This window comes from Pongo abelii, chromosome 10, assembly GCF_028885655.2.
Source record: "Pongo abelii isolate AG06213 chromosome 10, NHGRI_mPonAbe1-v2.0_pri, whole genome shotgun sequence".
NCBI classification, from domain to species: Eukaryota; Metazoa; Chordata; class Mammalia; order Primates; family Hominidae; genus Pongo; species Pongo abelii.
In genome coordinates, this window is record NC_071995.2 from 46595925 (window position 1) to 46663914 (window position 67990).

Consider the following 67990-nt stretch of genomic DNA (forward strand, 5'->3'; position numbering starts at 1 on the left):
CTGAGACCAGGCGTTGGGCACACAGCGGCAGAGTGGTTCCAACTGCCTCACCTGCCAAAATTTCACAACTGCTTTCCCTTCTCACCTTTGCCTAAAGCTCCCTAGAGGGTGTCCAGGCCAGGGCCACACATTACGCGAGGCTACAGCAGGGGCAGAAGATGCATTACATTCCTGTGTGGCTTCTGCATCTCCCCTCAAGTCCACCTATGGACTCAAGACTATCAGCAGAGACCCCTCTACTCTTCTCTTAATGTGGCTGTCTCTCATTTTCCAAGCCAACCCACCCTGCACCCAGTGGTGTCCCTCCTGCCAGGGAGAAGCTGGGAAATTTAACTAGAACTAGATCTAACAGCCTTAATATTCATGTATTTATTCTCAGAACATACAAACTTATCTTCTCAGAGAATAGAAAACAGAGATTTCACTCAGTGACAAAGATGGACACAGCCAGTTCACCCTGTCCCCCCATCTACTTAGAAAATCCCCTGGGGGAGGGGATGCCTAGAACATACAGCACCCCTTGGTGCAGGGCTGTGCACAGATCTAAAGACTCTCGACTTTCTTTACCATCCAAACAGGAAAACAGCTGTCCAGATGACAGTAAGATTCCACTGTCCGTAATCCTCATGGTGCCAGGTCTCCTGGGGCATCTAGGGCAATGATGCTGCTGCAGTTTATACAGTTACACAGTCAAGTCTGTGCCACAGGAGGTCCCATCAGGCAGCCAGGTTTCTGTTCAGTCTGGGGAGCAATGCCAACTGGCTGCCCCCATAGCCTGGCATGAGCTGATGGCCTAGTGCAATCCCAAAGCAAAGAAGGGCAGAACTGGGCCAAAAAGCTGTGGTAATTTGCTCTCCCTGCTTCCAACAGCGTCGTCCTCTCCTTTTGCAGCCCCACACGCAGGCCTCCTGACCTGAGAGTCTGGGCTAGGGAGTTGGATTGTTTTCCTAAGCCCCCATATCCCAAGAGTGAGGACCTGGAAAGAGGGATGTGAGGGTTCTGAAGAACAGGCATCAGGCAGCTTCGGAGATGCCCTCAGCCCACAGGAAGAGTGCTGTGTCAGGCAAAGATGGTCTCTTCCCGGCGCTTCTTGGTGAGGATGGTGCCTGGCTTATGCTGGGCATCTGGGTGGTTGGCTAGTTCAGGGGGACAGGAAGACACTGGGCTTTCCAGGATGGCTTGCTTCAGCTCGTAGAACACAGCAGAGTCCTCTTTTGTGAGGAAGGTGATGGCCACCCCACTCTTGCCTGCTCGTCCCGTGCGGCCAATGCGGTGGATGTAATCTGGGGAATGGGAAGAACGTCACTCAGCATAGCCCAGATGCCCTGGGGAGCCGTGTCTGATGCCTCCACTTCTAGAGGCATCCTTCCCACCCCATCTCCAAAGGCAGGAATACAGCACGTGCTGCCTGAACCTGAGGCGCCCACAGTGCCCTCTCCAGGTGCTCATCTTCCCTGTCCTCCTACTGACTGTGGTCCCTACCACACTAAGACCCACAGCTGCCTAGCTTCATTCTTCACACTCCTGAGGACACAAGTGTCATCCCAGCTGCTGGGACAACAAACCCAGGTAAGATAAAGGACAGGAGTGCTTCTCATGGGAGCAAGCAATCCCAGACTTGGAGCTGAGGGAGGCAGTAACAGCCTTCCATAGACAGCACCCTGACTTCGAGTGGAACACCATAAGGAATCTGACTTCACCCTGGATTGAAGCTGCTTTCCCTGGAACTTACCTTCAATATTTTTGGCCATATCATAGTTGACAACCATAGACACATCTTGGATGTCAATACCACGACCAGCCACATCTGTAGCCACCAAAATATCCTTGGCCCCAGCCTTGAGGTTGGACAATGCAAACTCTCGCTGCTCCTGGCCTTTTCCACCGTGCAGTGTGCAAGCATTGTACTGTTGGAAGAATGGTGAAGTGAAGAGTGAGCAATGCGATCAAGGAGAGACACAGGAGTTCAGAGGAATGGGACAGAGATGAAGGGAGGGTTGGAGACAGCAGCAGAATAGGAGAAAGGAAAGGAAACAAGAGAAAGAATGACCACAGTGAAAGGAAGGAGAGAACAAGTGAGCTGAAGAGAGGGACGAGAGAAAAAGGTGTGGTGTTGCAGGGACACACAGAGTAAGGTCAAAGGCAAAACAGCTGGGAGAGCGGTGGAGCCAGACAGATGAGAAGTCCTCAAAGAGAATTAGGGGCAAGATCAGGGTAGAAAGCAGGGATCAAGAAGTTTAAGGAAGTTGAAGAGCTGAGTGGCAGGGACACACCCTTCCCCTCAAGCACAAGTAACAGGAGTAAAGGACACTGATTATCAGCTCCCTTCTGACCATATCACCACATCTCCTCAACATACCTAAGCACAGTTTTCACCTACTCTTTTCTACATCCTCAGACTCTGCCAGGATATGGGTCTCAAACCTTTCCCTGGCTCCACCTCACCAGGATGAAGACCCAAGGCAGCTTTGGCTGGCATTACTGCAGCAGACAGGGAGTCCCAGCAATTGACTCCATTCTCTTTATTCCCTCAAACCACCCTTCACCCTGGTCCTAACTTGTTGATTGCTGGACAGGTTAAAGAAAGGGTGAGAATCAAAAGGAAGAGCCTAGGGGGCCCTGCTAGATTCAGAAAGCAGTGCCACAGAGGCCAGACTTTGTTCTCCCCTGACAGACACACCCCCATCTTCTCCAGGGATTTGGCCAACACGTCGCAGCCCTTCTTCTGGTTGACAAAAATAATGATGGGTGGGTCAAAGCCTTGCTCCAAGATTGCCAGCAGCTTCTTCCTGGAGGGAAGAGGAGAAAAACAAGATGCATAATACCTCCCACTCCAAGTGAAATGCCCAACCCTCATCTATGAACACTACTTTCAGGGTCTTCAATGCCCATGACATTCTGCCCAAGAAAACAGCAGCTCTTCAACACAGCAGAGCAATTGCCCTGCCCTGCACTTGCACTAAAAAAGTTCTCAGAGCCATTTCATTCCCCATCCTGTTTCCCCTGGCTCAGCTGCCCTCATACCTCTTTTCTGACTCTGACATGAGAAAGACCTTCTGTTCCACACGCTCATGGGGCTTGCCTGCAGAGCCAATGTACACCACAGCAGGTCGCCGAAGATAACTCCTGGCCAGACGCTCCACCGCTGGGGGCATGGTGGCCGTGAACATGACTGTCTACGAAAACAGGAGGCTCAGCCCTGCACCCAGGCAGGAATAATCATATATCCCACTGTCACCGAAGGCAGGTCAGCCCAGACTAAAGAATCTAAAATGTGCCACAGTATAGGCTTTGATAGCCACCACCTTAGAAAATAGTGTCCTCTGAATTCCCATCCTTCCCGAGTACCTGTTCATCAAGGCACTTTCCATCTTATGATGACAGGAAGGACTGAGAGCATTTGCTAGCACCTGTGGTCCTGGTAGCAGCATGAGTCTTTGGAATCGTTTTTCCAGGGCTAAGCTAAATGGCTCCACCCTTAGGACTGTCAGAGGACTGTACCTAGGCACACTTCATTCTAGAAACATGTACTCTGAGTCCACCTAAGGCAAGAAAGGCCCAACAGGAGGTTGGCAAACTTGTACAACTTTTCTTTTCTTTTTTTTTTGAGATAGGGCCTCACTCTGTTGCCTAGGATGGAATGGAGTAGCGGCACCACCTCAGCTCACTGCAACCACTGCCTCCCAGGCTTAAGAGGTCCTCCCACCTCAGCCTCCTGAGTGGCTGGGACCACAGGTGTGCACCACCAATGCCCAGCTAATTTTTGTAATTTTTGTAGAGATGGAGTTTCGCCATGTTGCCCAGGCTGGTCTCAAACTCCTGAGCTCAAGTGATCCACCCACCTTGGCCTGTCCAACTTTTCCCAGCCCAGGGAAGCAGCCTTACTTGGCGGTACTTATGTTTTCCCGACTCAAAGTTGGCCAGCATCTTCTCAGGGTCCTCAGCCTCATCCGTGTCTGGCTTCTGGTTGCTGACAGGCATGTGCTCCAGAATCTTCTGGACATCTGGCTCAAAGCCCATGTCAATCATCCTATCTGCCTCATCCAGAACCACATAGGTACAGCGGCTCAGCACCAGGTAGCGGTTCTCCAGCACATCAATCAAACGCCCAGGGGTAGCAATCACAATCTGAGGAGTACAGTATAATCATTTATAGCCCAGCAGGTGCCCCTTCTTTTCTTTCCTGTGAATTATCCACCCACTTGGGTGACAGACCTCCAATGCTGAGGAACTTGGACCTCAACCTCTGGTTATGTTTAGCAGTAAAGGCTCCTGCAAACTGGCATAAAATCACTTGTTGCCTGGATTTTCTCAGGAATGAATGAGGTCTCTGAGTAAGGTGCAGGGATTAGACAGAGGAGGCAAAATCAGTAGAAACTTTTTTTTTGGCAAATCATTTCAGATCCTGAAGAAGGAATTTCTTAGATGGGAGAGACTAAGGGATACTATGACGGGGGTTGTATAAAGACTAAATTTTTTTTAAAAATTGTAAAAAGACTAAATTTCTACAGCAGACTTCTCATAAAAAGCTCTCCTCCACTTTCCTGAGATGAAGGCAATGCACAAAGTCAAAGATTTGGTCTGGCAGAGTAAAGAGTAACTAAAAGCACAGGCTATGGATATGAATCTCAGCTCTGCTCACTGCCAGCTGTTTGTGACTTCAGACAGTTATTAACCTGAACCTCAGCTTGATCTATAACAAGGAAATACCACTCTCATACATTATTGTGAGTATTAATGAGCTAATATATATGATATATACTATTTGTGATATAAACCCTGGTGCATAAGTTCTCAATAAATAGCACATATATATAAACCAGCTCCTTTCTTCATACTACTGCACATATATTCCAGAAACTAGAAACAAAGCCCCAAGATAGCCTTCCCAGACAGCACGCTGGCTGCTAGATAGAAAAACAAACCTCACAACCCATGCGCAGCCTGAAGCCCTGGTCTTCTCTGGAGATGCCACCAATGACAGCCACAGTGCGGATACCTAGCGGCTTCCCAAATTTGATGGTCTCTTCCTCAATCTGTTGAGCCAACTCACGGGTGGGAGCCAGGATGATGGCATAAGGGCCTTGGTCTGACTCTTCGATCCTGTGGTAAATGGGGCGTCCCACAGTTTCGTGAGCTTTGGTTCTTATCCAACCACAAGCCAGAGCAAGACAAAGTCACTCTTACGGGGAGCGATGGGAATGGGGAGGATGATGAGAAAAGAATGCAATGATCTCACTTAAAAATCAGAGGCTGAGGCTGGGCATGGTGGCTCATGTCTGTAATCCCAGAACTTTGGGAGGACGAGGCAGGCAGATCACCTGAGGTCAGGAGTTTGAGACCAGCCTGGCCAACATGGTGAAACCCTGCCTCTAATAAAAATACAAAAACTAGCCAGGCGTGGTGGCCGGCACCTGTAATACCAGCTACTCGGGAGGCTGAGGCAGGAGAATCGCTTGAACCCAGGAGACGGAGGTTGCAGTGAGCTGAGATCATGCCACTGCACTCCAGCCTGGGTGACAGAGACACTCTGTCTCAAAAAAAAAAAAAAAAAAAAAAAAAAGTCCAGAAGCCAGGCAAGGTGGCACAAGCCTATAATTCCAGCACTTTGGGAGGCTGAGATGGGTGAATCACTTGAGCCCAGGAGTTTGAGACCAGTCTAGGCAACATGGTGAAACCCTGTTTCTACAAAAAATACAAAAATTAGCTGGCCATGTTCGAACACACCTGTAATCCCAGCTACTTGGGAGGCTGAGGTGGGAGGATCTGAGCCTGGGAGGCAACGGTTGCTGTAAGCCAAGATCACACCACTGCACTCCAGCCTAGGCAACAGAGCGAGACTCCATCTCAAAAAATAAATAAATAAATAAATAATAAATAAATAAAAATCAGAGATTCAGCCAGGTGCAGTGGTTCGCGCCTGTAATCCCAGCACTTTGGGAGGCCAAGGCAGGCAGATCACTTGAGATCGGGAGTTTGAGACCAGCCTGGCCAACATGGTGAAACCTCATCTCTACTAAAAATATAAAAATTAAGGACAGGCACACTGGCTCACGCCTGTAATTCCAACACTTTGGGAGGCTGAGGCAGGCAGATCACTTGAGGTCAGGAGTTAGAGACCAGCCTGACCAACATGGAGACCCCGTCTCTACTAAAAATACAAAAAAATTAGCCGGGTGTGGTGACGGGCGCCTATAATCCCAGCTACTTGTGAGGCTGAGGGAGGAGAATCACTTGAACCTGGGAGGAGGTTGCAGTGAGCCGAGATTGCGCCACTGCACTCCAGCCCGGGCAACAAGAGCGAAACTCCCGTCTCAAAAAACAAAACAAAACAAAAAAACAAAAATTAGCTGGATGTGGTGGCACATGCCTGTAATCCCCAGCTACTCAGGAGGATGAGGCAGGAGAATCACCTGAACCTGGGAGGCAAAAGTTGAAATGAGCCGAGATCGTACCACTGCACTCTAGCTTGGGTGACAGAGACTCTGCCTCAAAAAAATAAATAAAATAAAATAAAATAAAATAAAATAAACAGAGACTCCAGGATAGCAAAGTTCTCCAGGTCAGCAAAGTTCTCCAGGTCTTTGCCAGCAACATATACTTCTTTGATATCATGATCCAATTATTCCCTAATATCCAACCAAGAATAAAGAAGAAAGCTTCTGATTATAGACGTAAAACAAAAATCAAACATTCATTTGCCACTTTCACCTTTCCTACCCAGACAAACCCACTCCAGCTGGTGCTAGCTGACCTCACCTGTCAATTTTGGGAAGTGTGGTGATCCAGACCAGCAGTGGGATGAGGAAGGCTGCTGTCTTGCCACTGCCAGTCTCAGCCACACCAATGATATCACGATTCTGTAGCCCAATGGGAATTGCCTGACGCTGGATAGGTGTTGGTTCCTGCAGTGACCCCAAGAAAGAGTAATAGGTACAGGGAGAGTTATACCACCTGGGCAACCACTGATAGTAATAGGCACATCTGCTAGCACAATGGAAGGATGCCAAGTACAGTTCACAGAAATAGGGACCCCAAGAAGAAACCTAATCACTAAAAGCCAACACTTCTACCAGAAAGTGACGGAAAAGGTCACATTGGTGCCCACTAGCAGCGATGGTTCCAAATAGTCAAGGAACAAAGTTCTCTATTCCCAAACTAGTGTAGGAACATGTCAGATCTCTTGGGCCAATCTATCCCTCCTTACCTTGTAGCCACACTTATCAATGACCTCCAAGATGTGTGGGGGCAGAGAAGAGTCTTTCCAGGATCGGATGGGATTGGGGATCTTGCCACCTTTGGTGGTGATGCTGTAGTCCTCACGGAAGATCCGCCAGTCCCTGTCCGTCATCTCATCTAACTTTTTCTGAGACCAATGACGATCATCCCAGCGCTGCTTGGCTTCCTTCTTACGAAGTTTGCGGAGTCTTGCCCTGGAGCAGAGTGTGAGGAGTAAGTAGAATCAGTGCCCTCCAACTCCTTTCTGTAGAGCCTCTGGGCTCTGTCCAGCCACCCTAGCCTTGATCACTCACTCCTCCTGCTCCTTTTCTTCCAGGGTTCGCCTCTTCTCCATTAGGTCTCCATAGAAACGTGACTGCTCTCGTTTCTGCTGCTTGAGGTCAATGCCTGCAATGAAGCCTCGCCCTAATAACTGCACCTGGTGCCGTTCTTTGTACCTGGGATTGAGATAGAGGAAAAGAAAAAAGAAGGAGCTGTTACGGCAGTAGAAGGGAAGGGCAGACTACTAGTATGAAACAGTTCTTTCTGGACAGGGTCTTTCTTCCACCAGAGGGCTGGCTGACTACCAGTCTACCAATTTTCCATCCCAGCTTATCTTACTTTCTCCACCTCTGTAGTCATCAGCTCCCTAGGACTGCCTAGTGGAAAAGACCTAGAACTCAGGCCTGAAGCCACTCACAGGGGGTTGTAGTCAATGGATGTGTCCTCAGATGCATCCCACTCAAAAACAAATTTTCGGTCATTAAGATGTCTCGTTCGGCGCCGCTTTTTGATGCCACCCAGATAACGCTCCTGCCCAAGGACAGAACACAAAGCACATGAGCTTTGAGGCCCAATTCTCACATGCAGAGATCACAACGGCCAAATAACTAAACCTCATTTTTGTGTGGGAGAGAAGTGAAGATGGAGCCAAGGCCTGCACCTTAATGGCATGCAGTTCCTTGCTCTTATCCTTCTCTTCCCGGATCTTCTGCCGCCCTTCCTCATCCTCATTTCCATTGGTCTCCCGTTCCATCCTCTCCCTGCGTTCCCGACGTTCCCGTTCCTGAGGATCTTCTGCAGACCAAAGAAAGCAAAGCTGCAGAAGAGCTCATGGAAGAAAAGAGGAGAGAGAATGGAGGGAATCCAGACGAGGAACACCAAATGAAGAAAAAAGGGGTAGACTCATGATATGGGGTAAATGGAGATCTAACAGAAAAATGTTTTCTCATAAACTCCCACCATCTTTCCCTTTTCCAAACTCCAGAGTGAACAGGTTTCTATCTCTCCTAAGAGACACTGTATCTCATCCCACTCTTTCCTCTTCCATCTAGGGGCTACACGGGGTAGAAAAACGAACCCAACATCTTCCTGCCCAAGTCTTGGAACTGTTTCCTTTTCTTCCTCTCTTCTTCAAGCATCCTCTGCCGCTCTTCCACCTCCTGCTGCCGTCGCTTTAGAGCTTCAGCCTCTCGTTCTGCTTTGGAGAGGAACTTGGGCTACAAAAGAGATTGGAACTGTCAAAAAAGGATCTGGGAGCAGGGTACAATCACATCATTGATGGGGAGATGGCAGGGAACCCAGAAGTATTTGCTCAGGCATTAAGCCTGTTGAGGAAAACATAAATAGGCCTTGGACTCGGTTATGGACTGAACTATGTCCCCTACAGAATTCATATGTTTTTTCAGGCTGGACGTGGTGGCACATGCCTGTAATCCCAGTGTTTTAGGAGACCTAGATGGGAGGACTGCTTGAGGCCATGAGTTCAAGACCAGCCTGGGCAACATAGCAGACCTTGTTTCTACAAAAATAAAAAAACTCAGCCAGACATGATGACATGTGCATATAGTCCCAGCTACTCGGGAGGCTGAGGCAGGAAAATCATATGAGCCCAGGAGTTTGAGGTTACAGTGAGCCGTGACAGCACCACTGTACTTCAGCCTGGGCAAAAGAGCAAGACCTTATCTCTTAAAAAAAAAATGTGGCCGGGTGTGGTGGCTTGTGCCTGTAATCCCAGCACTTTGGGAGGCCGAGATGGGTGGATCACGAGGTCAGGAGTTCGAGATAAGCCTGGCCAGCACAGTGAAACCCTATCTCTACTAAAAAAATACAAAAAATTAGCCAGGCATGGTGGCGTGTGCCTGTAATCCCAGCTACTCAGGAGGCTGAGGCAGGAGAATTGCTTGAACCTGGGAGACAGAGGTTGCAGTGAGCCGAGATCATGCCACTGCACTCCAGCCTGGGCAATGGGGCGAGACTCCATCTCAAACAAACAAACAAACAAACAATGTATGTGTTATATATATTTTTTGAGACAGACTCTCGCTCCGTTGCCCAAGCTGCAGTACAGTGGTGTCATCATGGCTCACTGCAGCTTCAACCTCCTGGGCTCAAGCAATATCCTTGCCTCAGCCTCCTGAGTAGCTGGGACTACAGGCGCATGCTACCACAGATGGCTAATTTTTTAAATTTTATAGAGATGGGTTTTCACCGTGTTGCCCAGCTGGTCTAAAAATCCCTGGCTCAAGTGATCCTCCCATCTTGGCCTTCCAAAGTATTGGGATTACAGGTGTGAGCCACTGTATCCAGTTCAAAATTCCTATGTGGAAGCCCTAACCCCTAGTACCTCAGAATTTGACTATATGTGGAGACAGGGCATGTAAAGAGGTGATTAAGTTAAAATGAGCCCATTAGGCTGGGCACAGTGGCTCACGCCTGTAATCCCAGCACTTTGTGAGGCCAAGGAGGGCAGATCACTTGAGCCCGGGGTTCGACACCAGCCTGGACAATGTGGTGAAATCTGGACTCTACAAAAAACACAAAAATTAGCTGGACGTTGTGGCACGCACCTGTAGTCCCAGATGCTTGGGAGGCTGAGGTGGGAGGATTGCTTCAGCCTGGGAGGTGGAGGTTGAAGTGAGCCGATATCATGCCACTGTACTCCATCCTGGGCAACAGAGTGAGACTCTGTCTCCAAAAAAAAAAAAAAAAAAAAAAAAAAAAAAAAAAAAAAAAAAAAAGGAGGGGGGGGCCTTTTAGGGTGAGCCCTAATCCAACACAAGGGGTACATGTGTACAGAGGGAGGACCAAGTGAAGAGCTGAGGAAGAAGACAGCCTTATAAGCCAAGGAGAGAGGCCTCAGAAGAAACAACCCTGCTGACACTCCGCTCTCAGACTTCCAGCCTCCAGAACCGTGAGAAAATTAATTTCTGTTGTTGAAGTCACCCAGTCTGTGGTATTGTGTTATGGCAGCCTGAGCAGATGAATGAAGACCCCCAAGTACTTACCTTAGCCTCAGCTTCTTCTTCAGCCTTTTTCTTGGCCAGAAGCTCCTCCAGGGATAATGGCTGGGCCTGAAGATAAAACACAGAACTTTAGTCTATAAAGGCTCTCTCCCTTTAAAGATCAACAAAGCAACTCACGAGTTGAAGATGAAAAATATCCTTCCTCTCATTTACCTTAGGCTTCTTATCACCATGTTCATCCTCTTCATCCTTCTTAGAGTCTCTGTCCTTCCGAGATTTAAAGTCTTTTCCTCGACCAGGAGATAAGCTTTGAGGAAAAGGAACAAGAAAGGTCCACATCACTCTTACTTCAGTGCCTGGATGAGGTTCAAGTAGAGCCCCAAAAAGAGAATGGAAGTTTCCCCATGACTCAACAAGACTGGCCCATGGTCATCTATCATGTCTTGAAACTCTTAGCAGGCATGGTCATTCTGCCAGCTCTGAAACCTAATTATGGCCCTGTCTTGGCCCCTTTCTACCCAAATCTCCTTTTGAGACTAATCTCTTTTGGGAAGTGGGACTTTACTACTGATGCCAAAAATATTTCCCCTAGGCCAGGCACGGTGTCTCATGCCTGTAATCCCAGCACTTTGGGAGGCTAAGACAGGTGGGTTACCTGAGGTCAGGAGTTCAAGACCAGCCTGGCCAACATGGCAAAACCCTGTCTCTACTACATACACAAAAATTAGCCAGGCGTGGTTGTTTAGAGGAAATTTTTTTTTTTTTTTTTGAGACGCAGTCTCACTCTGTCGCCCATGCTGGAGTGCAATGGTGTGATCTCAGCTCACTGCAATCTCCGCCTCCTGGGTTCAAGCAATTCTCCTGCCTCAGCCTCCTGAGTAGCTGGGACTACAGGCAAGTACTGCCGCCGCTGGCTAATTTTTATATTTTTAGTAGAGACGGGGTTTCACCATGTTGGCCAGGCTGGTCTCGAACTCTTGACCTCAGGTGATACATCCACCTCGGCCACCCAAAGTGCTAGGATTACAGGTGTGAGCCACAGCGCCTGGCCCTCCTTAACTCTTTAATATACAATGAATTTAGCCTACATGGCCACCACCACAAGCCAAGAAGATACTGCTATCTATATTCCCTCATCATTTTTCATTCCCATCGAGCCCAACAATCCTTTCCCCATACCTGCTCTAAGCTTAATCTACAAGATAATTCAAACAACCCCACTGAGTTTCTGTTAGGAGCATTCTGTCCTCTGCCTTGAATTCTAACCTATACTTTCAGGGCCTGATAAGAACTTTGTACACAGGCCAGGCACAATGGCTCACACCTGTAATCCCAGCACTTTGAGAGGCCGAGGTGGCCGGTTCACCTAAGGTCAGGAGTTCGAGACCAGCCTGGCCAACAGGCGAAATGGCTGTCTCTACTAAAAATACAAAAATTAGCCAGGTGTGGTGGCTCGCGCCTGTAATCCCTGCTACTTGGGGGGCTGAAGCAGCAGAATCACTTGAACCTAGGAGGTGGAAGTTGCAGTAAGATCATGTCACTGCACTCAGCCTGGGTGACAAAGAGAGATTCCATCTCAAAAAAAAAAAAAAAAGAGGCCGGGCGCGGTGGCTGATGCCTGTAATCCCAGCACTTTGGGAGGCCGAGGTGGGTGGATCACTTGAGGTCAGGAGTTTGAGACCAGCCTGGCCAACATGGAGAAACCCTGTCTCTACTAAAAATACAAAAATTAGCAAGGCACGGTGGCGCATGCCTGTATTCCCAGCTACTCAGGAGGCTGAGGCAGGAAAATTGCCTGAACCCAAGAGGCAGAGGTTGCAGTGAGCCGAGATCGTGCCATTGCACTCCAGCCTGGGCAACAGGACAAAAACTCCGTCTCAAAAACACCCCCCAAAAAACCAAAATCTGGTGGCAGATGCCGGTAGTCCAGCTACTCAGGAGGCTGAGGTGGGTGGATCACCTAAGCCTGGGGAAGTCAAGGCTGCAGCAAGTTGTGATCACACCACTGCACTCCAGGCTGGGCAAAAGAGTGAGACCCTGCCTCAAAAAAATAAATAAAATAAAAATAAATAAGAAAGAGAGCTCTGTAATAACTACCAACAGAATCTGTTAAGAGAAATCTACTTTCTTTCTTTTTTTTGAGACAGAGTCTTGCTCTGTCGCCCAGGCTGGAGTGCAGTGGCGTGATCTCGACTCACTGCAGGCTCCGCCTCCCAGGTTCACGCCATTCTCCTACCTCAGCCTCCTGAGTAGCTGGGACTACAGGCGTCCACCACCACGCCCGGCTAATTTTTTGTATATTTAGTAGAGACAGGGTTTCACCATGTTAGCCAGGATGGTCTCGATCTCCTGACCTCGTGATCTGCCTGCCTCAGGCTCCCAAAGTGCTGGGATTACAGGCGTGAGCCACCACGCCTGGCGAGAAATCTACTTTCATAAGAAGCTAAGCCAACTCAGGTGCAGAGAAGAAATGGGAGCATTCCCCTAAAGCCCCCTCTCATTCCTTCATGTACCTGGATCGTTTACGGTCCTTGTCCCGTCTGTGCCCATCCTTGTCTCGATCTCGGTCCTTCTTATTCCGATCCCGCTCCTTATCTCGTTCTCGTTCTTTGTGCCGTCGTTCTCTGGAAGACCGCAAATTTAAGAATTCACTTGGTATTTCCAAAGTATCTTGCTTCACTGCAGCCCTGAGAAAGTTCCTATACTCTCGTCCCAAAGTAATGTTTTACAAATTAGAGAATGTATCTCTCACGGAAATAACGAGGGAATTCTAAGAAGCTTTTATAGATCAGAGATGTACTGTTAAATATTAATGGCAATGACAGGTCACGGACTATGTGAACAGATGAACCCTCCTTTTTTATTTTTTTGAGATGGAGTCTCACTCTCTCGCCCAGGTTGGAGTGCAGTGGTGGGATCTCGGCTCACTGCAGCCTCTGCCTCCCGGGTTCAAGGAATTGTCATGCCTCAGCCTCTCGAGTAGCTGGGATTACAGACATGCACCACCATGCCCGGCTAATTTTTGTATTTTTAGTAGAGACGGGGTTTTGCCTTGTTGGCCAGGCTGGTCTCAAACTCCTCACCTCAACTAATCCACCCACCTCGGCCTCCCAAAGTGCTGGGATTACAGGTATGAGCCATGCGCCCAGCCACAGATGAACCTTCCTTGATAACCTGGACCTTTACCTTACAAGTTCCTTCTCAACTTTTTTTTTTTTTTTGTATTTTTAGTAGAGATCAGGTTTCACTGTGTTAGCCAGGATGGTCTCGATCTCCTGACCTCGTGATCCACCTGCCTCAGCCTCCCAAAGTGCTGGGATTACAGGCGTGAACCACTACACCCGGCTCCCTCTCAACTTTTAAGAGTTGGGTCACTGAGGAAAACTGAAAACACCTGCAGGTCCAACTGGGCTAGGAGTAGATTAATGTACAAAAAGTAGATGCCTAGCCGGGCGTGGTGGCTCACGCCCGTCATCCCAGCACTTTGGGAGGCTGAGGTGGGTGGATCACCTGAGGTCAGGAGATCGAGATCAGCCTGACCAATGTGGAGAAACCCCGACTCTACTAAAAATACAAAATTAGCCAGGTGTGGTGGCACATGCCTGTAATCCCAGCTATTCGGGAGGCTGAGGCAGGGGAATTGCTTGAACCCGGGAGGTGGAGGTTGCAGTGAGCCGAGATTGTGCCATTGCACTCCAGCCTGGGCAACAAGAGTGAAACTCCATCTTTAAAAAAAAAAAAAAAGGCCGGGCGCGGTGGCTCACGCCTGTAATCTCAGCACTTTGGGAGGCTGAAGCAGGCGGATCACGAGGTCAGGAGATCGAGACCATCCTGGCTAACACAGTGAAACCTCGTCTCTACTAAAAATACAAAATTAGCTGGGCATGGTGGCGGGCACCTGTAGTCCCAGCTACTCACTTGGGAGGCAGAGGCAGGAGAATGGCATGAACCTGCAAGGCGGAGCTTGCAGTGAGCTGAGATCACGCTACTGCACTCCAGTCTGGGTAACAGAGCGAGACTCTGTCTCAAAAAAAAAAAAAAAAAAAAAAAAAAGTAGATGCCTAATACTGGAGGCATCAGAAGAACCAAGAAGGAAGAAATCTGAAACGTACTCTCCCTTCCCATGTAATAACATACAAAGTTACTTTACCTTTCTGCAGATTTGGAACGGGAACGAGAGCGAGAACGGCTGCCTCCTCGACGTCTATCCCTTGAACGATGCCGCTTTCTATCTTTAGATGGGGAAGACTTCCGGTCCCGGTCTCTATCCCGCTCTCTGTCAGGAGTCCGTGATCGCTTCCTTTCCTCCTTGGAAGGTGATGCATCACGGTCCTTTTTGTCAGCCAGCTCTCCTGCCATCTGTAATGAGTAGGAAGAGTACTTACAATGTACTAGGCACTGCTCTAAACTGCTTATATATAATTCACTTACCCTCAAAACAACCCTATAAGGTGGATGTATTAGTATGTCTACCGTACAGATGAGAACGCTGAAGCTCAGGTATATAAAGTAGGAAGAGTACTTACAATGTACTAGGCACTGCTCTAAACTGCTTATATATAATTCACTTACCCTCAAAACAACCCTATGAGGTGGATGTATTAGTATGTCTACCGTACAGATGAGAACGCTGAAGCTCAGGTATATAAAGGAACTTGTCTGAGGGCAGACAGGTAGTGGGAGAGTTGCAGGCAGTCTGCCTCCACAGGCATCGTTACTCACTATATTGTCTCCCTGTAATTCCTTTCAGAGTCTCACTCTGTCACCCAGGCTGGAGTGCAGTGGTGCAATCATAGGTCACTGCAGCTTCAACTTCCTGGACTCAAGCCATCCTCCTGCCTCACCTGGCTAATTTATTCTTTGCAGAGACAGGGTCTCACTATGTTGCCCAGGCTGGTCTTAAATTCCTGACCTCAAGCAATCCTCCTGCCTCAGCCTCTAAAAGGCTGAGATCACAGGCGTGAGCCACAGTGCCTGGCCGATTCCTTTTTATATATTCATTTCTAAATACGTACAGTGAATATACCATATTTTTGTAATTAGACTACAAAAGAGTATTAAAAGAAGTGTTAGTGTATGAACAGTGTACCAACTATTTCTAGAAACATCCTATATTGCTTACTTTGAAGTTTATTAGGTCTGCCAACCCACTAGGATCAGTTAGCACTCATACATCTGAGAGAGAGAAATTTTCTTGAGCTCATAAAGAAAGCTCAATGGAGAAAAAAGTTTAACTTTGAGATCTGGATTACATTATAATTAGCAGCACCACAAGGAAAACCTGAATTTAAGTGGAGAAACACATTTTTACTCAGATTAAAAGAAATGTACCTCTAATTATGCAATGGGAAAAACTTGGTGAAGGGTACACAGAACCTCTAGACACATTTTTTAACTTCCTGTGAAACTATAATTATTTCAAAGATATATATTTTAAATACCCAAAACTAGAGGTTGCAGAAGTCCTGACTGACATTCCCTATTCAGATTTTCACAACCTTGGTCATCTGTATAACCCAGTTTTGTGAAAGGTTTCAGCAGAATTTTTTCTGTCTCCCTCCTACCTGGGAGACACCGAACACCACTCCCACACTGTCAACTATTCTTTGGACTATGAAATCTAGTTCAGCCAGGAGCTAAAACTGCAGCAAGCCTGAATCTGCAACCACCTCATCATCATCCCAAAGACTTGGGATACATTTCTTGCAACTTATTTTATCCCCAAATGGTTCAGCTCCAATGGTTCCTTAAGCTTTAGCTTACAAGTCCCCTTTCTCATGCCATTCCCTGCCATATATCCTTAAGAAAGATTGTATAAAGACAAGAAAAGAAAAATGAACAAGAAGCACTTTCAAAAGGTGAAGACAACCCATTTTATCTCACAATCACCTGAGAAATGACTGACTGTTCTGTATCAGTACATCATGGATATCACACAGAAATACCTATGTTTTGGGCTGGGCATGGTGGCTCACGCCTGTAATCCTAGCACTTTTGGAGGCCAAAGCGGGCAGATCACGAGGTCAGGAGATTGAGACCATCCTGGCCAACACGGTGACACCCCATCTCTACTAAAAATACAAAAATTAGCCGGGCATGGTGGCACGTGCCTGTAGTCCCAGCTACTCAGGAGGCTGACGCAGGAGAATCGCTTGAACCCAGGAGGCAGAGGTTGCAGTGAGCCAAGATCACACCACTGCACTCCAGCCTGGCAGCAGAGCGTGACTCCGTCTCAAAAAGAAAAAAAAAAGAAAGAAATACCTATGTCTTCACTGGGTGTGGTGGCTCATGCCTGTAATCTCAGCACTTTGGGAGGCTGAGGTGGGTGGACCGCTTGTCCAGGAGTTCGAGACCAACCTGGGCAATATGGCAAAAACCCATCTCTACTAAAAATATAAAAAATTAACCAGGCATGGTGGTACACGCTACTCAGGAGGCTGAGGTGGAAGGACTGCTTGAGCCCGAGAAGCAAAGGCTGCAGTAAGCCGAGATTGTGCCACTGCACCCCAGTCTGGGTGACAGGGCAAAACCCTGTCACAAAAAAAAAAAAAGAACACTTACAGCCCTAAGAAAACAATCCCAAAGGAAGGCTATTTTCTCTGTACAGCATCCTGGATATCATTCATTCTTTCAACAAATATTCACCAAGCACCTACGAGGTGCCAGAAATTGTTGTAGGTAACAGAGACAAAGCAGTAAAGAAAACAAAGTCTCATGCCGGGCGCGGTGGCTCACACCTGTAATCTGAGCACTTTGGGAGGCTGAGGCGGGCGGATCAAGAGGTCAGGAGATCGAGACCATCCTGGCTAACAGGGTGAAACCCCATCTCACTAAAAATACAAAAAAATTAGCCGGGCATGGTGGCGGGCGCCTGTAGTCCCAGCTACTCGGGACGCTGAGGCAGGAGGATGGCGTGAACCCGGGAGGCAGAGCTTGCAGTGAGCTGAGATCGTGCCACTGCACTCCAGCCTGGGTGACAGAGTGAGACTCCATCTCAAAAACAAAACAAAACAAAAAAAAAGAAAACAAAGTCTCCTACTTCATAAAGCTTAAATTCTAGTGTAGCGGAAAGGATTTTAAATCGTGATGAATGCTAATGAAGAAAATAAAACAGTGATATGACGGGTAGGGGTATAAACAAGAGATAGATGGCTCAGGGAAGAAGTTTTAGTTGACATTTAAGCTGAGACTTGAATGATGGGAAAGAGGGCCATGAAAAGATCAGGCTAAAAAACTCTTGTTAGATACAAGAAATGTGAACTAGCTTAGCATGTTTGTCAGGTTTGTTTTGTTGTTGTTGTTGTTGTTGTTGAGATGGGGTCTCACCCTCTCACGCAGGATGGAGGGCAGTGGCACAATCACGTCACACTGCAGCCTTGACTTCCCAGGCTCAAGCGATCCTCCTGCCTCAGCCTCCCAAGTAGCTGGGACTATAGACGCATGCCACCACACCTGACTAATTTTTTTTTTTTTTTTGAGATGGAGTCTTGTTCTGTCGCCCAGGCTGGAGTGCAACAGCATGATCTCGGCTCACTGCAACCTCCACCTCCCAGGTTCAAGTGATTCTCCTGCCTCAGCCTCCTGAGTAGTTGGGATTACAGGCGCGTGCCACCATGCCTGACTAATTTTTGTATTTTTAGTACAGGCGGGGTTTCACCATGTTGGCCAGGCTGGTCTCAAACTCCTGACCTCAAGTGATCTGCCCTGAGTGCCCAAAGTGCTGGGATAACAAGCATGAGCCACCGTGCCCAGCCCCAACTAATTCTTAAAATTTTTATTAGAGACAAGGTCTCAATTTGTTGCCCAGGCTAGTCTTGAACTCCTGGGCTCAAGGGATCCTTCTGCCTCAGCCTCCCAAAGTGCTGGTATTACAGGTGTGAACCCAACTGCATGTTTGTTAGTTAAAAACATATTTGTGTGGCCAGGCCTGGTGGCTCATGCCTGTAGTACCAGCACCTTGGGAGGCCAAGGCAGGAGGATCACTTGAGCCCAGGAGTTCGAGACCTGCCAGGGTAATACAGCAAGACTTCCCGTCTATTTTGAACAATAAAATTTTACATTTATAAACAGTTCAACAACAGCCGGAGGCCAGGCACAGTGGCTCATACCTGTAATCCCAGCACTTTGGGAGGCTGAGGTAGGCAGATCATGAGGTCAGGAGTTCGAGACCAGCCTGGCCAACAGGGTGGAAACCCCATCTCTACTAAAAATACAAAAATTAGCCAGGCATGGTGTCGGGCGTCTGTAATCCCAGATACTCGGAAGGCTGAGGCAGAACTGCTTGAACCCAGGAGGTGCGGGTTGTTGTGAGCCGAGATAGCGCCGCTGCACTCCAGCCTGGGTGACAGAACAAGACACCCTCTGCCTCGAGAGAAAGAAAAAAAAAAAAAAAAAAAAATCAGCCAGGTGTGGTGGTTCACACTTGTAATCCTAGCACTTTGGGAGGCTGAGGGTGGGTGGAATGCCTGAGCTCAAAAGTGCTCAAGAGCTCATAGGCAGAGGCCTGGGAGGAAAATATCATCCAGGAACACGGCTTGTGCCCCCAGGAGCCAGTACTACCTATGGGGCCCATGCCCCTTTGCTCCTGCCTGGGGAGGATCACCTGAGCCCAGGCTGAGGTGGAAAGACTTCTTGACCCTGGGAAGCACTGATGCAGGAGGAATACTAATTCAAGATGAGTTCAGTGAGCTGGGCAGGAGTCAGATAATGAAAATGTATTACAGGTCAGAGTAGAGTTAACTTGGATTTTAACTGCCATGGGGATCTTAGAAGAGCTTTAAACAGGAAGCAATCTAATACTTTGGTGACTTGCAAGAAAATATATAGTAGAGAGACAAAGTGAAAACACAACCACTGAGAGTGCTATTATGGTACTCTAGGCAAGAGATGGCAGTGGCTTGTTCTAGGAACGTGGCGATGGAGATGGAAAGAAGTAGGCAGTGTCAGAGTATATTTTGGAGGCAAAGCTGACAGGACTTACTGAAGGGAGAAACTGAAAGAGCAGACACAAAGATAGCTCCTAAATTTATAGTTTCAGCAACCTAATAGTTTGTGGTGCCATAGCAAACAAACTGGAGAAGACCAGGGAAGGAACAGATTTAAGAGGAAATCAAACGCTTCATTTTGGCCAGGTTGAGTGTGAGAATACCTGTGGAGATTCCCAGAAAGCAAAGAGAAATGCAAATCTGAACTTAGGGGAGGGGGTCTCTAGACAAAAACTTGAGTCACCAATACACAGATAGCTTTTAAAGCCACGGGACACTAAATGATATTACCTAAGTAGGCAGCATAGTGAAAGAAAAAAATAGAGAAGCTCCAGAAGTGAGCTCTGGAACACTTTTACAGGAGTTAGCCACGGGATGAACCAGAGAAAAAGACTGGAAAGAAATAGCAACCAGTGAGAAAAGAGAAAGAAAAGCATGGCAACGAAGAAGCCAAAAACGTGTTTCAAGGAAGGAGGGGTCAACTGTGTCAAGTACCACCGAAGTGGAGAGGGAATAAGGGACACGGAAGTAACCACTGAATTTGGAAAAATGGAGATTATTGGTGACCTTGACAAGAGCTGTTTCAGTGGCACTGCGGGAATGGAAGCCTGAGTGGAATGAGTTTGGAAGAGAATGAAAAATGAGAAGAAGACAGTAAATACAGGCAACTTTTATTACAGGTTCTATTATCACAAGGGCCAAATAACCAGGCTGACTCTGACCATGCTTCCCAGCAGCCTTCCTCTCAAACCTCCAGATCTTCAGGTCCTCAGTTCTTGCAGGGCAGGGGCACATTCTTTTTTTTCATTCAATGACGTATTTAACAAGCATCTACTGAACGCAAGGCACAGTGCTAGGTGCTATGTGAGTTACAAAAATAAATTCTGTTCACAGGAAGTGTTTAGAACAACAGGGTTATGAGGTCAGACGCGGTGGCTCACGCATGTAATACTAACACTTTAAGAGGCCGAGGCAGGTGGATTGCCTGAGCTCAGGAGTTCGAGACCAGCCTGGGGAACACAGTGAAACCCCATCTCTACTAAAATACAAAAAATTAGCCGGGCGTGGCGGCGTGCGCCTGTAATCCCAGCTACTCGGGAGGCTGAGACAGGAGAATCGCTTGAACCCGGGAGGCGGAGGTTGCAGTGAGCCGAGATCGTGCCATTGCACTCCAGCCTGGGCGACAGAGCGAGACTCCGTCTCAAAAAGAAAAAAAGAACAATAGGGGGTATGAGACACATACCAAGAAGAGTATCAAGGCTCAGATGTAGTAATACAGGTGTTCGAAGGCGTTTCCTTTCACTTGTAAAAGGTGATATGGAAGGCTTGGTAGAGGAAGTGACGCTTGAGCCTTTAAGTATAAGTAGAATTTGAAGATACGTAACTTAGGACGCGGAAAAGAAGTCATTCCCGGCAAAAGAAATAATACGGGCAGCGCAGAGGCGGGAAAACATGGACTGACTGCGAGAGAAAAGCTAGAGTTCCAGTTTGGCTGCACCAAAGGCTACTTTAAGCATGAAAGAATAAGGTCAGACTGGGGGTATCAGAGGCGCTGTGCCCATAGGCAGAGTCCTGGGAGGAAAATATCGTGCAGGGACGTGGCCTGTGCCCGGAGGAGCCAACACTACCCCTGGGGCCCGCGCCCCTTCACTCCTGCCCGCCCGAGCTTCCTGGGTTCATGCCCCTTCTCTGAGGCGTTCTTTCCCGCCTCGTCCAGGAGGCAGGGGCCACCGCCGTGCCCTGACTCTAGCCCTCTCTGTAAGCTCGTGGGAACCGCCTCCACCGTCCGGGACTCACCACCCTGAGTCTGAACGCCCAGCGAGGCCTCAACGTCGCGGAGCGGTCGCCATCTTTCCCGTTTCCTGGTCGCGGAGATGAACCCCCCCCTCCCCGGCCGCGAGGCAAGCTGGTAAGGCGAGTTCCTGGAGCTGGGCGGCACAGACCGACACTGAGGCCTGGGAACTACCAATCCCAGAATGCACGGCTTGAGCGCCGGCCCCAGGCTGCGGGGGTCTGCCGGGCAATGTGGTTTGCCAGACGTTAGCGTCCGGGAAGGAAGAGTTTTTCGCGAATAGGCTTCCGGCATTAGGTTCTCCCGCCGAGCACCCTTCTTGGAATCGGCTGGTCTTCCTAGAAACTACAGTCGGTGACTATCGTTGCCCGTGGTTTACAGTGGAGGAATTTAAGGGCTTCCTGAGATATCTATAGCAAGTAATTATAGCTAACAACTGCAGTAACAACAATAAATACCATTTGTGGAAAAGCGGTTTTTATAACAATTCTGTGAGAATGGGGCTAGCCCCATTTTACAGTTGGACAAACTAAAGATTAGGTTACAGGAGTAGGTTCACAAGGAGGGTGATGCAATTCTCCATTGTCTGTGGAACTATCCCAGGCTTAGGAGGACATTTTAGCAACCTTGGCCCCTGCAGCCGAGTGAATACCGTAACAACCCCCAGTTATTGTTACAGCTCCAAATGAGCCCACACAATGGACTCTAAAGTCCTCCCGGAAGGATGGTATCTCCTGGGCTCTAGCACCTGTTTTCTCAGCATTCCAGATAGAACCCTGGTTTCCTCAATTTCTTGCCCTTTGGAATGTGACCAACTGTTGAGCTATCTTGGTATTTTTGCTTCTTTCTTCCCCCAGATTCCCCTACTTCAGTCTTCCACTGAGTTTTGTTGTTGTTTTAACCTCAAATCGTAAGTTCACTTTGTGTTTCTCTTTGGTCTTATGGGTTCATAACTCATTCCCTCAGAACAAAACAAAACATTGCAATTGCGGAAACTGTTTATATAACCAGAAGTATCTCGGACCTCCCTTCCCATTTTGCCAGCAGCAGTTTTGATGCTTCAATTCCACATGGCTGTAGGTCTGCCTTTTCTCTCTGAATATGCCTTAAGCTCTCAAGCAGAGCCTCAGGATAGACCCAAGTAATCCTAAAGCCCTGAGCATCACGTACAATGGTCCAAAGTAACCCTCGGAGACACACACTTCTCTTAGAACCTGCAGCCTTTCACCTCTCAGCTTCTCCAGAGAACCGAAGGGAAAGAAGAGAGCTCTGAGATCTGTTAGGTGTAATTCACCACAAAAGCACGAGAGGGCGCTCGATTCACAGATTCACAGATTAAACTAAGAATCAGACCAACCATGGTAGGCCAGAATCTTCAAAAACTACAGCCACTTTTTATTGAGAATCTTCTAAGTGCTAAACTCTGGGCTGGACACTTAACCTACCTTATTTGTTTTACTTAGTTCTCATAGCAGTATGAGATGAGTGTTATCTCCATTTTACTGGTAAGGAGATTGTGGCCCAGAAAGAGTAATTATGCCTTCAAAGGCCACATAGTTAAAAGAATGGGCCAGGTGAGGTGGCTCATGCTTGTATCTCAGCACTTTGGGAGGCCAAGACAGGAGGACCGCTTGAGCCCAGGAGGTTGAGGTTGCAGTGAGCCATGCTCGTGCCACTGCACTACAGCCTGGGTGACAGAGCAAAACCCTGACTGGAAAAAAAAAAAAAAAAGAAGAAAGAAAAAAGAAAAGAAAAGAATGGAGCCAAAATTCAGGTTCATTTAACTTCAGAGTCCATTACCTTTCCCCATTTTCAGGCTGCCATCTCAACTCTCTTTAAATTGAGCTCCTGGAGGGTGATAAAGCTTGTCCCAGTTCATAGTGGCAGAGTTCCTCTAGTACTTGTGCACACGTCTCGTGACACATGTAAAACATTGGCCTTCAAGGATACTTGTTATTTGTCTTGCCCCACTAGTTCTCTCACAAACATGCATCTTTGTTTTCTTATTTGTTTGTATTTTTATTTTATTTTATTTTATCTATTTTTGAGATGGAGTCTCACTCTTTCGCCAGGCTGGAGTGCAGTGGTGCAATCTTGGCTCACTGCAATCTCCAACTCCCTAGTTCAAGCGATTCTCCTGCTTCAACCTCCTAAGTAGCTGGGGTTACAGGCACGTGCCACCACACCCAGCTAATTTTTGTATTTTCAGTAAGAACGGGGTTTCATCATGTTGGCCAGGATGGTCTCGATCTCCTGACCTCGTGATCCACCTGCCTCGGCCTCCCAAAGTGCTGGGATTACAGGTGTGAGACACCGTGCCTGGCTTATTTACTTATTTATTTTTGAGACAGGGTTTCACTTTGTTGCCCAGGTTGAAGTGGAGTGGTACAAACACTGCAGCCCTGACCTGGGCTCAAGTGATCCTCCTGCCTCAGCCTCCCAAGTAGCTGGGACCACAGGTGCGCCCCATCACGCCTGGCTAATCGTTTTATTTTCTGTAGAGACAGGGTCTTGCAATGTTGTCCAGCCTGGTCTCAAACTCCTGGCCTCAAGCAATCTGCCCGGCTCGTCCTCCCAAAGTGCTGGAACTACAGGCACCAGTCACCACACCCAAACCATCATCTTTGGAGATAGAGACAGAGGGATGGTGTTCTAGTAAGAACCATAACTGGAGATACCTATTTAGGTACAACATGCCTACCAGTAAGGTGTCCATGGGATTTTGGTGAACAGTGAGATCTGGTTTGAATCTTGGCTCAATTGCTTACTAGTACTGTGATCTTGTGCAAATTATATGGCATCTCTGGCTTTTCTCTTTCCTCATTACAAAACAGAGATAATAATACCACTTCCCTCACAGGACAGGACAGCAGAGCAGGTTAGAGTGCATGATGTGAAGCCAGATTGCCTGGATTTGTATCCATGTTCAACCACTTCCTAGCTGTGTGACCTTGTGCACATTACCTAATCTCTCTGAACCTCAGTCTTCTTTTCTGTAAAATGAAGTAGAGAGCGGCCGGGCGCCGTGGCTGACACCTGTAATCCCAGCACTTTGGGATGCCGAGGCGGGTGGATCACCTGAGGTCGGGAGTTCAAAACCAGCCTGACCAACATGGAGAAACCTCGTCTCTACTAAAAAACAAACAAACAAACAAACAAAAACAGAATTAGCCGGGCATGGTGGCACATGCCTGTAGTCCCTTGGGAGGCTGAGGCAGGAGAATCACTTGAACCCAGGAGGCGGAGGTTTCGGTGAGCCAAGATCGCGCCATTGCCCTCCAGCCAGAGTGAAACTCCGTCTAAAAAAAAAAAAGAACCTCATAGGCTTATAGGGTTATCACAGGAATAAATAACGTAGAAAGAACTCATAAGTGGGGCCGGGCACCGTGGTTTATGCCTGTAATCCCAGCACTTTGGGAGGCCAAGGCAGGAGGATCACTTGAGCCCAGAAGTTCAAGACCAGCCTGGGCAACATGGTGAAACCCCATCTCCACAAAAAATAGACTACTACTGTGGTACTCCTGTAGTCCTAGCTACCCAGAAGGCTGAGGTAGGAGGGTCAGGAGGGTGATCAGGACAGTGAACCAGGAGGGTGAGGTTGCGGTGAACAGTGGTCATGCCACTGTACTCCAGCGTGGGCAACAGAGTGAGACCCTGTCTCAAAAAAAAAAAAAAAAAAAAAAAATCTCGTAAGTGCCCCGACCCGAAGTAAACATTTAACAAATGTCAGCTCTTATCATTTATGAGGCTAAACGTGATCATGTAAAGCCCTCAACACAGTGCACAGTGCTGAACACTCATTAAGTACATACTAACTTTATTTATTTATTTATTTAGAGATGGAGTCTACCTCTTTTGCCCAGGCTGGAGTGCAGTGGCGCGATGTTGGCTCACTGCAACCTCTGCCTCTCGGGTTTAAGCGATTCTCCTGCCTCAGCCTCCCGAGTAGTTGGGATTACAGGCACGTGCCACCATGCCTGGCTAATTTTTGTATTTTAGTAGAGATGGGGTTTCACCGTGTTAGCCAGGATGGTCTCGATCTCCTGACCTTGTGATCCACCCGCCTCAGCCTCCCAAAGTTCTGGGATTACAGGCGTCAGCCACCGTGCCTGGCCTAGTACATGCTAACTTTATTTCTAGCACTAGCACTACACTATGGCACTTGGAAAACAAGAGCTATAAGTCACTGAGAAAGGAAGTTAAGAGTTAAGGTCCCTGAGCTGCCATCAGTAGGCATCAGAATTGGAAGGTCATGAAGGCAAATGTCACCTCTCCTTGAACTCAGAGGAGACCAGAATCCCAGGAGTCTCCCCCAGCTTTGGCTTAGTCTGTCCACCTTCTATGTGGGGTGGGATCTCAGCAGCTTGGATCCTCTACTGATGATTTCATCCAACCTTTTTCTCTCCTCTAGACTCTCCAGGGCAGAGGTTCTCAACCCGAATTTTTCCACAGGGGTCATTTAGCAACGTCTGGAGACATTTTTGGGTGTGATAGCTGGAGAGTGGGGTGCTGTCTTCTAGCATCCACCAGATCAGGGACACCGCTAAACATCTTGGGCTGCATAGGACAGTCCCTCACAACAAAGCATTATCCAGTCCAAAATGTCAATAGTTCCAAGGTTGAGAACCCCTGCACCCCTGCTCTAGGGCTAAGGAGCCCTTCCTTGGTTTAGTAGGTCTTGCGTGGGGCTAGGGCAGGGGGATGGGGGAAGCGAGAAGCTCCTTCTTGGAGGAGCTGGGGAATGGTGGAGGCAGCCCCTCTGCAACCCACAGAAAGGGCCCCAGGACAGCTTTTCTCTCATTATCATCAACCAAAGGGCTCAAGCACAGTGGCTCATGCCTGTAATCCCAGCTCTTAGGGAGGCAGAGATGTGAGGATAGCTTGAGCCCAGGAGTTTGAGACCTGCCTGAGCAATATAGCGAGACCCCATTCTCCACAAAAAGGAAAAAAAAAAAAAGACACACAAAAAAAATGCCAATTGTAACAACTAAAGAAAACAGAAAAAAATACGGAGCCAAATTCTTTATATGTATTATATTTTTCATTAATAAATAGGTTTTCTTCATTAAACACAGAACATATAACAGATTGAAACACTCCCTCCCTCCCCCCAATTCCAAAGACAAGAGTCTATAAAACAAATGCCAGCTGTACTGCCCTAAGGGCAGAAAAAGTCTGGTGACCCCCACCCAGCCCTGCCCCTGCAGCACCACCACCCCCACACTCTGCAAGAGAAGGGGGTCTGGGGCTTCTCCCTTGGACCCTGGGGACTTAGGTGAGAAGCATGTGAATGTATGATGTCACCTCTCCATGAGGCATGGGCTATGCAAAGATGAGGTTTCCTTCTCATTGGCTCTGACCAGCTCCTGCACTTCCAATTGCAGTTATGAAGCACCTGGGCTAAGCCCCCAAGGGAGCTGCCGCTCGGCGGCTTCCCCACTCTCCATTGCTGCCTCCTTAGAGGGGAAGGGAAGGGCTTAGGGACCCCTCCCATCCCCTGACCTGCATGGAAACGCTGTGTGGAAGAGGCATGATGCTGAAGGTGAGGCTGCTGTAGGCCCCCAAGCCCATGAGGCCAGCATGCCCCCCATCCCCCACAGCTTTCCTTCCTCTGGAGCGGGGGCGGGGCACTGGGGTAGTCGCCCCTCCACAATCTAGTGCCTGGCTTGGGGTATGATGGTTCTCTCTCAGTGTCAGGTCCTCATGCCGGGCCTGGCTCCTTCCTCGCCCCATTCCTGTCTCCTTCCAAGCCCTCACCGTGGCCATCTGAAAAACTCATGTCCAGTGTCCTAAATTGTCTCATCCTCCCTCTCCCCGTGCCTCTGCACCCCAAGGGAGGAAGTAGGGGGTTGTCTCCCCCCTCCAATTTCCACTTCACATAATGGAACAGCTTTTGGCCTTTTCCTTCTTGAAGGTAGAAGAGATGAGTTCAGAGCGACTGGGGAGGTGGAGCAGTCGTTTGGAGAGGCTTCGGACAGGGCTCTTCTGGGGCAGTGGGCTAGGCTTGTTCAGACACAGCATGGATGCCATCCGAAAGATGCTGTGGATGCTCTTTTCTGAGGTGAAAGCCGAGCCTTCCAGGTAGATTTCTGCACCCAGCTGCTTCGCTATTGCACAACCCTGCAGGAGGGGGTGAGGGCATTAATGCAGTGGGCCAAAATGGTTCTGGGACGCTGCCTCTGTGTGTCACTCCCCAGGGCCACTCCAGAGGGGACCCAGCTGCCAGTCTCCAAACACCACCCTCTGCAGATTATTCGATTATTTTTTCTTTTTTTTTTTGGCATACACCCTGTCTGATGATGCCTCTTTTTCTTAAGACGATGCCTGACTGCACATTATAAATCATCTGGAATACTCTTAAAACTGTATTGATGCCAAACTAAATTAGAATTTCTGGGGATAGCTGGGGCAGTGGCTAGTGCCTCTAATCCCAGCTACTCAGGAGGCTGTGATGGGAGGATCACTTGAGGAGGCCAGGAGTTCAAGACCAGCCTAGGCGGCCGGGCGCGGTGGCTCACACCCATAATCCCAGCACTTTGGAATTACAAAAATAAATCTCAAAAATAAAGATAATAATAATAAACAGTTTTTAAAAATGTTTAAAAATTCGCTGGAAGTGGGCACACAACTATAGTCTCAAATACTAGAGAGGCTCCCTTGAGCCCAGGAGTTCTGCACTGTAGTGAGCTAGGATCACACGACTGCACTTCATTCTGGGTGACAGAGTAAGACCCTGTCTCCGGGAAAAAAAAAAAAAAAAAAGGAAAAGGAAAAAAAAATTCTGGGTATAGAGCCAAGGCATTAGTATTCTTTTTCTTCTTCTCCTTTTTGAAACAGAGTCTCGCTCTGTTGCCCAGGCTGGAGTGCAGTGGCGCGATCTCGGCGCACTGCAAGCTCCGCCTCCCGGGTTCACGCCATTCTCCTGCCTCAGCCTCCTGAGTAGCTGGGACTACAGGTGCCCACCACCACGCCTGACTAATTTTTTGTATTTTTAGTAGAGGTGGGGTTTCACCGTGTTAGCCAGGATGGTCTTGATCTCCTGACCTTGTGATCCGCCTGCCTCAGCCACCCAAAGTGCTGGGATTACAGGCGTAAGCCACCGCGCCTGGCCGGTATTAGTATTCTTAAGAGCTCCCCAGGTCAGGTGCAGTGGAGGCCAAGGCAGGTGGATCACCTGAGGTCAGGGGTTCAAGACCAGCCTGGCCAACATGGTGAAACCCCATCTCTACTAAAAATAACAAAAATTAGCTGGGCGTGTTGGCGGGCACCTATAATCCCGGCTACTCGGGAGGCTGAGGCCGGAGAATCGCTTGAACCCAGGAGGCAGAGGTTGCAGTGAGCTGACATCGCACCACTGCACTCCAGCCTGGGTGACAAGAGCAAAACTTGGTCCCCGAACCCTATGCTCTCATGCACATAAGAAATTATCCAGGGGTCTTATAAAAAATGCAGATTCCAGGCCAGGTGTGGTGACTCACACCTGTAATCCCAGCACTTTGGGAGGCCAAGGTAGGAGAATCACTTGATGTCAGGAGTTCAAGAACAACCTGGGAAACATAATGAGACCTTGTCTCTACAAAAAATGTTAAAGATTAGCTAGGCGTGGGGCCCATACCTATCGTCCCAGCTACTAGGGAGACAGGAGGGAGGATCACTTGAGTCCGGGAGGTCAAGGCTGCATAAACAACTATTGTGCCACTGCACTCCAGCCTAGGCAGATCACACTTTTTTTTTCTTGAAATAGAGTCTCACTCTGTTGCCCAGGGATTACAGGTGTGCACCACCATACCTGGCTAATTTTTTGTATTTTTTGTAGAGTCGGGGTTTCACCACGTTGGCCAGGCTGGTCTTGAACTCCTGACCTCAAGTGATCCACCTGCCTCGGTCTCCCAAAGTGCTGGGATTACACGCATGAGCCACCACACCTGGCCTTTTTTTTTTTTTTTTTTTTCTTGAGACAGAGTCTCTCACTCTGTCACCCAGGTGGGAGTGCAGTGGCACGATCTCAGCTAACTGCAACCTCTGTCTCCCAGGTTCAAGCGATTCTCCTGCCTCAGCCTCCTGAGTAGCTGGGATTACAGGTGCATGCCACCACAACCAGCTAATTTTGGTATTTTTAGTAGAGACAGCGTTTTGCCATGTTGGCCAGGCTAGTCCTGAATTCCTGAGCTCAAGTGATCCACCGGCCTTGGCCTCCCAAGTGCTGGGATTACAAGCGTGAGCCACCGCACCCAGTGCCCCTCCTCCTTTTCTTTTTTTTTGAGACAGGGTCTCACTCTGTCACTCAGGCTGGAGTGCAGTGGCATGATCACAGCTCCTTGCAGCCTCAACCTCCTGGGCTCAAGCGGTCCTACCACCTCAGCATCCTGAGTAGCTATGACTACAGGCACTCACCACCATACCCAGCTATTTTTTTTTTGGTAGAGACAGTCTTGCTTTGTTGCCCAGGCTTATCTCAAACTCCTGGGCTTAAGCTATCCTCCTGCCTCAGCCTCCCAAAGTTCTGGAATTACAGGCATGAGCCACCTTGCACCTGGCCTCTTTTTTTGTGTGTGTGAAATTCTAACGAACACCTCTAATGATTCTAATGCAGGTGGTCAGAATACAATCTTAGAAATGTGGGCACACACAGGAATAACTCACCTGCTAACTGATAGCATACATCTGGGTAAGCAGGTGCCCACCACCTCTCTCCAGGTGACTCATTTGCTAATTATAACAGCAATTCTCTCTTGCCATAGTGGAAGAATTTGAGCCAGGGCCATATTTCAAGCTGTCTGCCTCTAGCCTTCCTCACTCCACCCCACGACACGCACTTGCGCAAGCACACACCTGCTCATAGGAGATGGGCGCCTGCTTCTGGTGGGACAGCTCCATCAGAGTACTCAGGTCTGTTCGCAGGTCTGTCTTGCAGCCAATGAGCAAAACGCGGGTGCTGGGACAATAATCTAGGATTTCTGTCCTCCACTGAGGGGTCGAGCAGGAAGAAGGGTAGGAGAAGGAGGAAGGAAGGAGAGTTAGTGGCAGACAGATACCAGGAGAAGCTTGGCTGGCAACGTCACACACATCACCTCACTTATCACCAGCCCAGTCCTCCCTCTGAGTCACAGCATCACCGTTGCACTAATTACATCATTTTCCTGCCCATGAGGCCTTTGGGGCCCCCAGAGTGCTGACCCAGGAGCCTGTTCCCCCAGTCTATGGCCCAGTCACCAGAGAGGGCACAAGGGCAATTCTCCTCCCACTGTCTGCCAACCATACAGGCATGGATCTGCCCCCTCACCCCAAAGGGCCTCACAAGTCCAGAATGCCAGGGGGAAGCCAACCAGTCTCTTCTCAAGGGAAGAACATGATCCCAGCATCTTCTATACTATGCTAGATATGCAAGGTTTCCTAGGACTCCTCAGCATTGGCGGATCTGCCCAGACCCAAGTATTTCATACCAGCAGCTCAGCTCAGACCTGCCTGGCTTGCCCATTCTCAGTGGGACTGGGATCAGGGTCCACAGAAGCTGCCTCCAAATGTCCCATGCCTGACCCTCAGACCGTATCACCTAAAGGTTCTCTGACTCTCCATCCTCTGCTCCCTGAGTCTTCAATACCACCCTCCCCTGCGGGGCCTCTGGCAAGGCAGCATGGGATAACAAAAAGGGCGGGAGGCAGCGGGGTAAGGAGACCCAAGTTCCAGTCCCAGAGCTGTAGCTAACGGTGTGGCCTTGGGCAAATCTCTTCCTTCCCTGGCTTCCGTTTCTTGATGTTATACAAGAGGGCATTCATGACAAGGTCCCGATTCCTTCTTGGTCCTCATGCTGAGTTAGAGATTAGAGAGTTGATCTAGTCTTACCTTCTTGAGTGCACTGTCCACTGTCTCTGGACGGCTGATGTCAAAACATAGTAATACTGCATCCGAGTCACTGTAGCAGAGTGGACGGACATTATCGTAGTAGGGAGATCCTGGTGTAGGCCAGAAATAGCTGATGGTGAGCCATGGTGTTTTCCCTCCCCAATAGGCCTAAGCCCTAAAGCCCTGGGAATACCATCCTTGATCCCTGAGGATCCACCCATCTCCCAGGGAGAATGTGCTGCGGCTGGAAGCTTGGGACCTGACCGCCTGCCAGAAGGTCATGAAAGAATATCATCCCCCTTAGTCCAGAAAAAGGGAAAGAAGACAAAATAAAGTGGGTGGAGTATAATTTGGCCCTGTTTGGGTCTCCTACAGCAGGCTTAATTGGAGATCTACTAGTTTTCTGAGTCCCAGAAGATGCTTCCAGCCCTGTAGAGAGACAGCGCTTATTTCAGGGTTCCTCTCTTCTAGAGCCTGCCTGCTGCCCAACTTCACTCCCTTCTGCTCCAGGGTCTCCCCAGTGAAGAGACAAACCTCCTTGTTACATAACCTGGCTGCTGCTTTTCCATGGGGTCAGAACTTTAGGAGGCTAGCAGGGGAGGGAGAGAATCAAGGGTTCAGTGCCCCACTTCTTCACCCACCCAGATCGGCTTACACTGAAAAGGGCAAAAGGAAGCTGTACCTCCTGACCGCCCCCCCCCCCCATCTCAGGAAGGCAGTCTCAAAGACAGCAGCACCGATGGCTGGGGATTCAGAGGCTAGAGCAAGAGTCCTTCATTGGGAGGGAAATAGGCAATGCAGACCCAGGTGGTCCCATATGGGAGAATGCTAGGGGCTGAGCCTACCCCTCCACCCTGGGGAAGGAGCAGTAGCGGATTTGGAACCCAGACAATCCGTGCTCAGAATAGCAAGCAGCCCCTCTCCCTGCACCGCAATCGCCATGGAAACGGGGGAATCCAGGCTGGTGGGGGGATGTTGGTCATTAAAAAAAAGGAATACAGGGGAGTTGGGATAGCTGCCTGCTCCTTTAGCAAGCCTCCCACATCCCTTTCTGAGGTGGGGTCTTACCACTGCAGCACTAAGGAGCGGAAGCACTGCAGCACTGGGGAAGGGGGAGGGGAGGAGGCCTCCATTTTGGCTCCAAGCAATCCCCCTCCCCTAAGACTAGCAAGTAAATAATGGGAACAGGGTCAACCCTGACCCCAACATTGGGGAACCCTATCCCACACACCACGGCCACTTCCTCCTTCCTTATGGGAACCTAATCTGAAAGAGGGAGTTTGAGAATAACTGACAGCCTTTATCCTTTCGGAAACTGGGGGGTGGGGGTGTGACACAGGGAATAGAGACAACACTTGCTGATTTTCCATGATCTGGTTTGGGATTTGAGGGCTGCATTCTGACTGTCGAAGGAGGGAGGACGTGGGGGGAGGGCGTTTGGGCGGTGGTAGTGGAAAGAGATGAGCGGCAGTAAGATTCTGGGAAGATTGGAAGGTGGGAGGGTACAGTAGATGAAAAACCAAAAATTATACCTCATGCAGTCAAGCTGCATTCTAGTCCGATCTAGCCAGCATAGCACAGCCCAGGAGAACCAGAACCCTGCCTCCCAAGCCCTGAAACTGCAACAGGGAAAAGCATACCAGATTGGGGAATTTTTGTTTGGGGAGGAAAGGCTCATTTTCTTTCTAACCATTCCCTAGCCCCAATCTTTTCAGACCTCAGAATTAGAGCATGGGAACAACGGCTGTTGGAGGAGCAGGACAGCATATTTATTATATGTAGCAGGAAACACCTAGTGATTTATGGTCTCTTTTTAAACTCAGCCTGAATATGCATTTTTGGGGAGGGGTGGATTTTATTTTCTTTCTCTTATTCCCGGCTTTTACTCCTTAATTATGACTCTGAGCCAGTCTATTGAAAAAGGTCGGGGGTAAAGAGATAATGGGAAGGGGTCAGAATCAAGGCAAAGGATAGCCTAGCACTAAAGGCTTGGGGCTGAGAGGCTGGAAAAACATTGTTTCTACATTCTAGAGAGACAGGGCATATTCTACCTCACCCCAGTAGAGGGAAAGCAGTCAGAGCCAACCTCCCCTCTGCCCTGCCGGCCACTATTCACAACTGACTATGCCCTATATTAAGCCATCTCCCCCACCCTCCAAAACATCGATGATATCGCTTCATCCCCGAGCTGCAGCGGTGTGACGAGTGGGGCTGGGCTGCGGCAGGAGGACAGCAGTGGCCCAAGATGGAATGCAGGAGACAAAACTGAGTCTGAGCAATCTTTCCCCAAAGCAGACTTGTCTCCTCGCCCCAACCACGCTGCCTCCAGCAGCACTGCCACTTGCCTCTTATTTGGCTTTGCTCTGGGGAAGTAAAAGGTGTGTGTTTGTGCGTGTGTGTGTGTGCACGCGCACGTGTTGGGTGGTAGGGAATGGAAATGGAGAAGTCCTGTTTTACTGCCCACCCCCAGGACTATTTATAGGTCCCTTCGCCTCACCATCCCAGCCCTCTAAAGGGTGGAACTAGACCCAGGGAAGAGAGTGGCTCCTGGGGTTCACCCACTCTGCACCCTTGGACCATGCAACTGAGTCGACCAACTGTCAGCCCTCCCCACAACTAATGAGTCTTCGGATCCTCTTTTTTCACTTCTCCCCACCAAAGGGGAAAACAATTTCTAAAAGACAGCAGCTACACAGCAGACCAGTGGGGGTGGGAAAGGGGCATTTGGAGCCGAATTCTTACCTGAGGTATCCCAGAGACTAAGCTCCACCCTCTGTTCCTCTGTCTCCAAACAGGCTGTGTAATTTTCGAACACGGTGGGCACATAGGTCTGTGAAAAGAGAGGAAACATTCACCCCGGGAACCCCTACCCTCAGATCCCCTGGTTAGTGCTGGCTACACACACACTCACCAGAGAGGCAGTAAAGTCACAGGAGACAAGAAACCAGAGGAGATGCCTGGAGCAGGAGGGAAGGGACTGTGGAGGACCAGGCACTTTGCTCTGCAGCAGTGAGAAATGTGAATGACACCCCCCCCCCCACACCACCGCACCAGGGGTAAGCCCCCCATATCCTAAGCGATCAGGGACACACACACACACACACACACACACACACACACACACACACACACACACACACACACACACACACACACACAGATTCCTCCCATCCCCAGATTTGTGTTTCCCAATTTGAGAGAGCCACAGGCCAAAGCCAATCCTAGCTCATCTCCTCTCAAACCACTCCCGGCCAGGTGAACAGAGGGGCTGCAGAAGCCTGCTTGGAGGCACAGGCATAGAGCCTTTGAGGAGCAGGTGAGCGGATAGGCAGGGATTACGTCAAGAAGAAACTCCAGACTCTCAAATGCCTCCAGTGCCCTCTCCTGAGAGCAGACTCCAGGGACGCAGGAAGGTGGAGGGGATCTGATGGGTCCTCTGGGTGAAGAGGTGAGGAGGAGCCAGCGGGGCGGCAGAAGTGGAACAGGTCTCAGGGGAAGCTAAGGCAGGGCAGTCCTCCAGCCAAAAAGCAGCTGAGGATGGTAAAGCCTCAGAAAGCGGCTGAGGATGGGCTGGGGCTGGGGGAGCCACGTCTCCTGGGCAGGTGGAAATCTACCCCAAGGCGGGCAGGCAGGGAGAAAAGCCGGCCAGCGGGCGGGCGGGCAGCTCACCTCCGGATAGCAATCCTTCGCTAACACTTGCAACATCGCGGTCTTCCCACACTGCACGTCCCCGACCAGAACGAGCTTACATCTGGCCACGACTGGCTGGGGGGCCCGTCTCTCCTTCATGGTTGCAGTGTCCGCGGGACTTGAACTTCGATTCAGAAGGGAGGGTTGCGCCAGGTGCGTCTCAGCACCCCAATCCAGCCAGATTCCCTGCCTCCCTCCGACTGAGGATGAGGCCGGCACAGCCGCCTTTTATTTCTCTGGCTGAGCCAATCACAAGAGGAGGCGGACTCTGTTACGCCCAATCCCTGAGGTGGGATTCCCTCCAACAGCCAATGGATCTGAGGATCTGAGTCAGCGCCCCCTTCCTCCCTTCTCTTTCTCTTAAAGCTGCACCGTTGTTTCCCCCTGAAAGGGGATTCCCACGTTGTTTTGCATTTGTATTAGGAAGGGGAAACGGTACTGGAAACAAAATGAAATGATCTGGAGTGTCTACCAATAAGTGTCAGAAAAACAAACTAGCCATGGAAGCAGGAAGTGAGGTCAGGCTGGAGTTGCAGGGACTGTCCCGGGTGGGTTAGAAGAGCAGGACCTGCTTAGACTATAGACAGGTGTGTGTGTGTGTGTTGCGGGAGGGTGGGGGAGGTGGCCCAGAACTTCTCTGACATTTTTTTTCTTTTTTTCCTTACATCTTTTGTTTTAAGTAGAGACAGTGGTCTCACCATGTTATCCAGGCTGGTCTTGAACTTCTGGGCTCAAGCAATCCACCTGTCTCAGCCTCCCAAAGTGCTGGGACTACAGACATGAGCCACAGCGCCTGGCCTGATGTCTGACTTTTTTGTTTTTTCTAATTCGCATCCAAACCAGTTCTTACTTCCCTTTATTTCCCCTCCCAATATCAGCTCCTGCTGTACCTCTTTTATTTATTTATTTATTTATTTATTTATTTATTTATTTTGAGACGGAGTTTCGCTCTTGTTGCCCAGGCTGGAGTGCAATGGCACGATCTCAGCTCACTGCAACCTCCACCTCCCGGGTCCAAGTGATTCTCCTGCCTCAGCCTCCCGAGTAGCTGGGATTACAGGCATGCACCACTATGCCCAGCTAATTTTGTATTTTTAGTAGAGACGGGGTTTCTCCATGTTGGTCAGGCTGGTCTCGAACTCCCAACCTCAGGCGATCCGCCCACCTTGGCCTCCCAAAGTGCTGGGATTATAGGCGTGAGCCACCATGCACAGCCTGTGCCCCTTTTAAAGTCTTCTCTTCTTCAAGAATCACCTTCACCACCAAAGAGAGAGAGAGAGAGAGAAAGAGAAAGCTTTCTAGAGTCATCCAGAAAAAAAACACACAGCACCTGACCCAGTGATGGGCAGAGAGAAATGAGGGACTCTGGCAAGTGGGGGTGAGAGAGAGGAAGAAGACAAAGCAAACACAGTCACTGTTTGGCCAGACAGCCTCTCACCCATGCCTAGCAGAAGCTGCTTAGGGGTGTTTGTTCTGCGGCCTAGGCTCAGCTTCCTGGATGAATCAGGCACAGGTCCACTTCCATGTTAACGCCCACTGAAACTGACGCACTAATGTGTGTCACCTGGTTAAAGTCCAGACTGGGCCTAGGATTTTGGGATTAGAAGCTGGAGGACAATCTAAGGTTGAGATGAACTACATAACTTTTTTTTTTTTTTTTTTTTGAGATGGAGTCTTGCTCTGTTACCCAGGCTGGAGTGCAGTGGCTCGATCTCAGTTCACTGCAACCTCTGCCTCCCAGGTTCAAGCAATTCTCCTGTCTCAGCCTCCCGAGTAGCTGAGACTACAGGCGCACATCACCATGCCTGGCTAATTTTTGTACTTTCAGTAGAGACAGGGTTTCACCATATTGGTCAGGCTGGTCTCGAACTCCTGACCTTAGGTGATCCACCCACCTCGGCCTCCCAAAGTGCTGGGATTACAGGCGTGAGCCACCGCGCCCAGCCGAGCTTCATAACTTCTTAACAGCCCTGACCGGTGGGGCCCCTGTATTTTGGGGAGCCTCTACTAGACAGAACGATGGGCTGTCCACAGCTTAAATAAACCACTGATTGTCCAGGAATCAAGACCATACAAATAAGGACTCCTGGAGATTTGTGATTGAAGGAAGACCAACTTTGGGCAAAATTGGGAGTAGTCCCTTTACCTTGTCAAGCCCAGCGTCTCTGAAGTGTGACCTGGCCCTTGTTTCATCTGAGCTTTACTTTTTTTTTTTTTTGGATATAGAGTCTTTCTCTTTCACCCAGGCTGGAGTGCAGTGGCGCAATCTTGGCTCACTGCAACCTCTGCCCCCCGGGTTCAAGCGATTCTCCTACCTCAGCCTCCCGAGTAGCTGAGATTACAGGTGCCTGCCACCAGACCCAGCTGATTTTTGTATTTTTAGTAGAGTTGGGGTTTCGGCATGTTGGCTAGGCTGGTCGTAAACTCCTAACCTTAGGTGATCCACCTGCCTCGGCCTCCCAAAGTGCTGGGGTTACAGGCGTGAGCCACTGTGAGCCACTGTGCCCCAGCCTGAGCTTTACTCTTAATTCACAGTTGTTGCTGCCCCACCCAGGGATAGTTTCCCTGTGATAAAGGATGCTTGAAAGCCTTTCACAGACCCAAAGGGACAGATCTCTAAGAGTGAGATTTCTAGTGCCCACCACAGGCAGTAGGAGAGTGGATGTTGTTTTGGGAATACAGCCTAACCAGTGTTCCTCCAGTCAAACCTCGTGGCTCTGGGGCCAAGGCCTACACCTGCTCTCCACCCATGTCCTAAGCTCCATTCACTTCCAGGGATGGGGAATTGCCTGAGGGAAACTTCAGGGTGGAAAGGCGTTATCCAGGTGTTGCCATTAGCTGGCTGCCGTCTCTCCCAGGCTTTCTGAAGGTATCTGCCCTTTACCTCCTCTCATCCTCCATCCTCAGATAATGTTCTGTGGATAGAATTTGTCCTCTTCTTGCCCTTTTCCAGCAGCCTGACAGCTTCTGTGAGCTGTCTCTAAGTGGGGTTTGGGAGAGTTCCAGGAACAGCTGTAAGATCATAGACTGCCTCAATCTGGAGTCCTTTCCCTCAGCCTGACCTTCTCCTTCGGTATCCTCCTGTCCCCTACCTTCAATCTCATCTGGACTTAGTTCTGGAAGCATCAGTAGAGTTCCCATGCATCTTCTTTTTTTTTTTTTTTTTTTTTTTTTTTCCGAGACAGAGTCTTGCTCTGTTGCTCAGGCTGGTGTGCAGTGGCACAATCTCTGCTGACTGCAACCTCCGTCTCCCAGGTTCAAGCGATTCTCCTGCTTCGGCCTCCTGAGTAGCTGGGATTACAGGCATGTGCCACCACGCCCAGCTAATTTTTGTATTCTTAGTAGAGACGGGGTTTCCCCATGTTGGCCAGGCTGGTCTCAAATTCTTGACCTTGTGATCCGCCTGCCTTGGCCTCCCAAAGTGCTGGGATTACAGGCATGAGCCACCGCGTCCAATCCCCCATACATCCTCGTAACCCTTAACTGAGTTCCCTCCAATCACAGCCCCACAGGTGTTAGCCTTCTCTCCATGTTCTCTACCAGCCTCCCCCTACACACACCATTCATCCACCACTCCAAATAAACTTTCAGAATAAGTAAAAATAATAAGTAAAAATTGTTCCTGCTAAGCAAACAGCTTCTTCTGGCTTCTAAGAACATTGCTATTCCTGAGCTCCTCCAAGACAGAAATTCTGAGAGCTGGTGCCAACACTGATACTTCCCTGGGTGGCTGCATTTCAGGGTCAAGTAGCAGAAGGCCGGCCCGAGCCATTATACAGAGCAGCCTCCACCATGGCTGAGGCCCAAGATGTGTCTCCAAAGGTATTTTGTGGGTCATATGTTTATGAGTTTTGGTGGAAAGGGTGTTACGTGTATGAAAGCGTGTGTGTTAGATCAGTGGGCAGGGAGGTAACAGGAAAAGGATGGAACTAAGGTTCAGCAGGTCTAGGCCTTGGACCTCGCTCTGCCTTTAACAAGCTGTGTGCCTTTGGGTAAGTTACTTCCCTCTCTGGGTGCCTATTTCCTTAAATGCAATGTGAGGGATTTAACTAGAGAAGGAGTTTTTAGATGTTATTTAGTTTATTTATTTATTTATTTATTTATTTGAGATAGAGTTTTGCTCTTGTTGCCCAGGCTGGAGTGCAATGGCACGATCTTGGCTCACCGCAACCTCCCCCTCCCAGGTTCAAGCAATTCTCCTATTTCAGCCTCCCGAGTAGCTGGGATTACAGGCATGCACCATCACACCCAGCTAATTTTTGTATTTTTAGTAGAGACGGGGTTTCTCCATGTTGGTCAGGCTGGTCTGGAACTCGCGACCTCAGGTGATCCACCCACCTTGGCCTTCCAAAGTGCTGGGATAACAGGCGTGAGCCAGCGCGGTTGGCCTAGATGTTATTATTATTATTATTTTTTAGCAGTTAGACTCGCTCCTCCAAATTTGTTTAAACCTCTTTTAAATAACTTTATTTCAAACTCCATAGCCAAGACCAGGTGTTGTGGCTCACGCCTATAATCCCAGGATTTGGGGAGGCTGAGGTGGGAGGATCACTTGAGCCCAGGAGTTCAAAACCAGCTTAGGCAATAGAGTGAGACCCCATCTCTACAAGAAAAATTTAAAAATCAAATAAAAGTCTGTAGCCAGATTAATACATTAAAGTGGCTCCTCCGGGCCAGGCACAGTGGCTCACACCTGTAATCCCAGCACTTTGGGAGGCCGAGGTGGGTGGATCATTTGAGGTCAGGAGTTCAAGACCAGCCTGGCCAACATGGTGAAACCCCATCTCTAACAAAAATACAAAAATTAGCCAGGCTGGTGGCGGGTGCCTGTAATCCCAGCTACTCGGGTGGGTGAGGCAGGAGAATAGCTTGAACCTCGGGTGGCAGAGGTTGCAGTGATCCGAAATTGCGCAACTGCACTCCAGCCTGGGCGACCGAGGGAGATGCTGTCTCAAAAAAACAAACAAACAAGCAAACAAACAAAAAAAGGAAAGGTGGCTCTTCCCTATCAAGATCAGAAAAATTTAAAACAAGGTTATAGTTGAAAACATTATGCCAAGGTGGAAGAAGCCAACCACAAAAGACCATATAGACTGTCCATTTATATGAAATGTCCAGAATAGGCAAATCCAAAAAGACAGAAAGTAGACTAATAGTTGCCTAGGTCTGTGGGGTTGAGGAGGAAATGGGGAGTGACTGAAAAACCATCGAATTGTGTAGTTCAAACTGGTGAATTCAGGGTAGGCACAGTGGTTCATGCCTGTAATCCAACACTTTGGGAGGCCAAGGCAGGCAGATCGCTGGAGCTCAGGAGTTCAAGACCAGCCTGGGCAACATGGTGAAACTCTGTATCTACAAAAAATACAAAAATTAGCTGGGCGTGGTGGCCTGTGCCGGTGGTCCCAGCTACTCCGAAGGCTAAGGAGGGAGGATTGCTTGAGCCTGGGGAGGTTGAGGCTGCAGGGAGCTGTGATCATGTCACCTCACTCCAGCCTGGGCAACCGAGTGAGACCCTGTCTCAAAATAAAATTTAAAAAATAAAATAAAATAAAATGAAGCTACTGGTCTGGATAATACCCTCTAGCACAAATATGTGTGTGTATACCACATGCTCAAAGTTCAGGGCTGCCCTATCTTTTTTGGTTCTGATTACTCTGATAAGTTCCCTATCTGGGACAGTGGCATAATATACAAAGATGTCCAGGGTTGTAACAAATTAATATTCATGCTGACTTGTACTAGAGAGTACACAAGCCCCATACTTTCTCTGCCCTAGGGATTCTTTGCAAAGAGCCCCCAGGCACGCTGCCACCTGCATCTCCCAGAACAAGGCCCATTATCCCCTTCCCTTCATATGACGCAGGTGCTCCACTCCTCAGTCGTAAGCACTAACTTGTGATCTCAGGGGTCTCTGGTCCCTGGCACCTGGGAACACCTGACCTTTTGACTGCTGATCTTTTAACTGAGCACTCTAAGACACAGTACTGCCTTGGGGGAGTTTACAGCTAAGCAGGGAGACAAGAAAGAAGCCGGCCAGGAGCAGTGGCTCACGCCTATAATCCCAGCACTTTGGGAGGCAGAGGCAGGTGGATCACTTGAGGTTAGGACTTCGAGACCAGTCTGGCCAACATGGTGAAACCCCTGTCTCCACTAAAATACAAAAATTAGCCAGGCGTGGTGGCACATGCCTGTAGTCTCAGCTATTGGAAGGCTGAAGCAGGAGAATCACTTGAACCCAAGAGGCGGAGGTTGCAGTGAGCCGAGATCATGCCACTGCACTCCAGCCTGGGCGACAGAGTGAGACTCCCTCTCAAAAAAAGAAAGAAAGAAAGAAAAATCTGCTAATTTTTTTTTTTTTTTTTTTTGAGACGGAGTTTCGCTCTTGTTGCCCAGGCTGGAGTGCAATGGCACGATCTTGGCTCACCGCAACCTTCGCCTCCCGGGTTCAAGTGATTCTCCTGCCTCAGCCTCCCAAGTAGCTGGGATTACAGGCATGTGCCACCACACTCAGCTAATTTTATATTTTTAGTAGAGACGAGGTTTCTCCACGTTGGTCAGGCTGGTCTCAAACTCCCGACCTCAGGTGATCCACCTGCCTTGGCCTCCCAAGGTACTGGGATTACAGGCATGAGCCACCGTGACCAGCTAAAATATCTGTAAAAGCACTTCAAAGCCTGGGCGCAGTGGCTCACATCTGTAATCCCAGCACTTTGGGAGGCCGAGGTAGGCGGATCACCTGAGGTCGGGAGTTGGAGACCAGCCTGACCAACATGGTGAAACCCCATCTCTACTAAAAATAAAAAATTAGCCAGTCATGGTGACAATTGCCTGTAATCCCAGCTACTCGGGAGGCTGAGGCAGGAGAATCACTTGAACCTGGGAGGCAGAGGTTGCAGTGAGCCAAAATCGTGCCATTGCACTCTAGCCTGGGTGACAGAGCGAGACTCCATCTCAAAAAACACAAAAAACAAAGCAAAAACTGGGTCTCAATTCATCGCCCAGCCTAGAGTGATGCAGTGGCGAGATCATAGCTTACTATAGCCTTAAACCCTGGGGCTCAAGTGATCCTCCCGCCTCAGCCTCCCAAAGTACCGTGATTAGAGGTGGGAGCCATTGTGCCTGGCAGACTAATTTCAATAAGAACACATGCCATGGTGGAACTGTGGCACATCCAATAAATTAGTGTTAGAAAGGACTTAGAATCTGAGCTTACATTTGGTGATCTGGGGGAGAGGTCAAGGAAGTGAGGCTTTTCTCAGGATTGGATGCTGGTCAGAAAGTGAGATATCCAGGAGGCAGAGGCTGCAATAAGCTGAGATCGTGCCACTGCACTGTAGCCTGGGTAACAGAGCGAGACTCCATCTCAAAAAAAAAAAAAAAAAAAAGAAAAGAAAAAGAAAGTGGAGTATCAATAAATCTTCTGTACAAGGTGGGAGGAATGAAGCAAGGCTAAGTGTGATTGGTAAAGAAGCAGCATTGGCCCATGTTAGCTTGGATGCATAGATGGTTGGTTATTCTTGTGGTTTGGACAATGTTCTTGTTTCTGTCTTTGTTCAGATATGATTACTGAGAGATCTTGTTTCTGTCTGGATCTCTCGAGGTCGGTCACAGCATTGCCTTGCCTGATGTTGGTATTCTGTGAAATGCTTACGAGAAAACCAAAGCATTGCTGAGACTGCCAGGCAAGTTCCTGGCTGCCGGGAGGTGCTTTCTCCTTCTCAGCTCCTCTTCTGCTCCTCTTCCTGGGAGCTGAGCATTATTACATAAGTGGTGAGAGAGCTAAAGGAAAAACAAAAAGAAGGAGAATTTTCCAGTAAAACTTTCTGGAAAAAGTAGCACTGAGCTATGAGGCAAAGCAAGAATAGGATGCTGAGAGGTGGGCCAGAGTACAGGGAATATTCTAGGAGAATGGGATGGCTTGGAAGCAGGAGAAGGAGGCCTGGGGAAGAGGACCAGTGCATGTGTGTGTATGCATGTGTGAATAGGAGGAGAAAAAAACAAAACAAAACAAGCCACCTGAGCTGGACTAAGAATGAGGAGGGAGGCTGGCCGCGGTGGCTCATGCCTGTATTCTCAGCACTTTGCAAGTCTGAGGTGGGCAGATCACCTGAGGTCAGGAGTTTAAGACCAGCCTGGCCAACATGGAAAAACCCTGTCTCTACTAAAAATACAAAAATTAGCCGGGCGTGGTGTGTGTGCCTGTAATCCCAGCTGCTCGGGAGGCTGAGGCAGGAGAATCCCTTGAACCCAGGAGGCAGAGTTTGCAGTGAGCTGAGATTGCACCACTGCACTCCAGACTGGGCGACAGAGTGAGACTCTGTCTCAAAAAAAAAAAAAAAAAGAAGAAGAAGAAGAAAAGAAGAAGAAGAATGAGGAGGGAAGACTGGAGCCTTCTCAAACTAAAAAAAAAATTAGGAGGAAGGTATGGAGGTGGCCGAGGATGGGGCCAGAGTGAAAATAGAGGAAGGGGCCAGGTACAGTGGCTCACGCCTGTAATCCCAACACTTTTGGAGGCCAAGGCAGGAGGATTGCTTGAGCCCAGGAGTTGGAAACCAGCCTGATCAACCTGGTAAGACCTGTCTCTACAAAATTAAAAAATGAAAAACTAGCCGGGCACAGTGGTGCATGCACCTGTAGTCCCAGTTACTCAGGAGGCTGAGGTGGGAGGATCACTTGGGCCCAGGAGGTCAAGGCTGCAGTGAGCTGTGATGGAGCCACTGCACTCCAACCTGGGTGACAGAGCAAGACCCTGTCTCAAAAAATAAAATTAAATTCAACAGCAACAACAACAACAACAAAAACAGAAGAAGGCGGTGAAGATAGTGGTGGTGAAGAAGCCTGTGTTCCGTCTGGTTCTGGCTGAGTTGGGGGTAGGGAATGGAAGCACAGAGAGGAGCAGAGGGCAGCTGAAGGGAGCTCAGAGTAGCCACACTTGGAGTCAGGAGACTGGAGACCACACATGCAGGCCTTCCTGCCTTCTCTTGCCAGTACCCCAGGGCTTGGCCAAGACTAAGGTGAACACTTGCTGGGTGAGTGGGAGAGAGTAATTCCAAGGCAGGAAAGGACCTCAGGAGCACAGAAGTGAGTTGGGAAATGATGTGGACCCTGAGCCAGGCCTACTTCCTCTTCAGTTCTCACCTCCTCATCCTCCCAGGTAGCAGCAATTCCCTCAGCCTGTTTTACCCTCTTTTTTTTTTTTTTCCTTCAGACAGTCTCGCTCTGTCGCCCAGGCTGGAGTGCAATGGCACAATCTTGGCTCACTGCAACCTCCACCTCCCGGGTTCAAGCAATTCTCCTTTCTCAGCCTCCCCAGTAGCTGGGATTACAGGCAGGTGCCACCACACCCAGCTAATTTTTGTATTTTTAGTAGAGATGGGTTTTCACCATGTTGGCCAGACTGGTTTTGAACTCCTGACCTCAATTGATCTGCCTGCCTTGGCCTCCCAAAGTGCTGGGATTACAAGCGTGAGCCACGGTGCTTGGCCTGTTTTACCCTCTTTTGATCCTCCTTCTTCTCACCCCCTGTGACAGCCTCCCTGGGGAAGCTCTTGCATCTACTCTCCTGGGCCCCTCTGGGAGGTCTTTCTTGATCTGGCAAAGGTGGACATAAGTCTAACCCTCCCCTGCCCACCCCTGGATTTCTCGCCTGCAAAAGCGAGGTAAACCAGCTATGGTAGGAAAATGGCTGTAAGGAGATTTAGTTTCTCTATTTCTAAATGGCTAGGTTAAAAACAAACACAAGAGGCTGGGCGCGGTGGCTCATGCCTGTAATCCCAGCTAAACCCCTACTAAAAATAAAAAATTAGCTGGGCATGGTGGCACGTGCCTGTTATCCCAGCTACTCCGGAGGCTGAGGCAGGAGAATCACTTGTACCTGGGGCGTCAGCGCAAGACTCTGTCTCAAACAAACAAACAAACAAACAAAACACAAGAAACCACATAGATAACGTTCATCCTCTGCTTAAAGTCTTCCTGTGGCATCAAGTCCACTTTTTTTTTGAGACAGTCTCACTCTGTCACCTAGGCTGGAGTGCAGTGGCTTGATTATGGCTCACTGCAGCCTCCACCTTCCGAGCTCAAACAATCCTCCCACCTCAGCTTCCCAAGCAGCTGGGACCACAGGCGTGCACCAGCACACCTGGCTAATTTTTGTATTTTTTGTACAGATGGGGTTTTAGTATGTTTCCTAGGCTAGTCTCGAACTCCTGGGCTCAAGGGATCTCCCACCGGGGCCTCCCAAAGTGCTGCGATTACAGGCCTAAACCACTTTGCCTAGCTTTTTTTTTTTTTTTTTTTTTTTTTTCAATGGAGTCAGGGTCTCACTCTGCCAACCAGGCTTGAGTGCAGTGGTACGATCATGGCTCACTGAAGCCTCAACCTCCTGGGTTCAATCAATCTGCCTATCTCAGCCTTCTGAGTAGCTGGGACTAAAGGCATGAGCCACCATGACTGGCTAATTTTTTTAATGTATTTTTTGTAGAGACAGGGGTCTCCCTATGTTGCCCAGACTGGTCTTGAACTCCTGGGCTCAAGCAATCTACCCACCTCAGCCACCAAAAGTGCTGGGATTACAGGCATGAGCCACCGAGCCCAGCCATCAAATCCATTTTGAATAAAATCCAACTTCTTATCATGGTTCCTAGAGCCATACATGACTTATGCTTGCCCCATGGCTGACCTCATCTCCTGCAGTTCTTCTCTCTCCAGCCATATTGAACTTTTAAAAATTCCTCCAATAATGGCTTTAAAACTTTTCTGTTCACAAGTCACAGTCAGAAATACATATTATATCACAATCCAAAACATACACTCATGCTATATTTAGAGATATAGATATATCAATATATATCACACCATATATATCTCTGCATGCATATATATATATATGTCTCCTAAAGTTTCCTCAAACATTTACCTTTACAATGCATTCTGATATTTTCTTTTCTACTTCTTTTTCTTTTTCCTTTTTTTTTAAGACGGAGTCTCGTTCTGTCACCAGGCTGGAGTGCAGTGGCTCACTGCAACCTCCACCTCCCAGGTTCAAGTGATTCTCCTGCCTCAGCCTCCCAAGTAGCTGGGACTACAGGAGTGCGCCACCATGCCCAGCTAAATTTTTTATTTTTAGTAGAGATGGAGTTTCACCATATTGGCTAGGATGGTCTCAATCTCCTGACCTCGTGATCTGCCCGCCTCGGCCTCCCAAAGTGCTGGGATTACAGGTGTGAGCCACTGTGCCTGGCTACTTCATTTTTTGAATGTTTGTCAGGACTCACTACATTGATTCCACTATCCACTGTGCTCACGCACCAAGCTTATACTCAGGGCCTTTTCACTGGCTGTTCCCTCTACCAACAATGCCCTTCCCCTGACTGCCCCCATTGGCACCTTTTCATCCTTTACATCTCAGGTTAAGTGTCTCCTGTCCAGAGAAGTCACCTAGCCTGAAGTAGCCACCTGATCCTTCTCTTTCATGTTCTCAGTATGGCCTTTATCACTCTGATATTTTTCTAGTTTATGTTTTTTGTTGACCTATTTTTTTGTTGATTGTCTTTCTCCCTCATTATGATAAGGTGGACTCTGTAGGTGCAGTGACCTTCTCACTTTGGTATCATACCTAGAACAGTGCCTGGGAATAGCAGGTACTTGGTATTATTAGTAGACTGTGGGAATGGGCCTAGTCAAGACTCTTGCTCTCTTTGGGCCTTGGCATTCTCCTCTATACAGTGTGAGGTTGGAGCCACTCCCCAAGAGCCCCTCCAGCTCTATCAACCCAGTTTTCCAAGAAGCACCAGAGGATGTGCTCCAGAAACCCAGCGTTGGGCCAGTGGGTGGGACAGAGATGGCCAAGCAGTTAACTGAAGCCAGATACTGAGAGGAGGCCTTGCTTCCAGGCTGCTGAAAGCCAAGGATATAAACCCAGGCACAAAACAAAGAATGGAAAGGCAGAACTGGGGCCAGCCAGACATCATGAAGACAACCGTGTTGATGTACTTCCCGTGTGCTAAATGCTCTGCCTGCATTGTCTCATTCAGTGCTTGGTCCTCTGAGGGTGGAAGAGGTGGTACCAAACATCATGATGCATTCTGGCTCTGGAGTCAGCCAGATCACATTCAAAATCTGACTACAACACTTGCAGAGGCAGCACAGGTGGAGAATGCAGGCTGGGGCCACAATACCTGGGTTTAAATCCTGGCCCTGCCAGTTACTACTTATATGACTTTGTATGACTTTGAGTAAATCACTCAACCTCACACTGTGCTTTTTTTTTTGAGTTGGCGTCTCACCCTGTCGCCCAGGCTGGAGTGCAATGGTGCGATCTCAGCTCACTGCAACCCCTGTCTCCTGGGTTCAAGCTATTCTCCTGCCTTGGCCTCCTGAGTAGCTGGGATTACAGGCTCACGCCACCATGCTCGGCTAATTTTTTGTATCTTTAGTAGAGACGGGGTTTCACCACGTTGGCCAGGCTGGTCTCGAATTCCTGACCTCATGATCCACCCGCCTTGACCTCCCAAAGTGCTGGGATTACAGGTGTGAGCCACCATGCCTGGCCCTCACTGTGCTTTCTTATGTCTTTTTTCTTTTTTTCTTTTTTATTTTATTTTATTTTATTTTATTTTATTTTATTTTTGAGATGGAGTCTCGCTCACTCTGTCACCCAGGCTGGAGTGCAGCGGCGCGATCTCAGCTCACTTCAACCTCCACCTTCCAGGTTCAAGCAATTCTTGTGTTTCAGCATCCCAAGTAGCTGGGACTACAGGTGTGTGCTACTACGCCCGGCTAATTTTTGTATTTTTAGTAGAGATGGGGTTTCGCCATGTTGGCCAGACTGGCCTTGAACTCCTGACCTCAAGTGATCTGCCCACCTCAGCCACCCAGAGTGCTGGGATTACAGGCGTGAACCACAGCACCCAGCGTTAGCTTTCTTATGTCTTAATGGGGGTACATTCATTGCATTAACTCATGCTCTTTCCAGCACATCTCTGGAAAGCTTTCCTGGGGATTAGGAATGCTAAACAAACTTGGAATCTCCCATTGGCTTCCATCCTACCTGACCCTGTGGGCTGCTGGCCTCTGAGTACAGTTTGCCGGTTGGAAGGCTCAAAGCTGAGGTCTGAGTCCAGGGTTCAGCACTTAACTAACTTGTGACCTTAGATAAGCCACAACCTCTGGGAGCCTCAGTTTTCTCACAAGCACTTAGGATTTTCTGTGCCAGGGTTTTATCCACAGCTGGAAAGTTCTGACAGCTAGCCTCAGTCTCCCCTACCTCAACACTTTCTCTTCCCTGAAGGAGAGAAAACAGAATTGCCACAGAGAGCCCTAAATTCTGTTACCATTAAGAATCTTGGCCAGGAGTGGTGGCTTGGCCAAGATTCTTGATTCCAACACTTTGGGAGGCCGAGGCGGGTGGATGGCTCGAGCCCAGGAGTTTGTGACCAGCCTGGGCAACATAGGGAGACCTTGTCTCTACAAAAAATAAAATAATTAGCCGGGCATGGTGGTGAGCACCTGTGGTCCCAGTTACTCAGGAGGCTGAGGCAGGGGGATCACTTGAGCCCAGGAGGTTGAGGGTGCAGTGAGCCATGATGGCACCATTGTACTCCAGCCTGGGTGACACGGTGGGACCCTGTCTTGAAAAAAAAAAAAAATCTGCTGGGCTTGGTGGCTCATGCTTGTAATCTCAGCACTTTGGGAGGCCGAGGTGGGTGGATCACCTGAGGGTAGGAATTCAAAACCAGCCTGGCCAACATGGTGAAACCCCGTCTCTACTCTCTACTAAAAATACAAAAATTAGCCAGACGTGGTGGCAGGTGCCTGTAATCCCAGCTACTTGGGAGGCTGAGACAGGAGAATCACTTGAACTGGGGAGGTGGAGGTTGCAGAGAGCTAAGATCGCGCCATCGCACCCCAGCCTGGGAAACAAGAGTGAAACTCCATCTCCAAAAAAAAAAAAATCTTTTTTCCTCTTCCAGCTTTCTCCAGGTTGAATAATTAAAATCCTTTTTTTTTTCTTTATTTTTTTTTTGAGACAGAGTTTCACTCTTGTTGCCCAGGCTGAAGTGCAGCGGTACAATCTCGGCTCAGGTTTAAGTGATTCTCCTCCCTCAGCCTCCCAAGTAGCTGGAATTACAGGTGTTTGCCACCATGCCCGGCTAATTTTTGTATTTTTAGTAGAGATGGGGTTTCACCATGTTGTCCAGGCTGGTCTTGAACTCCTGACTTCAGGTGATCCTCCCGCCTTGGCCTCCCAAAGTGCTGGGATTACAGGTGTGAGCCACTGCACCCAACCAAAAAATCCCTCTCTTGCCCTCAAAAATCTAATTCTCAGTCCTTTCCCACATCTCTCCTTTGCCATCTCCCTGTATCACCTGTGTCTTCTGACACTGACAACACCAAGTCCAGCTTCAAACCCCTTTGGCTGGGGTTTGAACTGAATTGAGCAAGAGGGCTGAGAAATAACCCTGTGTCCCTTAGACCTCTCAGATCCAGGGAATCAATGGCTCCATTCCTGAGGTCTTTGCCACCTGAAAGGCACTGTGCTAAGTGCTGTTGGGGCTTAGAAACCAATATCCCAAAATACAGTGTTTTGTCATGCTGAACTGAAGAAGCCTCAAGGTCTCTCTGACCCTCTCCCCACCCATCGTCTCCCAAAGTGAACTTCCTTTATCTGCCTAAGATCCAGACCCACCAAAAGGAACAACTGTTTTTTCTTCCCCTCTCTGTAAGAACAGGAACCTAAGTAACCACACCTGAACAGACCCTTTTGCAAGATAATGCACAGGTAGTTTCTGTTCCCTGGATGTATTCCTTCTCCCTAGAAATCTCCTCAACAGAATTCCTCTTCTCCTGCCGCCCATCGTCTGTTTTGCCAGGATGGGATACAAGCTCCTGAATCCCAGCAGGGAGTGGGCAATCACTGTGATTCTTCTCAAGTACATGTGTTAAATACATTTGTATGCTTTTCCTCCAATTAATCTGCCTTTTGTGATTTGATTTTTCAGCGAACCCTTAGAGGAAGAAGGGAAAAGTTTCTCGTGGCCCCTACAGTGCCCTCCTTGCATGATCTCATATAAACCTTTCTGCAACTCTACTAAGTATAATACTATTGTATCAATGATGAAACCTAAACATAATTGGTGGGGTACAGAGTTCTAGGTTCATCTGACTCTGTTAGGGAAACAGCATAGGAGAACCAGGGTGACACCATCTTAAAATCAACTCCATATTAAAACTAGCCAGGCATGGACCAGGCGCGGTGGCTCACACCTGTAATCCCAACACCTTAGGAAGTCAAGGGGGGCAGATCACTTGAGGTCAGAGGTTAGAGACCAACCTGGCCAACACGGTGAAACCTCGTCTCTACAAAAATACAAATATGAGCCGGACATGGTGGCAGGCGCCTGGAATCCCAGCTACTTGGGAAGCTGAGGCAGGAGAATCAGTTGAACCTAGGAGGTGGAGGCTGCAGTGTGCTGAAATCATGCCACTTACTGCACTCCAGCCTGGGTGACAGAACGAGACCCTGTCTCAATAAATAAATAAATAAAAATAAAACTAGCAAGGCACATTCCTTGCCAGTCACAACCCATGGTCATAAGATGTTTATGGCTAAGGAAGCAGCTTAATAATGCCTGCAAGGACAAACTCCTATCACAACAGAATGTCTAGATACCCTGAGACTGGATAACAATTATGCTTGTAAGATAGTCATGGTTATGCTTTTATGTACTTATGCCCTAAAAAAGTAATAATAATAAGGATAGTTTTCTTTAAATCAACAGAATAACACAATTTGCCATGCTATCGGCCCACCCATATGTAGACATAGCTTAGTTTTTACATAGATAAGACCCATATATAAGAAGAGTTGACTGGGCATGGTGCCTCATGCCTGTAATCCCAGCACTTTGGGAGGCTGAGGCAGGCAGATCACTTGAGGTCAGGGATTTGAGACCAGCCTGGCCAACATGGTGAAACCCTGTCTCTACTAAAAATACAAAAAGAATTAGCTGGGCGTGGTGGTGCACACTTGTAATCCCAGCTACATGGGAGGCTGAGGCAGGAGAATCACTTGAACCCGGGAGGCAGAGATTGCAGTGAGCAGAGATCATGCCACTGCACTCAGCCTGGGTGACAACAGTGAAACTCAGTCTCAAAAAAAAAAAAAGAAGAGTCGGCACATTCCTCCTCTTACTGCTTTCTAAGGATGCCCTACTCTGTAACTGAGTAGCTTTCAATCAACTATCTCTTCTCACTGCACCCTGTGGCTTGCCTTGAATTCCTTCCTGCACAAGAGCCAAGGATCGTCTCTTGGGGTTTGGATGAGGACCCCTTTTTCTGGCAACAACTTCACAGCTCGTTTGAATCAGGGTGCTACTGCAGTGGGACAAGCCAGAACCGCAGGGATAGACTTGCCTTTTCTGAAACAAGGGGAAAATGTCACAGTGGGAAAGGAGGAGGAATTTCTAGAAGGGAGACAAGATAAAAAGGATAAGGAACCCAGAGACTCAGAATTGTGTCACAATCTGCACATATCAGTCCAGCCTGGGTGGGGATATACTCAGTACTGAGGGGACAGGAGAGACAGAGAGATGGAAGGAGGGTGGGGTAAGTCTGGGAATTCTCAACAGAAGATAAGGATGTGTGCTGGGGGGTGGGAGTCTGGGAACAGGAGACAGGATTGAAGAAAGGTCAGGGGAAGAAGAGGCCCCACCCCCATGCCTGCGGAGAACCGAAAGATCAGGAAGGTGCTAGCGTGTGAAATGTGTTTATTTTTTCCAAAGGCTAAAAATACAGTGAAAAGGAAACACACACACAAACTAACCTAACCAGAAATGGGGAAAAGTGGTCACAGCGATGGCTCAGAAATCTGAGACAAGAGTTTCAGGAACTGGGATAACTCAGTGACCTGAGCTTGGAAATTCCACCCCATGACGAGTCTCTGGAGAGCGACTGCTTCCCATCAGCGTCTGGAGCACTTTCCAGCAGCCTGAGGTGGAGCAGAGAGGGAATAAGAAAAGGAGCCAGGAGGAAGTGAATGCCCCCTATTGAGAGGGCAGACCTGTTACCTCCAGGGAATGTGGGTATAGGATGGATAAGGCGGGGACCCTCTATTTAGCCCACTCTCAGAGTAATCATAACTGTCTTAACAATAACCCCTTACTAAGATGCCAACAGTCTTGTGAAGTAGTATCATCCCCACTTTATAGATGAGGACACAGAGACACAGAGAGGTTAAGCAATTTGAGGTCTCACAGCCTGCAAATGGCAGTGCTAGGAACCTTTCTGAGATCACAGAGCCCTTTCCTGGGGATCTAATGAAAGCTATGTACCCAGTACCTAGGAAAAAGCCTTATAATGAACTTATACATGTTACATTCAATTTCAGGGAGTTCAAAGAGCCCTGCAGCCCATTCCACAGCCAAGAAATTGGACACTAGGCCAGTGTTGAATGGTGTCCCACCCTTATCCCTGACCCCACAGTCCAGTAAACAAAGCGACAGTGCATATGGGGGAGGGGTGGCTTACAGCAATTGCACACCATCTCTTCCTTGAAATCTCTACTGGCCTGCGACCTGGGTTTTGCCCTAGCTGATCTGAGAGGCCTCCCCAGCCTGCTCTGGCATGAGGTGGCGATCGGGGTGGCAGCTGGGAGGGCGTAGGCTGGGAAAGCCATAACAGACTTTGTGGGGAAGCCAGAATTGTGCTATACTGGAGGACAACACTTCTTCCTCACCCCCTCAGGGTATCCTTTTTCGGGCTGAGATTTGGAACTGCCCAGCCTGGAAGATGAAGGCCTCCTCCCTTAATTAAATGCCCAGGAGTTGCTATGGAAACCAGAGCTTCCAAATCCTGGCCAGACAATGGGGAGAGGAGCTGTCTCCAGCCTAGACGAGTGAAGCTTCAGGGGCCTTGCTGGGGACAGGAATGGGGCCAGAGGGTGAGAAAAAAGGGGGTGCCAAATGAGAAGCTCAGCCTCCTCTCTCCCTGGAGCTGTGGGAATGGGTCTGTCAGAGCCAAGGGGTCTGAGACAGGGGCAACCCTCCTGGAAAGGGAAGGCGATGGGGGCGGGTAGCTGGAGCCAGGCACTGCCCAGAACTGAACACCTCCTTTGTTCCCAGAGGAGAAAGCCAGCCAAGTTGGTAAACAAAGGGAAGAGGCCAGAGGGCAGACAGCTAAGTGATAAGGCCTGGGACCGCAGAGAGCTGAGTAATGGAGCCCCAGAGACAAGGGGAATCTCCATGGTCCCACTAACAAGCAGGACAAGCAGCAGGCCTGCATACATTGCCACACTGACACACACAGTCACAGTGATCACACAGGACACACAGGTGTTCCTACAGAAACACTGATCTTTGAGGACACTTGGATCCCCTGCTCCTTTGTCTCCAGCCTCTCCTCTGGAGCCCATAAGTCTCCCTCCTTTGGAATGTTTATGGAAGGCAGAGGGCAGTCCTCTCTTTTATAAGCGTGGGCTCCCACAGGTGGGAGAGCTGCATGCAGGGTTCAGGGACGTCAGGTCATGGATCCTGTTACTTCACTTTGAGAGGAGAGACTCCCGTTTGGAAAACATCACAACACAGATCATCCACTTATGTGCCGGGTACTGTGCTGAAGGCAATACAGTCTCTAGCTTAATGCCCCCTACAACTCTGTGAGGTAAAAAATGACTGTCCTCTTTTACTAGAGAGAGGAATCTGAGGGGAACTTAGGTAAATCAGGCACTCACTCACAGCCAGTAAGTGGAAGAGCTGGGATTAAACCCAGGTTTGTCTGAATCTTCCCATTTTTCCTACATTTGCTTCAAAAACTTCTTGGAAACTTTTCTAAACGAGCCCACTCTGTTCTCTCCCTTCCCTCTCCCACTCGGTGTTACCTAAATACTTCTCTAGAAGCAGTTCCCAATTTGCAAGCTGGTTATTTAAAGGGTTTATATATAACTTGGTTGTTTGGAACCCAAACACATTTTTCCCAGAGATAAAATGTTAAATGGGCCAGGCGCGGTGGCTCACGCCTGTAATCCCAGCACTTTGGGAGGCCGAGGTGGGTGGATCAGGAGGTCAGGAGTTCGAGACCAGCCTGGCCAACATGGTGAAACCCCGTCTGTACTAAAAATACAAAAAACTAGTTTGGAGTGGTGGCACGCACCTGTAATATCAGCTGCTTGGGAGGCTGAGGCAAGAGAATCGCTTTAACCTAGGAGGCAGAGGTTGCGGTGAGCAGAGATCGCACCATTGCATTACAGCCTGGGCGACAGGGTGAGACTCCATCTAAAAAAAAAACAAACAAAAAAAAAGTTAAATGGGTCCAGAAAGGCCACTTGACCCAGAATTAGCCGACAATGCTACATCTAGTTCAGGATTAGCCTGGGGACCCAGCCAACAGTAATAATGGTGTTTTCTGGGAAATATATCTGGTTACAAAGTGAGAAAGAAACAGCATTCTTTTCTCACTTTCTCCTCCCTCATCCTGCCACATCTGTATTGCATTTACTGGAGAGCCTGGGGGAATGAGAATAGATGGCAAATCTGGTGCTGACCAAAGGGAGTTTCTTGAGAAGGGTAGAGAAGAAGGGTAGAGGCCGGGCGTGGTGGCTCACACCTGTAATCCCAGTACTTTGGGAGGCCAAGGCAGGTGGATCACCTGAGGTCAGGAGTTTGAGACCAGCCTGACCAACACAGTTAAACCCCGTCTCTACTAAAAATACAAAAATTATCCAGGCTTGGTGGCGGGCACCTGTAGTCGCAGCTACTCGGGAGGCTGAGATGGGAGAATTGCTTGAACCCGACAGGCAGAGGTTGCAGTGAGCCGAGATCGTGCCACTGCACTCCAGCCTGGGTGACACAGCGAGATTCCATCTCAAAAAATAAAAAAATAAAAATAAAATAAAAAAGAAAGAGAAGAAAGGTTGAGAAGGGAGTTTCTTGAGAAGGGCAGAGAAGGGAGTTTCTTGAGAAGGGGAGGAAAGGGTTGAGAATCCAAGCCTTCCTAAGCTGAAAGAACGGTTGAGATGGCACAGTGAAAGCTGAGGGCAGAGGGAGAGGCCAGCAGGACAGCTGTCTGTGCCTGTTTCAAGGACATAGGTCCAGAGGGCCAGTCTAGGAATGAGGGGTGACAGGTGGTCAGAGTTTTCTTCAATAAGAAGAACTTTCTAACTATTAAATCTCTCCAAAAGCAAATGGGCCTCTTGGTGAAGTAGTGAGTTCTCTGCTGCTGGGAATATTCAAGGAGAAGGTAAATAGCCTATTGAACATATGGTGAAAGGAAAGAAGCATTGGACAAGTAGACTTCTAAGATTTCTCTAAATTTATAAACCCATTTAGCAAAATGTTATATAGTATCTACATGTGCCCAGCACTATGCCAGAAACAAAGTTTATAGCAGGGGTTCTTGCCCTCATAGAGCTTATAGTCTAATGGGAGAGTCAAGCATTGAATAAATACAACTGATATATTTTTATTTTTATGTATTTATTTTTTAGTGACAGGGGTCTTGGCTTTGTTCCCCAGTCTAGTTTCAAACTCCTGGCCTCAAGCAATCCTCCTGTCTTGGCCTCCCAAAGTGCTGGGATTATAGGCATGAGCCACCACACCTAGCCCACAACTGAATATATAATTTCAAATTGTGATACAGATTACAATGAAAAATAATAGGGTACTACTATGAGAGACTAAGAGAAGGGATCTAATCCAGAGGGATTGTTTGAGGAACTGACCGTGAGGCCGAGATCTGGAGGATGAGTGGGGTCAGCCTGGAAAAGGGCAGGTGTATGTGTATGCTTATAGGGAAGGGTTCCGGGTAGAAGCAACGTCAATGAAGAAGGCCCTAGGGCAGGAAAGAACAGTGTGACTGGAAAATTGTGAGTGAGGGGAGAGCAGCGAGAGATGACATTGACAAGGGAGGCAGGGCTAGATCTCATAGGCGACAGTAGGAGCTTCCATGCTGCCTAATACCCTGACCTTTTTTCTCTCTCTCTTTTTAATATTTAGAAATGTTGGGGGAGGGTCTCACTGTGTTGCCCAGGCTGGAATGCAGTGGCTATTCATGAATGCAATCATAGCACATTGCAGCCTTAAACTCCTGGCTTCAAGCGATCCTCCTGCCTCAGCCCCCGAGTAGCTGGAACTACAGGCATGCGTCACCATGCTCAACTTGACCTTATCTCTTTTTTTTTTTTTTTTTTTTTTTTTGAGATGGAGTTTCACTCTTGTTGCCCAGGCTGGAGTGCAATGGCGCAATCTTGGCTCACTGCAACCTCCGCCTCCCGGGTTCAAGAGATTCTTCTGCCTCAGCCTCCTTCCTGAGTAGCTGGGATTACAGGCATGCACCACCATGCCCAGCTAATTTTTTGTATTTAGTAGAGACGGGGTTTCACCATGTTGGCCAGGCTGGCCTTCAACTCCTGACCTCAGGTAATCCACCTGCTTCGGCCTCCCAAAGTGCTGGGATTACAGGCATGAGTCACCGCCCCCAGCCTGACCTTATCTCTTAACTAGCTGTCCCTCTCCAGTCCTAGGCCTCTAGGCCTTGGTCTCCGCCAGCTCCCTGCAGGTGCAAGGCCTCACCATTTCCGCATGGCTCCTCCTGCTTCCCCAGGACCTCTTCATGGTAGCAGGTGCTCCTTGTACTTTATGAGTGTCCCCAGGAGCTGGAGTGGTAGAATTCTCATGTCTTGTGTGGGACATTCAGGTTCAATTCATTGCCTTTGCAAAGGCCTTCCCTCTCGAGAGGTAGCGTTGTTTGGTGGTGAAAGCACAAACTCTGGAGCCAGACTGCCTGGGTTCAGACATTGGCTTTGTCACTTACTTGCTGTTCAACCTTGCCAAGTTACTGAACTGCTTCATGCCTCATATGTAAAATGAGGATGACCATGCTTATCTTCTAGGAGTGTTATAAGGTAATATTTGCTAAGTGTTTAGGGCAGAGCCTGGCATATAAGTACTAGAATAGTCCCCCCTTATCTTCAGGGGATACATTCAAAGACCCCCAGTGGATGCCTGAAACTGCAGATAGTACCAAATTATATATGGACCATGTATTTTTTTTCTATACATACATACCTATGATAAAGTTTAATTTTTTTTTTTTTGAGATGGAGTCTCACTCTGTTGCCCAGGCTGGAGTGCAGTGGCGTGATCTCAGCTCACTGCAACCTCTACCTCCCGGGTTCAAGTGATTCTTCTGCCTCAGCCTCCCGAGTAGCTGGGATTACAGGCGTGTGCCACCATGCCTGGCTAATTTTTTGCATTTTTAGTGGAGATGGGGTTTCACCACGTTGGCCAGGATGCTCTCGATCTGACCTCGTGATCTGCCCATCTCGGCCTCCCAAACTGCTGGGATTATAGGCGTGAGCCACCACGTCCGGCATAGAGTTTAATTTTTAAATTAGGCACAGTAAGAGATTACCAACAATAACTAATAATAAACTAGAACAATTATAATGATATGCCAGTATCACTACTCTTGTGCTTTGGAGCCATTATAAAGTAAAATAAGGGTTTTTCTTTTGTTTTGTTTTTGAGACAGAGTCTTGCTCTTTCTCCTAGGCTGGAGTGCAGTGGCGCGACCTCGGCTCACTGCAACCTCCGCCTCCCGGATTCAAGTGATTCTTGTGCCTCAGTCCCCCAAGTAGCTGGGATTACAGGTGTGTGCCACCATGCCTGGCCAAAATAAAGGTTACTTGAACACAAGCACTGTGATACCAAGGCAGTGGATCTGATAACTGAGATGGCTACTAAGTGATAATGGGTAGGTAGCATCTAAAGTGTGGCTACACTGGACAAAGATGATTCACATTCCAGGCAGCATAGAGTGGGATGGTGTGAGATTTCATCACGCTACTCAGAATGGTGGCAATTTAAAACTTATGAATTATTTCTGGAATTTTCCATTTAATGTTTTCTTTTTTCTTTTTTGAGACAGAGTTTCACTCTTGTTGCCCATGCTGGAGTGCAATGGTGTGATCTCGGCTCACCAAAACCTCCACCTCCCAGGTTCAAGCGATTCTCCTGCCTCAGCCTCCCGAGTAGCTGGGATTACAGGCATGCACCACCATGCCCGGCTAATTTTGTATTTTTAGTAGAGACAGGGTTTCTCTGTGTTGGTCAGGCTGGTCTTAAACTCCCAACCTCAGTTGATCCACCCACCTCAGCCTCCCAAAGTGCTGGGATTACAGGCATGCGCCATGGCACCCAGCCTCATTCAATGTTTTCAAACCATGATTGACCACAGAAGGTGAGACTACATACATAGACATATACAGTAGCCCCTTTTTATCCGTGTAACTGAAACCATGGAAAACAAGACCACAGATAAGAAGGGGCTACTGTATATGAGTGTTTTTGTTTTTTTCTTTTTTTTGGAGGCAGGGTCTCACTATTTGCCCAGGCTGGTCTCAAACTCCTGGGCTCAAGTGATTGTCCTGCGTTGGCCTCCCAAAGTGCTGGGATTACAGGCATGAGCCACTGTGCCCAACTCAGAGTGTTTCTGAAACGAAATCACCAGCAATAAATCACTACAACATCTCCTGTTTTCCTAGCTCATCCCACGCTCTCCCAGTCCCATCTCTAGGTCTACAGCAGGGAGCAAGAGGCCCAGCTTGCTGTTATCGCTACTCACCACTTTTTTGTCCAAGGCTTCCTCCGGTCACAACTCTGGTACTTAAAAAAACAGCCAGGTGTGGTGGCATGCACCCATAGTCCCAGCTACTCAAGAGGCTGAGTGGAGAGGATCGTTTGAGCCCAGGAGTTTGAGTTTAGCCTGGGCAACATAAAAAAGGGAATAGGTAGACCTGAGCTCATCCCCACCCAGCCCTCCTCACCCCCAGAATAACAGATATTCCTAATGGTAGGTTGCAGTCAGATCAAGGTGTATTGGTGAATCCCCTTCCTTCTCTCTCCCTCCTCCTCTCCCCTCACCTCTTCCCTCCAGCTGTTTTCAGGGTCTGAGAGTATTCTGAATACACTAAATATATCACTGATCCATCTGCACCTGGAGCCCCGCTTTCTGAGCCTTGGTCCTGATCCCCATGGCTGAATTCAGTGCTCATCCACATACTCCCATACCACCCAATGCTCATTCCCAATGTGGAACTTAACACTTCTGCATCATAACCACCGGCTTTCTTGTCAGTGTCCTTGAGGGGAGCAGCTGTCTGCCTGTTCTCTGTTGCATCCCAGGGCCTACATATGGCACTTACCACTCTAGCCTCATTTCTCACCAGTCCTGCTCCTGGCATCTCTGAGCCAGCCACGAGGGCCTGCTGCCAGCTTCTCAGGTCTGCTGTTCCCTCTCAGGGCCTTTCCAGGTGCTTCCCTCCTGCCCAAAGTGCTCCTCCTCAGGTCCTCGCCTGGCCAGCTCCGACTTCTTCTTTAGGTCTCTCAGCTTACCTGTCACTCCAGGAAGCCTTCTGTGAAGCCCCTGGGTCTAGGTAAGCGGCCCTCCTTTGGGGTCTTCCAGCACAGGTATTGGCGCTATATTTTAAGCATCTCTTTGTGCCTCCCACTTGCCTGCAGAACTCAGGCAGGGCAGGGAGCATGCTTATCTAATTTGCTGTTGCATCCCTAGTGCCTAGCCCAGAGCCCAGCTCAAAATAGACCAGGGTTTATGCCCTGGGGCCCGTGGATGAGCTGCCAGGGGTTCATGATGCTCCCAAAATCACACGAAAATGTTTGTAGGCTTATAGTGCATTCTTTTTGGGAGATAATCTGTATTTTTTTTATATCATACTCTCAAAGGATATGTGACACCCCTGCCCCCTAAAAAAGGTTAAGAAGCAGTGTGTGTAAGCTTTCTGTAAACACTTGTTTTTGATTGGATGCATCCATTGTGACAATAATAGGTGACACTCAATAAACATTATTGAATGAATGAATGAGCCTCCTCTTCAGAATTACAGTGTTTTAAATGTTTTCAATGGATTGAGAAAAACCTCAGAAGAAACCTTTGCCAGAAAAAGTTAAAGTGCCCGTTGCTTCAGCCCCTGACTCTGTGGTCCCAAATACGCGGCTCCTCAGTGGGGCCCACAGCTTAAGACCAACGCTTCACAGGCTCACAGCGCCTGTCAGAACCCATCTCCTGCCCTGAAATCCACCTACTGCGCCTTTGCAGCCTGTCAGCTGAAAATAATCCCAGTGAAAGCAGGGGCGAGGTGGAAGCAGAGGAAGCAGGCCCACACACGCCTTTAATGCGGGGGACTCTGCCCCCTGCTGGCTGCCCGGCTCCCCTTCAGCGCCCGGCCGAGAGCCCGGTGGCTCCGACTGAGGTCAGAGCCAGGAGAGGGAGGGAGCGAGGCGGAGGCGCCTCTGGAGGGGGCCATCGCCCACTGGGCAGTCTTCTCACCGACGATTAGGCTTCGTCTTCAAAACAAGTTAGAGGTGGTGGCTTCTGCTTTGGAGCCCCCTCGCTTCTCTTCCCGGCTCTCCCGTCTTCGACTTCCAAATTAGGAGCTTGGGGAGGGCAGGGGGCGTGGGGGGGGTGGAGGTCCTTCTGGAGCTCAAGGGAGGTCCAGTCATCCAGACTTGGCTTTCTCATCGATCCCTTTTCCCAGAGCCTGGTTACTGCCGGCACCTTTGGATCCTCAGCCAATTCTCTGCTTCGCCTACACTTGGCGTGCGGTGTACCAGCCTCCCCGCGTCACCATGGAAACAGGAGCCTCTGCATCCATCCCAGAGCTGATCTGTGAAGCTATGAGAAGAATCTGGAGGTGTGTGTGTGTGTGTGTGCGTGTGTGTGTGTGTGTTTGGGCGGGGGGGGAGGTAGAGAGATAAAGGAAGGGCAAAAGGGAAAAGGTTCAGAGAAAATATGGAGAGAGAGAGAAAGAAATCTGGGCGAAGGGGCGGGATTTCTTTATAAGGGTTATTGAATAACTGGTACCCTGTGGAGAGGGTCAGCTTCCCTGACAGACCATAAATGCAGTCCTCTCATAGTCAGTCCGAACTGGCCGAACCGCCTCACGGACTGTCAGTTAGTAGCCATGTAACCTTGAGTGAGTGACTTAGCCCCTCTAAGCATCACTTTTCTTATCCGTAAAATAAAAATAATAGCAGCACTCCACAGGATTATTGTAAAAACCAAGGAGGGGTGATTCATATACAGCACTTAATACAGTGCTTAGCCCATAGTGAGTGCTCAAAAATGTAGTTATGGTTGTACATGCTTGTGTATCTTTAGTAATGATTTCTGTTATTTCTATATTTTTCCTCTGCTGAATCAATCGCCAGCTCTTCAACAATAATACCTTAAAAATAATTTAGAATTTTTTTTCTCAGCTTACTGCAACCTCTGCCTCCCAGGTTCAAGCGATTCTCCTGCCTCAGCCTGCCAAGTAACTGGGATTACCGGTGTGTGCCACCACGCCCAGCTAATTTTCACATTTTTCGTAGAGACAGGGTTTCACCATGCTGGCCAGGCTGGTCTTGAACTCCTGACCCCAAGTGATCCACCCGCCTTGGCCTCCCAAAGTGCTGGGATTACAGGCATGAGCCACTGCACCTGGCCTCTTTTCTTTTCTTTTTTTTTTTTTGAGACAAAGTCTCACTCTGTTGCGCAAGCTGGAGTGCAGTCAGCGGTGTGATCTTGGCTTACTGCAACCTCCACCTCCAGGGTTCAAGTGATTCTCCTGCCTTAGCCTCCCGAGTAGCTGGGACAACAGGCACGTGCCACCATGCCCAGATAATTTTTGTATTTTTAGTAGAGATGGGGTTTCACTATGTTGGCCAGGCTGGTCTCGAGCTCCTGACCTTGTGATCCTCCTGCCTCAGACTCCCAAAGTGCTGGGATTACAGAAGGGAGTCACCGCGCCTGGCCACTTTCTTTTTTTAAAGACGGGGTCTCACTCTATCACCCAGGCTGGAGTGCAGTGGCGTTATCATGGTTCATTGCAGCCTCGACCTCCCAGGCTCAGGTAATTCTCCCACCTCAGCCTCTCAAGGGGCTGGGACTACAGTGGCACGCTCCTATGCCTGGCTAATTTTTTGTGCTTTTTGTAGAGACAGGGTTTCCTCCTGTGGCCTAGGCTTACAATTTTCAAGCAGCCAGGCGCGGTGGCTGATGCTTGTAATCCCAGCACTTTGGGAGGCTGAGGCGGGTGGATCACCTGAGGTCAAGAGTTTGAGACCAGCCTGGCCAACACGGTGAAACCCCATCTCTACTAAAAAATACAAAAATTAGCCAGGCATGGTGGTGCACGCCTGTAATCCCATCTACTCGGGAGGCTGAGGCAGGAGAATCACTTGAATTGAGGAGGCGGAGGTTGCAGTGAGCCGAGATTGTGCCACTGCATTCCAGCCTGGGTGACAGAGACTCTGTCTCAAAAACACAAAAACAAAAACAACAATTTTCAAGGTGGTTTTACACACATTTTCTCATTTGGCCCACTCCAATCCTGAAAAATACAAAGGGATTACTCACCCCACTTTGCAGATGAAGATAGAAATTCAGAATTAAACCTTGTTCAAAGGCTTGTCTCTGACCTGGTGCTAAATCTTAGGGTTCTATAGAGCCAGGATTCAGTGCCCCATCCACTTATATCCTTTCTGTGTCTCTGTTCCCAGCATGGTGCCACAAACAGCACCTCATCATTGTTTAGTGCCAGTCAGCACCTCATTGTTTGGTGGCATTGATTCGGTGGAGCAGACCTCTCAGCAGGGAAGAGCTAATCCTGAAATGTGGGCACTTGGGTTTGACCATGAAGGAAGGAGAAAATGCTTAATTAAATATATATATATATATATATATATATTTTTTTTTTTTTTTTTTTTTTTTAAGATGGGGTCTCTCTCTGTTACCCAGGCTGGAGTGCAGTGGTGCAATCTCGGCTCACTACAACCTCTGCCTCCCAAGTTCAAGCAATTCTCCTGCCTCAGCCTCCCGAGTAGCTGGGACTACAGGTGCCTGCCACCACTCTCAGCTAATTTTTTGTGTTTTTAGTAGAGACAGAGTTTCACCATGTTGGCCAGGCTGGTCTCAAACTCCTGATCTCAAGTGATCTGCCCGCCTCAGCCTCCGAAAATGCTGGGATTACAGGCATGAGCCACTGTGCCCGGCTGGGAATATTTTTAATGTATATATTAATATTTTAATATTAAGATATTTTAATTTTAGATTTAATAGCCTTTGTGAAAGAGTGAGACTCCATCACAAAAAAAAAAAAAAAAAAAATTCCCACAGAAGGGGAATGACTGCTAATGGCTAAGGTTTCTTTATGTTCTAAATTTGAAAATGTTCTAAATGTTGTAAATTTGGTTGTGGTGATGGTTGCACAAGTGTGTGAATAACTAAAAATCATGAAATTGTACATTTTTTATGCCTCTGAGACAAGTTCAAGAATCGTACATTTTAAATGGGCGAATTGTTTGGTATGTGAATTATGTCTCAATACAGCTGTTATTTTTTAAATTCACACAAATCAAATCCCAGGCCCAGATGTGGCACCAGTGAATTCTACCAAACATTTAAGGAAGAAATAATGCCAACTGGACATAAATGCTTGCAAATAATAGAAATAAACAGCTGGGCCCAGAGGCTCATGCCTATAATACCAGCCCTTTGGGAGGCCAAGGCAGGTGGATCACTTGAGCCCAGGAATTTGAGACCAGCCTGGGCAACATGGTGAAACCTCATCTCTACAAAAAAATACAAAAAACTAGGCAGGCAAGGTGGCATGCACCTGTAGTCTCAGCTACTTGGGAGGCTTGAGGTGGGAGGAGTGCCTGAGTAGGGGAGGTTGAGGCTGCAGTGAGCCGTGATTGTGCCATTGCACTCCAGCCTGGGTGACAGAGTGAGACTGTCTCAAAAAGAAAAACAAAAACAAAAACAAAGAAGAAGAAGACAGAAAAGAAAAGAAAGGCTACTCTCTTCATTTTATTAGACAAACATAACCTTGATGTTAAATCCCATAAAGACATTATAAGAAAGAGGGCACAATGGCTCACACATGTAATCCCAGCACTTTAGGAGGCCTAGGTGGGAGGATTGCTTGAGACCAAGAGTTCCCAACCTGGACAACATAGTGAGACCTCATCTCGACAAAAGATTTTTTTTTTTCTAATTAGCCAATTAAAAAATATTTTTAGGTTCAAGTCTATAGTCCTAGCTACTTGGGAGGCTGAAGCGGGAGGATCTCTTGAGCCCAGAAGTTAGATGTTAGTGAGCTGTGATCATGCCACTGCACTCCAGCCTGGATGATAGCAAGACCTTATCTCAAAACAACAAAATAAATAAATAAAAATTTCTGCAGAAACACATTCAGGTAGGCAGATTCATTGGCTGGCTTCAATTTTATTCTTTTTTTTTTTCTTCAGACAGAGTCTCTGTCACCCAGGCTGGAGTGCAATGGCACCACGAACTCAGCTCATTGCAACCTCTGTCTCCGGGATTCAGGCGATTCTCCTGCCTCAGGCTCCCTAGTAGCTGGGATTACAGGTGCTCGCCACCACACCTGGCTAATTTTTGTATTTTTAGTAAAGACTGGGTTTCACCATGTTGGTCAGGCTGATCTCAAACTGACCTCAGGTGATCCGCCTGCCTCAGCCTCCGAAAGTGCTGGGAATACAGGCGTGAGCCACTGCACCTGGCCAATTTTATTCTCATATGACCGCAACAAACAGAACTTTGTAAAGATATCATTTACATTTGAATAAAAAATATCAAGTATCTTAGAATAATTCTAACAAAATATGTTTAAGATATCTAGCAGAGGCCGGGCGCGGTGGTTCACGCCTGTAATCCCAGCACTTTGGGAGGCGGAGGCGGGCGGATCATGAGGTCAGGAGATCGAGACCAGCCTGGCTAACACGGTGAAACCCCGTCTCTACTAAAAATACAAAAAATTAGCCGGGCGTGGTGGCGGGCGACTGTAGTTCCAGCTACTCGGGAGGCTGAGGCAGGAGAATGGTGTGAACCTGGGAGGCGGAGCTTGCAGTGAGCCGAGATTGCGCCACTGCACTCCAGCCTGGGAGACAGCGAGACGCCGTCTCAAAAAAAAAAAAAAAAAAAAGATATCTAGCAGAAAAACTTTACCGGGCGACACCAGCCTGACCAACATGGAGAAACCTCGTCTCTACTAAAAATACAAAATTAGCCGGGCGTGGTGGCACATGCCTGTAACCTCAGCTACTCGGGAGGCTGAGGCAGGAGAATCGCTTGAACCCGGGAGGCAGAGGTTGCAGTGAGCCGAGATCATGCCATTGCACTCCAGTCTGGGCAACAAGAGCGAAACTCCGTCTCATAAAAAAGAAAGAAAGAAAAAAAAGGAAGAAAAACTTTACCATGCTTGGTGGTGGCTCACTCCTGTAATCCCAGCACTTTGGGAGGCTGAGGCGGACAGATCAGCTGAGGTCAGGAGTTCGAGACCAACCTGGCCAACATAGTGAAACCCTGTCTCTACTAAAAATACAAAAAATTACCTGGGCGTGGTGGCAGACACCTGTAATGTCAGCTACTTGGGAGGCTGAGGCAGGAGAATCGCCTGAACCCAGGAGGTGGAGGTTGCAGTGAGCTGAGATTGCGCCATTGCACTCCAGTTTGGGCGACAAGAGCAAGAGTCCATCTCAAAAAAAAAAAAAAAAGAAAAGAAAAAATTTATAACAGGCCGGGCGCAGTGGCTCATGCTTGTAATCCCAGCACTTTGGGAGGCCAAGGTGGCGGATCACTTGAGATAAGGGGTTCGAGACCAGCCTGGCCAACATGGTGAAATCCCATCTCTACTAAGGATACAAAAATTAGCTGAGCGTGGTAGTGCACGCCTGTAATCCCAGGTACTCAGAAGGCTGAGGCAGGAGAATCACTTGAACCCAGGAGGTGGAGGTTGCAGTGACCCAAGATCATGCCACTGCACTCCAGCCCAGGCAACAGAGCAATACTCTGTCTCAAAAAAGAAAGAAAGAAAGAAAAAAGCCAGGTGCAGTGGCTCACGCCTGTAATCTCAGCACTTTGGGAGGCTCAGGCGGGCTGATCACGAGGTCAGGAGTTCGAGACCAGCCTGACCAACACGGTGAAACCCCATCGCTACTAAAAATACAAAATTAGCTGGGTGTGGTGGTGCATGCCTATAGTCCCAGCTACTCAGGAGGCTGAGGCAGAAGAATCTCTTGAACCCAGGAGGCGGAGGTTGCAGTGAGCCGAGATCACGCCATTGCATTCTAGCCTGAGCGACAGAGCAAGCCTCCATCTCAAAACAAAAAAAAAGAAAACAGAAAAAAAGTAGGTCAATGGGATAGAATAAAAAATCCAAACACAAACCCACACATAGATGTACACTTGATTTATGACAAAAGGGATGACAGTGCAGAGCAGCGAGGAAGTAGCGCCAAGGCATATATAAAATCACAATAACAAAAATCAACCCAGGTAAATTGTACATATAAATGTAAAAGGCAGAACAATAAAGCCTCTAGAAATAAGGTAGAAACCTGTCTTCATGACCTTAGGATAGAAAAAAGACATCTTTTTTTTGGAAAGACTTCTTAAACAGTATACAAAAACCAAATAGTAAGCCTAAAGAAAAAGACTGATACACTTGACTACATTTTAAAATTATTATTTTAAATTTTTGTGGGTACATAGTGGGTGTATATATTTATGGGGTACATGAGCTGTTCTGATATAGTCATGTAATTGACTACATTAAAAGTTTTAAATATTCTATTGGCCCAAAGCAAACAAAACGTTATTAAAAAGGTGAAAAAAATGGTTGAATATTATGGTATGTGAATTAAATTTTTGAAAAAGAAAATAAAGTGAAAAGGTAAGCCATAGACTGGGAAAAGAAATTTGAAACACATATACTGATAAAAGACTTACACATCCAGAATAGTGTATAAAATGAACTACTATAAATCAGTAAAAGACATACAATCTAACATAAAAATTGGCAAGAAACTTGATTAGATACACCACAAAAGAGGATGTTCAAATGGCAAATAAACATGAGAACGAGCAAATCCGGATTTGTCTTCTCTATACACAATGCTTCTGCCAAAACTACCATCCACAGATTTACAGGATGTTTCATTCACCTTCATGGTTTTCCACACAGCATTGCTTCTGATCGAGGAATTCATTTTACAGCAAATGAAGTGTGGCAATGGGCCCATGCTTATAAAATTCACTAGTCTTACCATGTTCCCCACCAACTTGAAGCTGGTTTGACAGAATGATGAAATGACTTTTTTTTTTTTTTTTTTGAGACAGAGTTTCGCTCTTGTTGCCCATGCTGTAGTGCAATGGCGCAATCTCGGCTCACTGCAATCTCTGCCTCCTGGGTTCAAATGATTCTCCTGCCTCAGCTTCTTGAGTAGCTGGGATTACAGGCATGCGCCACCACGCCCAGCTAATTTTGTATTTTTAGTAGAGACGGGTTTTCTCCATGTTGGTCAGGCTGGTGTCAAACTCCTGACCTCAGGTGATCCGCCCACCTCGGCCTCCCAAAGTGCTGGGATTACAGGTGTGAGCCACCGTGCCCGGCCTGGAATGACCTTTTGAAAACACATTTATGCTATCAGCTAGGTCACAACACCTTGCAAGGCTGGAGCATGGATCTCATCTCTTTTTTTTTTTTTTTTTCAGCATGGATCTTTAGAAGACTGTCTATGTTCTGAATCAGTGTCCAATACATAGGGCTGTTTCTTCCACAGCCAGGTTTCATAGGTCCAGGAATTAAAGGATGGAAACGGGAATGGCACAATGCACAATTACCACTAGAGACCCACTAGCAACATTTTTGTTTCCTGTTCTCCCAGTCTCATGCTCTGCTGGCCTAGAGGTCTTAGCTCCAAAGGAAGAATGCTTCCACCAGGAGACACAATGATTCCATTGAAATGGAATAGACTGAAGCCTGGCCACTTTGGGATCCTCATGGCTCTGTGTCAGCAGGTGAAGAAAGAAGTTACTGTGCTGGCTAGGGTGATTGATCCTAACTAGCAATGAAAAATTGGAGGCCGGGCATGGTGGCTCATGCCTGTAATCCCAGCACTTTGGAAGGCTGAGGCAGGCAGATCACCTGAGGTCAGGAGTTCACGACCAGCCTGGCCAACATGGTGAAACCCCATCTCTATTAAATACAAAAATTAGCCGGCCGTGGTGGCACATGCCTGTAATCCCAGCTACTCAAGAGGCTGAGGCAGGAGAATCATTTGAACCTGGGAGGCAGAGGTTGCGATGAGCCGAGATCATGCCATTGCACCTGTAATCCCAGCTACCTGGGAGGCTGAGGCAGGAGA

General features: G+C 48.4%; 2 protein-coding genes across 3 annotated transcripts; both read right to left on the minus strand.

The window, feature by feature from the left end:
• Nucleotides 1–346: 346 nt before the first annotated feature.
• On the minus strand, nt 347–21334 carry DDX23 (DEAD-box helicase 23). 2 transcript variants are annotated; one of them, XM_054526338.2, is made up of 18 exons: nt 21245–21334; nt 18572–18824; nt 14614–14822; nt 12977–13087; nt 10677–10770; nt 10506–10571; nt 8579–8717; nt 8162–8295; nt 7919–8031; nt 7533–7676; nt 7208–7433; nt 6760–6905; nt 4926–5103; nt 3886–4128; nt 3025–3176; nt 2681–2789; nt 1733–1907; nt 347–1283 (listed from the first exon to the last, which is right to left on the minus strand). In XM_054526338.2, exons 2-18 carry the CDS (start codon nt 18659–18661, stop codon nt 1060–1062), a joined length of 2553 nt encoding a protein of 850 aa, XP_054382313.1. In that variant the 5' UTR covers nt 18662–18824; nt 21245–21334; the 3' UTR covers nt 347–1059.
• A 4924-nt stretch (nt 21335–26258) lies between these two features.
• RND1 (Rho family GTPase 1) lies at nt 26259–34985 on the minus strand. The gene is made up of 5 exons (XM_002823167.6): nt 34752–34985; nt 33825–33912; nt 31083–31192; nt 30072–30206; nt 26259–27359 (listed from the first exon to the last, which is right to left on the minus strand). The coding sequence occupies exons 1-5, from the start codon at nt 34869–34871 to the stop codon at nt 27114–27116; spliced, it is 699 nt and encodes a 232-aa protein (XP_002823213.1). The 5' UTR covers nt 34872–34985; the 3' UTR covers nt 26259–27113.
• Between the last annotated feature and the right edge of the window lie 33005 nt (nt 34986–67990).

Bases quoted from the DNA above. Each gene is read 5' to 3' on its own strand.
- DDX23 (XM_054526338.2), bottom strand. From the start codon at position 18,661: ATGGGGTTTCCACCCTGTTGGCCAGGCTGGTCTCGAACTCCTGACCTC. The intron at 5,104-6,759 runs GTGAGGTCAGCT...CATTTACCACAG, and splicing joins ACACTTCCCAAAATTGACAG to GATCGAAGAGTCAGACCAAG. The intron at 2,790-3,024 runs GTATGAGGGCAG...TCTTCCCTCCAG, and splicing joins ATGTCAGAGTCAGAAAAGAG to GAAGAAGCTGCTGGCAATCT.
- RND1 (XM_002823167.6), bottom strand. From the start codon at position 34,871: ATGAAGGAGAGACGGGCCCCCCAGCCAGTCGTGGCCAGATGTAAGCTC. The intron at 31,193-33,824 runs GTAAGAATTCGG...GGCCTACACCAG, and splicing joins TAGTCTCTGGGATACCTCAG to GATCTCCCTACTACGATAAT. The intron at 27,360-30,071 runs GTGTGTGCTTGC...CCCCTCCTGCAG, and splicing joins CGCCCATCTCCTATGAGCAG to GGTTGTGCAATAGCGAAGCA.